At 35.1% G+C, this 70722-nt stretch overlaps 5 protein-coding genes and 1 pseudogene across 8 annotated transcripts; 1 reads left to right on the top strand and 5 right to left on the bottom strand.

The window, feature by feature from the left end:
- Window positions 1–6474: 6474 nt before the first annotated feature.
- On the bottom strand, window positions 6475–7281 carry LOC131630496 (uncharacterized). Its single transcript, XM_058901272.1, has 2 exons — window positions 7121–7281; window positions 6475–7030 (listed from the first exon to the last, which is right to left on the bottom strand). The coding sequence occupies exons 1-2, from the start codon at window positions 7279–7281 to the stop codon at window positions 6475–6477; spliced, it is 717 nt and encodes a 238-aa protein (XP_058757255.1).
- A 10691-nt stretch (window positions 7282–17972) lies between these two features.
- Window positions 17973–18815, bottom strand: LOC131630495 (uncharacterized). Its single transcript, XM_058901271.1, has one exon. The coding sequence runs from the start codon at window positions 18813–18815 to the stop codon at window positions 17973–17975; it is 843 nt and encodes a 280-aa protein (XP_058757254.1).
- Window positions 18816–40493: 21678 nt separating this feature from the next.
- LOC131630494 (cation/H(+) antiporter 4-like) lies at window positions 40494–42669 on the bottom strand. The gene is made up of 2 exons (XM_058901270.1): window positions 41695–42669; window positions 40494–41594 (listed from the first exon to the last, which is right to left on the bottom strand). Exons 1-2 carry the CDS (start codon window positions 42667–42669, stop codon window positions 40494–40496), a joined length of 2076 nt encoding a protein of 691 aa, XP_058757253.1.
- A 1124-nt stretch (window positions 42670–43793) lies between these two features.
- On the top strand, window positions 43794–50633 carry LOC131630481 (chaperone protein ClpC, chloroplastic). 4 transcript variants are annotated; one of them, XM_058901254.1, is made up of 11 exons: window positions 43794–43951; window positions 44296–44877; window positions 45483–45598; window positions 45705–45827; window positions 45918–46103; window positions 46857–47072; window positions 47602–47819; window positions 48501–48576; window positions 48654–48743; window positions 49035–50217; window positions 50316–50633. In XM_058901254.1, exons 2-10 carry the CDS (start codon window positions 44313–44315, stop codon window positions 50211–50213), a joined length of 2769 nt encoding a protein of 922 aa, XP_058757237.1. In that variant the 5' UTR covers window positions 43794–43951; window positions 44296–44312; the 3' UTR covers window positions 50214–50217; window positions 50316–50633. The 4 variants fall into 4 exon arrangements, with proteins under 4 accessions (XP_058757237.1, XP_058757238.1, XP_058757235.1 ...); XM_058901255.1 differs by having other exon boundaries at window positions 49035–50238; XM_058901252.1 differs by having other exon boundaries at window positions 49035–50633.
- Window positions 50634–51227: 594 nt separating this feature from the next.
- LOC131630482 (dual specificity protein phosphatase PHS1-like) lies at window positions 51228–56540 on the bottom strand (annotated as a pseudogene).
- A 4103-nt stretch (window positions 56541–60643) lies between these two features.
- On the bottom strand, window positions 60644–66445 carry LOC131630483 (dual specificity protein phosphatase PHS1-like). Its single transcript, XM_058901256.1, has 11 exons — window positions 66236–66445; window positions 66089–66142; window positions 65914–65999; window positions 65580–65781; window positions 65095–65268; window positions 64861–65021; window positions 63700–64735; window positions 63177–63323; window positions 62847–63074; window positions 61425–61582; window positions 60644–61212 (listed from the first exon to the last, which is right to left on the bottom strand). Exons 1-11 carry the CDS (start codon window positions 66278–66280, stop codon window positions 60855–60857), a joined length of 2649 nt encoding a protein of 882 aa, XP_058757239.1. The 5' UTR covers window positions 66281–66445; the 3' UTR covers window positions 60644–60854.
- Window positions 66446–70722: the final 4277 nt, after the last annotated feature.

The following is a 70722-nucleotide window of genomic DNA, read 5'->3' as shown; positions in this document are numbered from 1 at the left end:
GGTTTAGAGAGAGAGAGACGGAGAGAATAAAAAAGAAGAGAGAGAAAAAAAAAGAAAGAAAAGAAGGGGTGGTCGGAGAGAGAGCCTTTTCTATAGGCATGCGTAGCCCACAGGATGAAGACAAGTGGCCTTCCATGGCCACTTGTCTGTGCTACTGACCATGATTCAGTGCACCATCCTTACTGTGATCCTTCATCTTAAACACATGCAGGCCGTTGATGGTACTATGAATAAATCCTGGCCTTACACAAACCTGAGAGTCTACCATCAACCCCCGCATACTCCCCACACTGAATCAAACGGATCTAAAACATTAATGGGCCTAGGCCCTTGCTAACCACACACCCAGAATTACTTCCCTTTTATGAAATACACCCCCTGGTAATAAACAAAAATAAAAAAAACTTAAGTAAATAAATTTTAATTTTGCTTAATTGTTTATAAATAGCTAATCAATCAAAATTTGTTAATCGTTCTTCTAATAATCCATTAATTAATTCTACTAACTTTGGTTAATGATAATTAACTAATTAAATAAATTTCTGAAATATGTTTGATTATTCTTAACAACTCAGCTTAATTTCTCCTCAAACCGACTAAATCTATTAGTCGTATTAGACGAGAAATAAAACCGTTCTGATCAATTCATAACTTACTTGCTCTCAATAATTCTCTCCTCAACCCGATTGAAACTATCAGTCGCTTTAGACGAGAGATAAAAATACATACACTAAAACACAATTAATTTGCTGCCCGCGATGATCGAATCCATCGATCTGAGTAACCAGCAATGCCCATAAATCTGTTAGCCATACTGATTGAACCTATCGATCACCGCATCTAACAGTAACAAATTAAATCAAGGTTGTACGCCAACCTCAAAATACTTTCACCCTTCAAATCAAATTCAGTTACGATAGGCTACTCAAAAAGCCTCTAAAAAACAATTTCAAATACAAATACAACCATAAGGCGTACAACCTTGTCCCCGAACTACGTGGACTCTGATCCTCCGTAAGGAGGTACGTAGGCATTTGGTAACAAGGCGAGTCTCCCCCCTAAAAATCTCAATTCAGTCTTAAACCTTAATTTTTGCTTTTTTTTCATTTCATTAGCTATAAACCTTATTTTTTGCCATAAACCTTTATCTTTAAATGTTAGCCTTTAGGAAAGGGTTGAGGGTGCCTAACACCTTCCCTCAACCTGATTATAATAACTTACCCTGAATCTCATATCTGCGTAGGGTTTCCTATTCGCCCTTCAGAATAGGTGGCGACTCTAAAACCTTCAATTTTAGGGCAGGTTGCTACAACCATTAGTTCTTTTTCTTTTTTCTTTTGAAAACTTTATTCATCATCCTCTAGTATGTTTCCCTCGCGTTCTTTAGGTCAAAAGACATCATGTTATAATGGTAATCGGCTTGTTTAGTCATGAAGGCAATTTTATTTCTCTCTGGCCCGTACATGGGTATTTAATTGTAGCCCAAATATGCATCCATGAATGACAAACACTTGTATTCGGGTGAACCATCCACCAACCTTTCTATGTTTGGAAACAAATACAAGTCTTTGGGGCACACCCAATTAAGGTTGATGTAACCAACACACATTCTCCATTCTTCGAAATTCTTTTTGACCAACATGACATTGTACAATGATGACAATCTTCATAACACAATTTTTATGAGAAAATCCGGATGAATTTGGAAGAATAATGAGCTAAAACGATGCCAAACTGTGAAAATTTTAGCAAAAATCCAAGACAAGGAAGAAATAAATACTTCGTAAAAATTGTGAAGAAAAAGAGAAGAAAATATGCCTTGGCCACTGGAATTCTCACGTCCACAATGCATCCCATCATGGTGTGATGAGGCTTGTATCGTAGTGCGATACTGGTGCATCATGGCGCGATGGGACATTTTTCGGCTGACACGTATATTATTATTTAAAGGCAATTTTGACTACTTTATAGAGGGTTCTAAAACCTGGAGATAAAGTGACAGCTAGGGATATCTAAGGGGAAAATTTTAAGAGCATTGGAGAGCTAGTCTTCCATATATTTTAACGATGAAGACTTATCATCTCATGTTATTTGTTAATTTATCAATGAGTAACTAAGTTTCTCTATATTAGGTCTTTTTGAGATGAACCTTAGTATTACTTTGTTGGATTATATGTTTGTTTTAGATTTATTCAGTACTTTTCTTACTATTATCTTATTTAAATTGTTCTTGAATTTAATGCTTTTTGTTTACGAGAGTAGAAAATCGATTTAGGTGCATAGGGATTTCTGACAGTTAGTCTACTTATTGCGTAAGGATAGTTAATTATAATTCTTTAATTTTGAGTTATCACACTTAATGTCTAATTTAACTTTGAATTTGGCTAAAAAATTAGAGAACTATCGTATAAATTAGTGAGCTACACACCAAAAAATTGGGTGCAGTGATTTTGTTGGTTCGTGGTGAGATAATAGTTTAATTGAAACTCAATAAATATACATTTCATCAACAAATAAAAATAAGGGATTCAATATAAAAAATCTAATCATCTTTCCATCTTGAATTTTATTTTCTTAGTTTTCTCATTCTTATTTTAGAACCAGATAAACTTAAACAACAACCATAAAAATCCATTCCATCGAAAATGTTTTTAAGACCCATTTATTTTATAAAAATAATTTTTATATTATTAGAAAAAATTAAAATTTGTTTTTATCGATTATCTGCTTAATTTTGATATCTTATAATCCTAAATATACATTATTAGTTACAATTTTTTTTAAAAATGTATCATGCCAAAGTATTTGAAATAATTTCAAACTTAAATATTTTATTTTACATTTTGATATTTAAAAAAGTTATAATATGTAATACTATAAAATCATTTTTAAATTTTTTAAAAAAGAAACTGATCATAGTCCCAAGTATCTCTAAGCTTTTCTGTCAATGCAGTTATTCCCCAATCTAAATTACTCCCCGATACAAATTATAACACCTTATACAGCCTCTCTAGACATTGGTACACAGTAGTTTCAACTTTCAATTCTTTTTTGTAAACAGTAGTACTATTCAACCGTACCATATATTATAAGATAAACTTGTTAAGATTGCGTCCACAAAAATATAATTGTAATTACATCATGCATGTGTATAGTAAAACTTGGGTCAGAATTTAATGCAATAAATTGAATTAAAATCATATATATCATTTGCTAAAGATGTTAGAAATTTAATTGGAGAGGGACAAGAGTCTTAAATAAGTTGCAGGCTGTAGGTATGGGGAAAGGAAAGATATACTCTCCTTTTATTATTTCATCACTAACCTCGTGAGGGATGGGACATAGAACATAGTAGTAGAACATTACTAATCTGTTCTTGTACTGTGGCGCATGTCGTCATCATCATAAAAGAATTAATATTTTTAAACTAATTTTATGGTAATTAAGTAATAATATTTTTTTCGATAAGCAATAGAAGTTATATTAAAATATGGCACTAGGAGTGCACAAATTAATACAAAGGGAAAAGCCGGAATAAACCGAACTTTTACGAGCCGTCCATCAAATTACAAGTTACAAATAATCTATAGGATTTATCAACCAATCCTCCCAAGAACAATCAGTATTGTCTTTGTTACAAAACCCCAACCAGTCCCACAAGGTAGATTTTAACCGATAATACAACACATTTAAATCGAATGATATACTATTGAAGATCAAATCATTCCTAGCTTTCCATAATGTCCATGATGCTGCCAACCATAAAATCCTCCAAAACTTGTCATTTGTGTTCCCTATCGGGTACACGAACGTTTCAAATTTCTCTAAGACCGACCCCTGCAGGTTATACAACGGAATACGTAACCAAACAAATACCTTTGACCAGAATTGAATTGATACTGAGCAATGAAAGAAAAGGTGAGTTGCAGATTCTTCTTCATTAGAACAAAAAGGACAGCCAGCACCATTTGGAAGTATAACCCCCCTTTTCCCGAGCTAAATACGCGTTGGCAAACGATCGAGCAATAATCTCCAACCGAAAAACTTAATGTTTGAAGGAACCGCAACTTTCCATAGCTTTTTAAAAGCCGAAGGATGTATGGAATTTTGCATAGTCCCCGACAATATCGAACCGGACAGCCACTTATAAACACTTTTGACTGAAAAACCCGCCGAATCTCTCCACCAACTAAAAGAATCCAATGAGTTTGGAAAGGGTTGCAACTCAGCCAGAATGATTAATAGTTGGTTAAGTTCTTCTCTCGCCAATGACGGTAACAGGTCATTCTCCGAGACCAATTTCCAGCACCATTTCCCATCAGCCCAGTAACCCGATGAGAGAATGCTACCAGTGACATTCTGAACCGCCCCGAAAAGAGACGGAAAGGAGACTTTTAGAGGCTGCAATCCGACCCAATGATAATTCCAAAAGTCAATCAAATTTCCATTTCCCAATTTACATGTAATACTTTTACCAAACCAATTCTCGACTGAACCCCTACAGCTCACTATATCCTTCAGGTCTCTCCACCAAAGCGATGAATTAGCCGATGAATTTTGAAAACGGGAAGGCTCAAACAGCATATCTCTCAAGTTTCCATAACGAAAAGTAAGAATAGAAGCTCCAATAGCTGAATTACCGGAACACAGTTTCCAAGCCCATTTTGTCAACAATGCTGAATTGAAAGTTTCACAATCTTTTATCCCCAATCCTCCTTCAAGTTTTGGTTTACAAATGTCCGCCCACGAGACCCAGTTGATCCTACGTTTATGTTCCTCTCCCTTCCAAAGAAATGCCCTCTGAATCTTGATAATTTCCTGCAAAACAATTTTTGGAGCACGATAAAAAGAGAAGAAGAATAGCGGTATAGAATTGAGCACCGCATTAATCAAAGTTAAGCGACCACCGAACGAGATGTGTTTCCCCTTCCACAAAGAGAGCTTTCTCCTGATCTTTGCTAAAATAGGTTCCCAAGTAAGTTTCCTTCGCGGGTTTGCAGCTATAGGAATACCGAGGAACACAAACGGGATTTTGGCTATAGGACAGGAAAGATAGGCAGAAGCTGAATTTAAGAACTGATCTGACAAATTTACACCCATAACCTTGCTCTTGTGAAAGTTTACTTTCAAACCCGAAGCCAATTCGAATCCCCTTAGCATGGCCTTCACTGTTTTGATATTTTCCCTGTTTGCATCACCCAGAATAACAGTGTCATCGGCGAATTGTAACAGACTGAATTGAAGCTCCTCAGATAGTTTGAAAGGATGAAATAACGATCCATCAATTGCATCCTTCATCAGTCCTGCAAAACCTTCTATTGCAATATTAAACAGTAGCGGCGAAAGTGGATCCCCTTGGTGTAATCCTCTTTCCATAGTAAAGTCCATAGTTGGGCTACCATTGATTAACACTGATAGAGAACACGAGCAGATACAACCTTTGATCCAATTTAGCCATTTTGATCCAAATCGCATCTTTTTTAACACAAAGAACAAATAGTTCCAAGAAACCGAATCGAACGCCTTCTCGTAATCAACTTTGAATAAGAAGAGACTCTTCTTTTTTCTTTGAGCGTAATCCACTAGTTCATTTAGGACCACCACACCATCCATCATGGATCTGTTAGGAATGAACGTCGTTTGGTTGTATGAAATCAGACCATCAATCACCTTTGACAATCTACCTGCAAGAAGCTTTGAAATTATTTTATAGACACTACCAATCAGACTTATTGGTCTGTATTCATGCAGCCCTTGTGGATTTGAGTTTTTAGGAATTATAGCCAAAAAGGAAGCCGAGAACGCCTTTGGTAAAAAACCTACAAGAAAAAATTCGTTAATACAAGAAAATAAATCTTCTTTTATTATGCTCCAAGTTGCTTTGAAAAAATCCATCGTAAATCCGTCCGGCCCCGGACTTTTATCTGGAGCAGCTGACCATATCACCTCTTTAACACCCTCAATTGAAAATGGTTCTTCCAAGAAATTACTCTCCTCTGTTGATAAGAAATTAAAATTTACTCCTTCCAATGTTGGCCTTCTGATATTTGATTCTTGATAGCTTGCTTTGAAGTGATTATAGACTAAAGCTTTTACTTCACTCACTTCCTCAATCAAATTTACTCCATCTCTTAGTGCCAAAATTCCATTTCTCCTAAATTTGAAATTCATGATTGAATGAAAGTATTTTGAATTTCGATCCCCATCTTTTAGCCATGAGCATTTCAATTTCAATTTGAGAAAATCTTCGCATCTGCTTTGCCTTTCCCCATATGACGACTGTGCTTCTGATCTTCTTCTAGCAACTTCTGGATCCCCCTGATACGCCTCATCTGCAACAGCCATGTCCCACTGGTTTATCTCTTTGATAGCTTTAGTTAAGTTTAACTGTAATAAACCAAAGACTTCTTTGTTCCATTTTTTTAACTCTAATTTCAAAGCTTTTAATTTCTCCTTAAAAACAAACATATTTCTTCAACTAATGTTCAGAGAATTCCAAACCGAATCGACAAAAGGGATAAGTTCTTCATGCTTTAGCCAAGGATTAAAGAACTTGAAAGGTATTGGCCCCCAGTTCCTGTTATTTGCTTTGAGAAACACTGGACAATGATCAGAGAAAGATCTATCCCCCACCTTCTGTACCTTCAGGTCCCAAGCACCTATTAATCCTTCAGATAGTAAAAAACGGTCAAGTCTGCTCATTGAGGAGCCTGCTGCATTAAACCAAGTGAATTTTCTCCCTGTTGCAGGAAGGTCAATCAGCTCCATTTCTTCAATAAAAGCTCCAAATTCTGCCATTTCTGAGAGATTACCACTGCCTGTTCTTCCCTTCATCTCATTTGTCTTTTTTACTGCATTAAAATCGCCTCCCAAACACCATAATCCCTCCGAAAAACTCGACTTCCGCCGTAAAATCTCCGCCCAAAGATGCCTCTTTTCTTCTAAGAAACAAGATGAATAGATACACACAATATATAACAGCAGATTTTGCCATGTTATCTGAATTCCTACATAACCCGTACCATGAAAGCTACAAGTAATTTGAAACAAATTTGGATTCCAACAAATGATCATACCTCCAGCACTCCCCACTGCCTTCTTGTATGTCCACTCCACCTACCTCCTACCCCATATTGAATGAACATACTCTTCAGAAATATGAGACTGTTTGGTTTCCTGAATGAGACATAGGTCAATTTTTTCCTGTTCGAGAAGTTTTCTAATCTCCTGCCTCTTTGCCCTGTTCCCACTCCCTCTGATGTTTAATGAAACTAAATTCATTTGAACTTTGATGATTTTGCTTCCTTCAGAACTTCATATTGTTTCTCCATCTTCTCTAGTCTCAAAATATCTTTGATATATTCTGAATCATCATCACCGCCCCTTATTCCTAGCTCCGATGCCGACTTCCATATAGCCACCGCTTTCGAATGATTCTCCTGATCCCAAAAGCGCTCGTTTCCTTGGTAAACATCAGAATCAGAAGTTTTCGCACAACACAGTATCGATCCTCCAGAGAATTTAGCAGACGAAGAGGATGAAGAAGAATTGTTTGAAACAGACTTCATTTTTTTTGCTCTTAACGCTGCAAAATACGAATCCTTAGCTATCGGTGAGAATTGATCCCTAGCTACAGTAGGAAGCCCCTTTTTTTGTTATTTTTATTATTAAGTATTGTTTGGATTGAAACGTTCTCTGTTGGGGATGGACTGCCCAAATCTGCGAGGCTTTTGGACTTTCTACCGAGTTGGGCCCTTTCAACATTTAACCTCTGAAGGCCCAAGTCATGAGATAGGCCCAAACGATTTTTCTGGAAAGCAGCCTCCCTCCCATTTGACTTTTCCTCTAAAGAAAAGTTGTTTATTCTTGGAACTTGCTTTTGCCGAAATTGCAGACTCATGCCGCCCTTTTCCAAGGATTTCTCCTGACACACTCCATCCTGAGTCTGATGAGTTGATGTAACCTGAAAAGATTTTCTCTCCTTAGCCGCTTCTGGAAATACGGACACCCTCTCCCTTGGAACAAGCGCCCTATCTTGGGATTCGGACACATTTTGCAGAGGAACCAGAAACTAGAACCGTCTAATTGTACAAGGAACAACTTCGGTATCATCATCGGAGGATAGCACATCGTCTTCATTTTTCCAGAAACTAGAACCGTCAACAGAGGCCTCTGAAGAAGACAAATCTGAGTCCATATCCGAAGTTGACACCTCCCTCAAGGGACTGGAAGTGTCTTCTAAAATCTTTATATTCAGAGAAGTTCCATTAAGAACCACCTCTAAATCCTCATTAATGAAGGATAGAAAAGCACTTAGAAAGGGGGGGATTGAATAAGTGTGACTTTAAAACTTGGACAATAAAAATAAAATGCACAATTATTTTTATCCTGGTTCGCTGTTAACGAAGCTACTCCAGTCCACCCCCGCAGAGATGATTTACCTCAACTGAGGATTTAATCCACTAATCGCACGGATTACAATGGTTCTCCACTTAGTCCGCAACTAAGTCTTCCAGAGTCTTCTGATCACACACTGATCACTCCAGGAACAACTGCTTAGTTCACTCCTAAGACTTTTCTAGAGTCTACTGATCAACACGATCACTCTAGGCTTAGTTCACTCCTAAGACTTTTCTAGAGTCTACTGATCAACACGATCACTCTAGGCTTAGTTCACTCCTAAGACTTTCTGCTCAGCCAACTGCTAAGACTTCCTAGAGTATACTGATCAACCGATCACTCTAGTTCCTTACAACTTAATGTAATCAATTCAAGAGTTTACAAATGCTTCTTAAAAGCGATAATCACAACTGTGATATTTCTCTTAACGTTTAAGCTTAATCTCACTAAGATATTACAACAGCAATGTAGTGAGCTTTGATGAAGATGAAGATTCTGAGTTTAGATTTGAACAGCGTTTCAGCAAGTTTGATATAAGTTGTTTTGGTGCAGAATCGTTAACCTTGCTTCTCATCAGAACTTCATATTTATAGGCGTTGAGAAGATGACTGTTGAATGCATTTAATGCTTTGCGTGTTCCGTACAGCTTTGCATTTAATGTTATACGCTTTTGTCAACTACCTCGAGCCTTGTTCACGCTGTGTCTACTGACGTAGCCTTTAGTAGCTTTAACGTTCCTTTTGTCAGTCAGCGTAGTCTGCCACGTGTACTTCCTTCTGATCTGATGTTTGTGAATACGACGTTTGAATATCATCAGAGTCAAACAGCTTGGTGCACAGCATCTTCTGATCTTCTGACCTTGAAGTGCTTCTGAGCGTGATACCATCTTCTGATCTTCAGTGCTTCTGATCTCATGTTCTTCTGATGCTTCCATAGACCCATGTTCTGATTCTGCTTCGACCATCTTCTGATGTCTTGCCAGACCATGTTCTGATGTTGCATGCTGAACCATTTGAGATACATCTTCTGAGCGCTGAATTATGCGTACTCTTTATATATTTCCTGAAAGGGAAATTGCATTGGATTAGAGTACCATATTATCTTAAGCAAAATTCATATTATTGTTATCATCAAAACTAAGATAATTGATAAGAACAAATCTTGTTCTAACAATCTCCCCCTTTTTGATGATGACAAAAACATATATAAATGATATGAATTTGCGATCAGAAAGAGTAAACGGCAAAAGACAAATTACACAGCTATAGCATAAGCATATGAATATGTCTCCCCCTGAGATTAACAATCTCCCCCTGAGATAAATAATCTCCCCCTGAAATAAATACTCGAAGAACTTTGATAAAAGACTTCCCTGATTATTTCGGTAGAGACGATCATATAAGCTTCTGTCTTCAGAGAATTCATAGCTTCTGACTTCTGCTTCCATTGGACAGCTTCAGAACTTGAATTTATTTAGATCCTTAGAACACTCACAGCTTCTGACTTCTGCTTCCATTCAGGACAGCTTCAGAACTTGAATTTCTTTGATCTTCAGAACATTCACAGCTTCTGACTTCTGCTTCCATTCAGGACAGCTTCAGAACTTGAATTACTGGATCTTTTAGAACATTCACATCTTCTGATTTCTGCTTCCCTCGGATAGCTTCAGAACTTTGAATGTCTACCAACATCTCTTCATGCTAGATTTGTATCAGAACATTGTTGAATGTACCAGAGCATCATCTGAGCATCTCTACATCCTGAAATGTTACAGAACAAAAACTAAACGACAAAAGTCAGCATGAACGAGTTAGAACATAAAATGTATATTCAAATACATGATATGTATCAGAGCCAAATGTATCAGAGCATTTAGGCTAAAAACGTGTATCAGAGCAAATAATGTATCAGAGCCATAACATTATATGTATCAGAGCAAATAGAATTTTGTCATAACAGGATAGACAATGATATTCAAATTCTATTATCAGTGCTTCTGATTCATTCTTCTTTCTTGACAGCACTCAGCTTGCTTCAGTTTCCATGGTTTTGCTTCTAGTGTTTCACTTCTCTGTACCTGCAAAACACTTAAACCATATAGAACTTGCAGTTCTTGTTAGTGAATGTGTGGGAGCCTTTACCCAGCAACTGATAGATTTAATCAAATCGTGTGGGAGCCTTTACCCAGCAACTGATAGATTTAATCAAATCATTTATCATTTATCTTTCTCCCCCTTTTTGTCATAACATCAAAAAGAATATTTAAAAAGATTCAGATGCATAAGACAAATAGAAACACTGGAATGTGAAACAGAGAAACTTTTTCATTGATAATCAAAAAGGATTACAAGAAGATGTGTAACAAGCAGATGCAGCAAGGAATATAAAACTACTAAGACCAAATCCTAGGACCCTAGCTAAGACAACGCCTTATTGACTGCTCCTTGGGCTTTCAGGCGAGGGATCAGGGAGACTTGGTCCTGCAGCAGATCTTCCACCACCTTTACCAGAGACAACATCCTCAGCAGGTGAAGATGAAGAGATGTCTTCAGAAGAGATTAAGGGAGAGGAAAGATCAGAGGAAGCTGAGTCTTGAAGGTCGAAAGATGAGGAAGAAGATGGAGATGATGGAGGGCTTTCACCAGGAGGATGAAACACACGTCTAGAATAGTTTCCAGACAACATTGCTTCGAAAGGATTCACCTTGAGAGGATCATAGGTGATTTTGATCTTTTTGGGTTTGGAAGGTGATGTTTCAACAGCTTTTCGTTTGTTGTTTTTATCATTTTCATTATTTCCTGGGCTTGATGAAGAGTTCATGATGGGTTTGCAGAGAAATGAACAGGTAGGGTTTGATATGGAAGAGAGAGAGAGAGAGACAGACTTTATGAGGAATGCAAGGAGATAGAAAAAGTTGAGAGGGAAAGAGAAGAGTTTGAAGAGTATTTAAAAGAGAATGAAATGAAACGAATGATGAAAAGCATTTAATGTTACGTGACGGAGGAGAGATAATAAAGACGAATGAGGTGACTAGCACAGTTACCTATGGTCGGCGTCCCTTCAACTGCACGCACGTTTATCCACGAATAGTAACGACAGGTTTACCATCCCGAGATAAAACGTAACAGCTGTTTTGCTTTAAAAGAGGTTCTGAATCAACTTAGACAATGAAACGTTAGTAATAACCGAATCATAATTTCTAAAAGAATTCAATCAGAACTTCTGAAAAAAAAAATTGTTCCACATTCATTTCAGAAGATACTCATACATGAGAACTTCTCATCTTCTCATTCTCGGCATAAATCCATACTGATGTTCTTCAGAATGAACTTAAACCTATCTTCAGCCAGGGGTTTTGTAAAGATATCAGCCCATTGATGGTCTGTATCAACAAAGTTTAAAGAAATAACACCCTTCTGAACATAGTCCCTTATGAAATGATGTTTAATCTCAATATGTTTAGCTTTTGAATGAAGAATAGGATTCTTAGATAAACATATAGCAGAAGTATTATCACAGAATATAGGAATGTTACTCTCAAATATCTGATAATCTTCTAACTGACTCTTCATCCAGAGCATCTGTGTACTACAACCAGCAGCAGCGACATATTCTGCTTCTGTTGTTGATAGAGCAATAGTTGCTTGCTTCTTGCTGTACCAGGAGATCAAATGACTTCCAAGAAATTGGCAACTTCCTGAAGTACTTTTTCTTTCAATTCTGTCTCCAGCATAGTCAGCATCGCAAAATCCTACTAAGTTGTATTCTTTAGATTTTCTGTAAACTAAACCAACATTAGTAGTACCTTTCAGATACCTTAGAATCCTCTTAACAGCAGTTAAATGAGATTCTCTAGGATCTGATTGGAATCTAGCACACAAACAAACACTGAACAGAATGTCAGGTCTAGAAGCAGTCAGATATAGAAGAGATCCAATCATACCTCTGTATAGCTTCTGATCTACCTTCTTACTTACCTCATCCTTACCTAAGATGCATGTTGGATGCATAGGAGTTTTGGCTTCTTTGCAGTCCAGAAGATTAAACTTCTTCAGAAGTTCCTTCACATACTTGGTTTGGTGAACGTACGTTCCTTCTGATGTTTGATTTATTTGTATTCCAAGGAAGTACTTGAGTTCTCCCATCATGCTCATTTCAAACTCAGCCTGCATAGACTTAGCAAACTCCTTTCCAAGTGTAGCATTAGATGTTCCAAAAATAATATCATCTACATAAATTTGACAGATTAAAATATCCTTTTCAAAGGTTTTACAAAAGAGAGTAGTGTCCACTTTTCCTCTAGTGAAACCATTATCCAGAAGGAAAGAACTTAAGCGTTCATACCAAGCTCTGGGAGCCTGTTTCAATCCATATAATGATTTCTTAAGTTTAAAAACATGATTAGGAGACATAGAGTCTTCAAAACCAGGAGGTTGATGGACATAAACTTCTTCATCTATATAACCATTTAAGAAGGCACTCTTAACATCCATCTGATAGAGAGTGATGTTATGTTGAGTGGCAAAAGAAATTAATAGACGAATAGACTCTAACCTGGCCACTGGTGCAAAAGTTTCTGTATAGTCAATCCCTTCTTGCTGACTATAACCCTGAGCCACCAGTCTGGCTTTGTTCCTTACCACTTCGCCTTTCTCACTGAGCTTGTTTCTGAAGACCCATTTTGTACCGATTATATTGAATCCATCTGGTCTAGGAACAAGATCCCAAACATCATTCCTTGTAAACTGGTTTAGTTCTTCTTGCATAGCAATTATCCAGTCTGGATCTTCTAGAGCATGATCAACAGAAGTTGGCTCGATCAAAGATACAAGACCTAATTGACAGTCTGCATTGTTCCTAAGGAATGCTCTTGTTCTGATTGGATCATCCTTCTTTCCAAGAATGACATCTTCTGAATGACCAGAGATGAGTCTGGATGATCTTCTGACAGATGGTTCTTCAGAAATACTTAGATCCTCCAGAGAAGCTGATACTTGATCTTCTGGTTCTTTGCTTCTGAGGAGCTCTGCTTCTGATGCGTTGCTTCTTGGCTCAACAACTTCTGATATGTCAATGTCATACCCTGCAAAATTATCAAACTGCTTTGGTTTTTCAGAACCAAGCTTATCATCAAACCTGATATTGATTGATTCTTCTACAACCAATGTTTCAGTATTGTATACTCTGTAGCCTTTTGAGCGTTCAGAATATCCAAGAAGGAAACACTTTTGAGCTTTGGAATCAAACTTACCAAGATGATCTTTAGTGTTCAGAATAAAGCATACACATCCAAAAGGATGGAAATATGAAATGTTGGGCTTTTTATTCTTCCACAATTCATAGGGAGTCTTATTTAGAATAGGTCTGATAGAGATTCTATTCTGAATATAGCATGCAGTGTTTATTGCTTCTGCCCAGAAATGCTTAGCCATATTGGTTTCATTGATCATGGTTCTGGCCATTTCTTGAAGAGTCCTATTCTTTCGTTCTACAACCCCATTTTGCTGTGGAGTTCTAGGACAAGAGAAATCATGGGCAATGCCATTTTCTTTGAAGAATTCTTCAAAGGATCTGTTCTCAAATTCACCACCATGATCACTTCTGACCTTTATGATTTTACACTCCTTTTCAGATTGAATCTGAATGCAGAAATCAAAGAACACTGAATGAGTCTCATCCTTGTGTTTCAAGAACTTTACCCAAGTCCAGCGGCTATAATCATCTACGATGACTAATCCATATTTCTTTCCTCTGACAGATGCTGTTTTGACTGGTCCAAACAGATCAATGTGCAAGAGATCTAAAGGCCTTGAGGTAGAAACAACATTTTTAGACTTGAATGCAGGTTTGGAGAACTTGCCCTTCTGACATGCTTCACAAAGAGCATCTGATTGGAATTTCAGATTAGGGAGTCCTCTGACAAGATTCAGTTTGTTAATCTGAGAGATCTTTCTCAAACTAGCATGACCTAGTCTTCTGTGCCAGACCCACTGCTCTTCAGAAACAGACATAAGACAAGTCACCTTCTGACTCATAAGATCTTGCAGATCTGTCTTATAAATGTTGTTCTTCCTCTTGCCTGTAAATAGGATTGAGCCATCCTTCTGATTTACAGCCTTGCAAGACTCTTGATTAAAGATTATATCATAACCATTGTCACTTAATTGACTGATAGATAAGAGGTTATGTGTTAATCCTTCTACAAGAAGTACATTAGAGATGGAAGGAGAGTTACCAGACTTTATAGTTCCAGAGCCAATTATCTTGCCCTTCTGATCTCCTCCGAACTTGACTTCTCCTCCAGACTTAAGCACCAGGTCTTGGAACATAGACCTTCTTCCTGTCATGTGTCGCGAGCATCCAGAGTCCAGGTACCATGACATGTTGTGCTTTGTCCTTCTTGCAGCCAAGGATATCTGCAATAGGAATAATCTTATCCTTAGGTACCCACATTTTCTTGGGTCCTTTCTTGTTAGATTTTCTCAAGTTCTGTTTGAACTTGGATTTAACATTGTAAGCAATAGGAGGAACAACATGATAATTCTTAATGTGAGTTTCACGATATTTCCTAGGTTGTGTCACATGCTTCTTAGTGTGTGTAATGTGAAAACTTTGTGCATGTGAAGTGTGCCTAATATCATGAGAGTGGCCATACTTGAACTGATCATACAATGGCTTGTATGTGAGTTTCATTTCCTCAACGGGTTCAAGTTTGTATGGGGTTTCACCCTCATAACCAATGCCAACTCTTTTGTTTCCAGATACGGCATATATCATAGAAGCTAGCTGACTTCTGCCAATACTTCTAGATAAGAACTTCCTGAAACTTAAATCATATTCTTTCAGAATATGGTTTAGACTAGGAGTGGATTTTTCTGAATCAGAAGGAGATCCAACATTATTGGATAATTTTAAAAGTTTTTCTCTTAATTCAGAATTCTCCAACTCAAGCTTCTTTGTTTCAAATTCAAATTGCTTTTTCAGCTTTTTGTATTTGAGACTAATCTGAGACTTGAGTTCCAGAAGTTCAGTTAGACCGGAAACTAACTCATCTCTAGTAAGTTCAGAAAATACCTCTTCAGAATCTGATTCTGATGTAGATTCTGATCCATCATCTTCTGTCGCCATCAGCGCACAGTTGGCCTGCTCATCTTCTGAATCATCTTCTGACTCATCCCAGGTTGCCATAAGACCTTTCTTCTTATGAAACTTCTTCTTGGGACTTTCCTTCTGAAGATTTGGACATTCATTCTTGTAGTGTCCAGGCTCATTGCATTCATAGCACATGACCTTCTTCTTGTCAAATCTTCTTTCATCAGAAGATTCTCCACGTTCAAATTTCCTTGAACTTCTGAAGCCTCTGAACTTCCTTTGCTTGGTCTTCCAGAGTTGATTTAGCCTTCTGGAAATCATGGACAGTTCATCTTCTTCTTCAGATTCTGATTCTTCAGGATCTTCTTCTCTAGCCTGAAAAGCGTTAGTGCATTTCTTGATATTGGATTTTAATGCAATAGACTTACCTTTCTTTTGAGGCTCATTTGCGTCCAGCTCAATCTCATGGCTTCTCAAGGCACTGATAAGCTCTTCCAGAGAAACTTCATTCAGATTCTTCGCAATCTTGAATGCAGTCACCATAGGACCCCATCTTCTGGGCAAGCTTCTGATGATCTTCTTTACGTGATCCGCCTTGGTGTATCCCTTGTCAAGAACTCTCAATCCAGCAGTCAGAGTTTGAAATCTCGAAAACATCTTTTCAATGTCTTCATCATCCTCCATCTTGAAGGCTTCATACTTCTGGATTAAGGCAAGAGCTTTTGTCTCCTTGACTTGAGCATTTCCTTCATGAGTCATTTTCAAGGACTCATATATGTCATAGGCCGTTTCCCTGTTAGATATCTTCTCATACTCAGCATGAGAGATAGCATTCAGCAAAACAGTTCTACATTTATGATGATTCCTGAAAAGCTTCTTTTGATCATCATTCATTTCTTGCCTTGACAGCTTCACGCCTCTGGCATTTACTGGATGTTTGTAACCATCCATCAGAAGATCCCATAGATCACCATCTAGACCCAGAAAGTAACTTTCCAGTTTATCTTTCCAGTATTCAAAGTTTTCACCATCAAATACCGGCGGTCTAGTATAACCATTGTTACCGTTGTATTGCTCAGCAGAGCCAGATGTAGATGCAGTCTTTTCACTTTCATCAACCATCTTTTAAATGAAGCGTTTTTCTCTTCCTGAATCTATTCTAAACACGGTTAAGTGCTTGCACCTTAGAACCGGCGCTCTGATGCCAATTGAAGGATAGAAAAGCACTTAGAAAGGGGGGGATTGAATAAGTGTGACTTTAAAACTTGGACAATAAAAATAAAATGCACAATTATTTTTATCCTGGTTCGCTGTTAACGAAGCTACTCCAGTCCACCCCCGCAGAGATGATTTACCTCAACTGAGGATTTAATCCACTAATCGCACGGATTACAATGGTTCTCCACTTAGTCCGCAACTAAGTCTTCCAGAGTCTTCTGATCACACACTGATCACTCCAGGAACAACTGCTTAGTTCACTCCTAAGACTTTTCTAGAGTCTACTGATCAACACGATCACTCTAGGCTTAGTTCACTCCTAAGACTTTTCTAGAGTCTACTGATCAACACGATCACTCTAGGCTTAGTTCACTCCTAAGACTTTCTGCTCAGCCAACTGCTAAGACTTCCTAGAGTATACTGATCAACCGATCACTCTAGTTCCTTACAACTTAATGTAATCAATTCAAGAGTTTACAAATGCTTCTTAAAAGCGATAATCACAACTGTGATATTTCTCTTAACGTTTAAGCTTAATCTCACTAAGATATTACAACAGCAATGTAGTGAGCTTTGATGAAGATGAAGATTCTGAGTTTAGATTTGAACAGCGTTTCAGCAAGTTTGATATAAGTTGTTTTGGTGCAGAATCGTTAACCTTGCTTCTCATCAGAACTTCATATTTATAGGCGTTGAGAAGATGACTGTTGAATGCATTTAATGCTTTGCGTGTTCCGTACAGCTTTGCATTTAATGTTATACGCTTTTGTCAACTACCTCGAGCCTTGTTCACGCTGTGTCTACTGACGTAGCCTTTAGTAGCTTTAACGTTCCTTTTGTCAGTCAGCGTAGTCTGCCACGTGTACTTCCTTCTGATCTGATGTTTGTGAATACGACGTTTGAATATCATCAGAGTCAAACAGCTTGGTGCACAGCATCTTCTGATCTTCTGACCTTGAAGTGCTTCTGAGCGTGATACCATCTTCTGATCTTCAGTGCTTCTGATCTCATGTTCTTCTGATGCTTCCATAGACCCATGTTCTGATTCTGCTTCGACCATCTTCTGATGTCTTGCCAGACCATGTTCTGATGTTGCATGCTGAACCATTTGAGATACATCTTCTGAGCGCTGAATTATGCGTACTCTTTATATATTTCCTGAAAGGGAAATTGCATTGGATTAGAGTACCATATTATCTTAAGCAAAATTCATATTATTGTTATCATCAAAACTAAGATAATTGATAAGAACAAATCTTGTTCTAACAATTAATGGCATTAGAGATTTTTGTTCTAATCAGAACACGTGCAACATCCATCTTTCTTTGGAGCCTTGTACTATCATCTGGACAGAGGAAAGTTCCCATGGGTTCCATCAAACGGCCAAAAAAATGTTCATTCCAAACCTGACATGGAATACCATAGCACTTTAGCCATGTTATGCGCTCATAATCAATATCTGATGGTTTCCAAGGACGAATCTCCCTGAACCACTGTTTCATCCAGGGATCCTCCTTCCTCAGCAAAGAAGATATGGCTCCCTCCGTTAAATCTTCCACCAAACACATATTCGCCCCCAAAGGTGTAATCTTGACATCAATGTGACCTCTTGCATTAAAGATTTCTTGTAGATTATAAGTCAACCCTGGTTTGGAAGTGAAACCTGTAAAAGCCTTTCTGAATCGTTCTAGATCACCTTCTGGTTGGTCATAAATGAGAGGTAGCTTCTGATGTAATGACTCAGAAGCTTTAGAGTTCAGAACCTCCACAAAGGAAGCCCTTCTTAAACCCGCCTCTCTATCCCCTCCCCTTCTGACTAACCCAGGCTTCTGAATCCATTGCCGCCCCCCAACATGCTTCCCTCTATCACCTATTTTATCCTTCATCTTCTCTTGAATACCAAAAGAATCTTTCCTTTGGAAACGTGGTAAGTTCACAAATATCTTCTTATTTTCTAAGAAAATATTGTCCAGCTTGGTGGCCAGGAATTCCGAATCGCTCACTCCAAAGAATCTAACAAATCCATACCTCATTCCCCTCCTATCTCTCTTGTTTGGAATGATAACTTCATCAATGTCCCCATATGATTGAAAGATCTCATACATATGCTTAGCTCCCAACTTTTCTGGAAAGGAAGTGAAGAAAAAAGTAGTCTTGATCTTGATATCTGAAGCTCCCCCCTGTCCCGGCCCTTAGATTTCACATTATCCCATCTTCGTGTGTTTATCGACTTCTTCTGCCTGATTACTTGCTGCCACCATCCTTGATGGTCCTCCATGATTTTATCTATGAGCTAGCTATAGTTCATGAAAAAATTCTTATGTTTGGCATCATGACTTACGAAATAATATTGATTTAGAATGAGTATTATATGATTGATTAATTTAAAAATCACTCTTATAATAATGAATTATTTTAATTTTAAAATTTTGGTAATATTTTCTTTATTATTATTATTATTATTATTATTATTATTATTATTATTATTATTATGGTGGTGTCTAAAGTGAACCAGCAATTAAGTGGTTTATGGTAGACCATAAATTATCACCGATGATATTCTTTTAATAATGTTTGTGATAAACCTTTCACACTAAATTATATGTCTCTCTTATCACCTATCACCACTGTTGTCGTTTTTCTACAAAAGGTTTTCTTATTTACTACAACTCTAAAGAATCAAGACAATAAACAACACTAAATAAGTGAGAAACCTATGCGTCCGCACGGGTTCTGCTGTGGAACACGGATATGACACCAATTTAATTTTGAATTCAAATAAAATAAAAAATATTTTAATTTAGTTGTAAAATAGAAAAAATAAAAAAATTAGTTAAAGATAAATATACAAGTTAATTAAAAATGAATATTTAAATAAAAGACATATTTTTAAAATAAAAATAAAATTGTTTCAATTTTCCAATTTCTAAAGAAAGATATCAATTATATATATTTCAATTATTCATGTATTATCTTTAAAATTGTTGTATTTTAAATTAAAAATAATTAAAAAAAAAATAGATACATAAATAATTAAAAAAAACACATTTTTATTGTCCTAGAATTCATATATTATATTAAATATATTTATTTTAATTTTATTTAATTGTAAAAAAGATGTATTAACCCGTGTGTTGACACAAATTTTGACCTGGTTACCGTGCGTTCGCATGGTACTGATGTGTTATTCATGGGTTCACACGAAATTTGATTGGATTACATGTGGGTTCACATGATACTGGTGTACGTTATCCGTGGGTTCACACGAATTTTGGTTGGATTACTTGTGGGTTCACACCATATTGGTGTAATACCTGTACGTTCACATGGATTTTGGCCTGGTTACCCGTGCGTTCACACGGTATTGGTGTGTTACTCGTGCGTACACACGGGATACGTTTTAGAGTAGGATATGGTTTTGGACGCGCATTTATTTGCAGAATGTAGTAAAAATAAGAAGTTGAAAAAAGAACAATTGTTTCATTTTTCCCGTTTCATATCATCTTCTGGATATGAAAAAACAAAATTTATTAAAAATTTATTAACTCACTACAAAATTATATTGACTCACTACATGTTTAGATCAGTGATTTCATTTATCTCGTTTTTTATAATTTCCACAAGTTCTTACGTAGACATGTGATATGGTTTTGGTAAAGACCATTTGCAATGGGGTGTTGAATATTTTTTTCAATTGTTGAATTCTTCCAATGGGGTGTTGAATGAGATGTTGAATATGATGTGGATTAATTGGTGTTGAATATATTCAACATGTTGAATGAGAAGTGAGTGGGAACCACATCATATACTTTGCAAAATCTTATTGGTTATTTTGATTATTTAGATTTTTATTTCATCATAATTATTTGAAACAATTCTTTTATAATAAATCAATTTTTAATTTATTTTTATTTTCACTAAAATTCATCATTTTTTTTGTCTATAAATAGATACTTGGTTCATTTGATTTAGACACAAAATAAAAATCGACTTTTTTCTCTCTAGTTTTTCTATTTAGCCTCCAATAAATTCTAGTTTGGAGTTCTAAACATCCTTTTAGTGAAATGGATCCTAACAATAACTCTTTTAACACCAAAAATTCTACTAATTACACCCTCAACTACCCAAAATTAGAAAAATTAAATTCAAATAAGTTATTAAATTAGAAAAAAATTAAAATAAAATTATTAATTAACTCTTAATTATTTTAATTTAATTTCAATCGATAATTGTTATTAATATATATTCACAAAAACAAAAATATAAAAGAAAATAAGAATATGAATTAAAAGTGGTGGGGTAGAGTGTTGAATTTTATTAAACAAAACCATTGTAGTGAGTAAAAGTTGAATAAGTATTGAATTATTAGGTGGAAAAAAATGATGTGAAGTGTAAAAAGTAAAAAAGTATGGTGTTGTATCAATGAACTATTGTACATAGTCTAAGGGAAATGATTTGAATAAATTTGACAGATGGTGATAAAGTACTTAGCAACTTTGTACTCTCTAAGACAGATGACTATTTTATGAAATAAAAAACACAATAAATGCAATAATATAATAACTTGACATGTGAAAATATTGTTAAAGTAATAAGGAAATGTTATGAAGAAACCATGTTAAAAAGTATATTGTATGTCATATTGTTATTTACAAATTACTTGTGGTCAAAAACAGTATCCAAATATTTATTGAAAACAAATGGATGTTGGAATGGTACTTTTTTCAGTGTAAGTTCAATTTCAATTTTTAAAAGCAAACTTAAGATGTTGTTTGACCTCGCAACTTAATGGAAATGCTCTAAAATAATTATTCTAGATGCTCTAAATACATTAAAGGCTTAAATGCACCTTTGATCCCTGTAAGTTAGCGAGTTTTTGATTTTCGTCCCTGAAAGTTTTTTTTCTGGGTCTGAGTCCCTATATTTCACTTTCGCGTTTGTTTTAGTCCCTAAAATCAAAATCCGTAGGAAAATTCACAAGAAAACCTGCAGATTTTCCTGCGGATTTTGGCTTTAGGGACTAAACCACATGCAAAAAGTAAAATATAGGGACTCATACCAACAAAAAAAACTTACAGGGACGAAAATCAAAAACTCGCTAACTTACAGGGACCAAAGGTGCATTTAAGCCTACATTAAAACACTAAGACGTATTAAGTAATAGATGATAAAAGGTTACTGACAGTTAGTTGCTCATTCTAAATCCAAGCATGGTGAAATAAAAACATAATGCAAATACACATGGGTGGCCCTGAGCACGGGCTCGTGGAGCGGGAGCCCAGGACCCCATAATTTTAGGGGTACCAAAAATTTTTCTTATCGCTATAAATATTAAAAGAGAACTTACATTTGCTAATTTTTTTTTTTTGAAAAATAGTGGCTAACAAATCTATAGGGGCACTACAAAGTCAAAATTAATAAAAGAATATAGAGAATATGGATTTGTAAATGCTAAGATTAGTGTTGAGAAGATTGAAAATGAAATGGAGATTGAATGTGTGTTTATTCAAAAACGTTAGATTCGTAGAAAACAACACTATGATGAAAATTCATCTCAACCCACACAACTGAATCTTGAGTCTGTTGAAGAGTCTTTTCGAAATCACTATTTCTTATATTGTAGATCAAACAATTGACTCACTTGATATAAGATTTGAGTATTATAGCACATGAAAATATTTTTGGATTCTTGTTTGGAATGCATATTTATTATATTTAATAAATTATAATAAAATAAGTATAAATGGGAATGAATATTTTGGTTCGGTTTGGATCAGTTCAGCTCTCATGCATTCAACCAAAAAAACGAACCGAACCGATCAGTTGTATTATAATGTGATCCAAACACATAAAAAAATGGTTTTTTTCGGTTCGGTTTTCATTTTTTTTAGGATTGGATTTGAACACCCCTAGTATTGCTGTCGTTTTTTATTGTTATTTCTTCTTTGGCAAAATAATGATGTTTTAATGTTATTGCTTCATTTGCAATGTAATTCTACATCCCAAAAATCTCAGAGACGACATCATCATCTGACATAAACCATATCAGATTGTGAAGGAAGTCGGTATCTCCTATGCAGCCGAGGTACCAAGTCGGCGTTCCCTATACTCCTTGCGTAGAGAGACGAGTAGAGTTCTTGACTAACTCATGGATTTCCCAAGTCGGATGATCCGGGGAGATGACAGGCATAAACGATTACGGTAGCCCAAAAGTCTCATAAGCGTTACCATAATCGAATGTAGGCATTATGCTTAATTATTACAGCGACAGGAGTTACCTTTGATCATATATGATTGGAGAGGAAGAGCCACCTCTTAAATGAGGTAGGTTATAACGAGTAAAAGTAGAAAAGAATCTCCATTGAAGGGAAATATCAAACAGACATTGCACCAAAAACTATCGTATACATCAACAATACGCCTAACAGTTGCAGCCCTACCTGATTCACTTCATGAGGATGATCCAAACGTGTTTTACATGAATATTTGGCGCCCATCATAGGGCCTAGGCAACACGAAAATTTACTTTTCCTTTCATTCTCAGACATGTCTAGGACTTCACGCACAAGTGCGGATCCCCCGCCCTGGCCCACTTGTTGGATGTGGTTGAAGCCTTACGACAGGAGAACCAAACTCTGCAAGATAGAATCCAAATGTTGCAAGCTCAAATCCAGTTGGATGATGAGATGGAGGAGAGGTTCTTGGAAGCTCAGTCGTTGGAAGAAGCCACATGGGAGGACGTGGTGTCGGAGAACTTTAAGCCGCCACCGATGGAACCCTTAGAGGGCAAGAGTGATCCTCAGGAGAACATCACGTCCATCAATAATCAGATAGAAATAATTGATGCATCAGACTCTCTGAAGTGCAAGCTCATGGCCAGAATGTTCAAGGACGTCGCCTTGCATTGATATATGAGCTTGCCAAGGTTCTCTGTCATCGGATACCAAGGCTTAACGCGCAAGATGGTTCAACATTTTGCAACCATATCCAAATTCAGATTCTTCACTTATTCATCATTGTTCATCACTCACCACTTTCATCACCAAACTCCTCTCTCAATCCTCACCTTCCTTTGAAACCTTCATTTCTTCTACACACCTTTAACCATAATCAATTCACTCCCTCACCTTCACCCAACCTTCCTTCATCCTCCACGAATTCATGAACTCCTCATAATCACCAACACCATTTCTCTCAATTCAATCAACTTTCATCATTCATTTCTCATTCTGCAAATGAACCTCAATTCACCATTTTTCCACACCTTCACGTTTCATCACCTCACCGCTCTCCGTCACCACCAATCTTCACGATCTCTACAAACCCTCAACGTTGGTCCCTCACAGTCACTCAACAACAAAAACTCAATAACAAGAACATAAGCATCGCAACGACAACATCAACACAAAAAAGAAATAACAAACGTGTCACAACAACTCAAAAGGATCATAAAGAAGAGGAGAAGAAGAGGAACCGAAGCAAGAAGGAGACTCATACCTGAGAATTTTCGCCGGAATCACCTCCGACGTTGTCGATTGAGGTAGGTAGTTGAATACTCGTTTCCACTAGTTTATTTACACCAATTTGTAGTTTAAGACCTCTGGAACTCTCTCCTATGGTGCTAATTCAAAATTATACACCATTATCATTTAATCATTGATCTTCCATTTTTAGGGTTTGTTTTTTTGAGATTAGATTGAGAATTTAGTGAAGAAATATGGGAAAACATGATTTAGATTTGAAGAGAGTAAGAGAGGACGCGTAGAATGATGAAGCTTAGAGGCTGAGTAGACCTGCGCTGCCACCGGAAGTGATTCCTGTCATGGCGGAGCAGATGAACGAACGAGAGAGAATGGAAGAGAGAGGGGGCTTTGGACATACAATGAAGCAGAATGGTCATAACAACTTAACCCCTAAACGCATTGTTCCCTTTGTTTTGTTAATTTCGTTTTCTTTTCTTTTTTAATTTTCTATGAATTAGTTTCATCTTTTTTTATTCTGAATTAGAGAAATTAGAGTGGACTCTAGGCCCACTAGATTGCAATACCCACCAGCATTTTTAGTCCATACACCTCCTCATATTTACCTTTCTAATTTTCTTTTTCTTAATTTTTTTCTCACATGTTTTCCTTTAGATTCTTGATGATCTTTAATTCTTTTTTTTCAAGTAAGAATTCGTATCATGATATGTGAATATTTGGCTCACGATTCTAGAATAATTTTCTTTAAATTTAGTTCATAAAAATGTTGATACATGATGCCTAGTTCTTTTAGAAGTTTAATTGATTTTTGATTAAGGTTTTAGATGTATTCTTGACTCATTTCTTGTTGGATTTTGGTACCAATTCTCATGCATCATTTTATGCATCTTACGAACCCTTTTACTTTGATTTTAAGGTATTGATGAAAGTCACTTTGTCTTACTTATTGGACATTAACCTATTATACAATTGTTGTACTTTTGTCATTTTAATTTCACTTTAAAATAAGGATGTCACTTTGTCTTACTTATTGGACATTAACACATTATACAATTGTTGTACTTATTGGAAGTCACTTTGTCTTACTTATTGAACCCTAAAGGACATGCAATAGCTTAGAATTTATTGTTTCCTTGCTTGTATGACTTGTATGCTAAAAAAGATAAAATCAAAAAATTATAAAACCAATTTCAAAAATAATATAAAATAAAGCTTGGTCCCAAGCCAAGCCATTTTTAAAAACAAGTAATTAAAATTCTTTCTTCCACCTCTCTCCTTAGGATTTTCCACACCATCCATCATATTACCCGTAAGTCAAGTGCTTATGCCTCACAATCAACTCCAACAAAATTCATCACTACTCCATCATCTAAATCCAAAAATCAAGTCTTGTGTGTTCTTCACCCGTAAGTTGAGTGCTTAGGCCTCGAAATTCACCTAACTTTACCCAATTCACCCCCTTTCACTTCACCCCACGCATTTCATTCATGTTCATTCATTCCCAACTTAAGACTAAAACCTTGATCCTTGTACCAAGTGTCTTTTCCAAACTTCCTTTCCCAATACTTCTTAAAACACCTTAAAAATCAGAATGAGTTTAATTCGGTCCTCATAGAGTGAAAAAAGAGGAAGTTAGGATACTATCCTATCATGCTCTCAAGTATCTAATTGTGTGGTCGTATTTAATCTATGGTTGGATACTTGTCTCCCTATAAGGACTAAAATTAAACTTGTCATGCTCTTTCACAAACAAAACCTTTTGGATTCACATCCACCTAAAATCAACACAACAATTAAACGTGGCATCTTGCCTTGAGGGCGTAACTCAAAACCTTTTTATAAAAGGGCGTGTTATTTCCTTTCTACCGCAACACAAGTAACGCATAAGCCGTAACACCTAATGCTATAATGTGAACGTTAAAAATGCCACTAAAAACAGCAAACACACAAGCATTTTCTAGATGAACTACGAATATCTAACTTCTTCATTGCACCATGAGGATACATAGGCATATGGTTCTGAAAGTCCTAGAGAACACACTGATTTAAAACCTATTTCCCCCTAATTAAATCCATCATATAGAAATTAAACCCTAAGATAACATCCTTACACATAGAACAAACGAAAAGGTTCCCATCGAGTACGATAGATATAAGTGGTGCTAATAACTTCCCTTTGTATAACCGACTCGTGAACCTTGATCTTGGTTGCAAGACAATCTTATCATTCCTTTTGGGGTTTTCTTGATGTTTCCCATTCCATTTGGCATAAATAAAATTCCATGGCAACATTGTTTTTTTGGCGTAGCGACAAGTCCCCACTTCTAAACCCCAGACTTATCATTGATTCGCACCTCTGAATACGTGACGAATCGTCTATTTCAATACTAACATGTATGATGCATGACATACAAATAATGCACAACACTTATGGTTCCACTTCTAACCATATACAACATGTCATAAGGCACTCATTGATTCCTCACTTCAAACTATACACCTCACCACAACATTTATAATTTCATGCACACATAATTACAAACTCAACTTAATTATTATTTTATCCTATAATAATTCATCAATCAATCGAAGCAGTACCAAACAGTGTTAGTCAATACCTTAAAGAACCAATATTAATAAAAACATAATGCTAACAAATGATTCGAAATAGCCAACTCTGCACTTTCATCCTCGTCAGTCGGTCATTGGCTCGTTGGGTGAGCTCTCGTTGGACGAAACCACTGCTCTCCAGGCGATACCCTAGAACTAGAAAACTCACATCTCGTTGGGAGAGATCTTCCTTCGCCCGACGAAGGCTCGTTGGGCGAGACGTTGTCATCGTTGGGCAAAAACACTGAACATAAAACCAGAAAAATATGATTTAACCATTAAAGCTCTACCAAAGCCCTGATTTTAGCCCCAAATAGCACTGAAAACATTATACACATGTTGTAACATGTTTATTACATCGATTAATCACTGATTGTACACCTAATCCATTAATATGTCATGAATTTAAGTTTATGACCATAGCACACTAAGGGAAATTGCGATACCCTTTTTCGTCCCTTAACTTTACCTCGGAGTCCATTTTGGTCCCTTAATTTTTAAAATGTTCAAATAGACCCTTATCTATTAAAAAGGTAGCACGTTAGTCCTTTTCGTCTATTTGATGGAAACAGACGTTTACTGGTGTATGTGTGGCATCTGACGTGTCTATGTTTTGCACGCATGGCAGGTTACGTGGCATGTGTTATCACCAAGGTCCAGAAAATTCTAAAAATTATTCTAAAATTTTGCCCATACCAAGGATTCAAACTGAGGGCACCTTGGTTATTGTACACATTAGTGTACCGTTGGGCCATGTTCATTTTTGTTGATTTCTTTTGCTTCTAAATTTAAATGTTTTACAACTGTAAGTAGCAACTGTAAATTTTCTAAATTTTCACAGGCCCTCTGAATCTTACCTTTAAAGTAGCAACTGTAAATTTTGTTTTACATTATGGGGTGAAACTTATAAGATAAGTGTATGCTCTTGAAGTAATTTTTATTATAATCAGATTTCTACTTTTTCATGTGATATCTTGAAATGTTATTTTATCATAAGACAGTTTGAGAAAAATGAACATATAATTTTTGGTTTTAAGTTGCCAATTTCACAGCATTTTATCTATAGATTATATGTATTGGAAAAAGGATATAAAGATACAAATAACTATTCAGTATTTAATCCACTACCTCTTATAGAAACATATTTTGCTTCCTCTCATCACAAACTTGGATTTCGTGTTTGGTAATAATAACTTCACTTAATTTCTAGATTCTTTAGCATGTTTTTTGTTTTAAAACTATAATGTTATTTGTTATTGTTGTGTTTAGATGATGAAGCAGAATCATGGTCGAAGCTTTCTTGTGTTGATTCCAGGAGATAAGGTTCCAAAATTCATAGCTATGACAAGTGCATGTAATCCTCCAATTCATAGCTACGTATCATTCTCAATTTTTAGATAAACTATTGCAGCACATGAACCTGTTATTGACATCTTACGTAAAAAAGTCATAGCATGTGTCATATATTGATGATAATGGCTATAAGTACTTAGCTCTTAGTGATAAAGTTACATCATTTTGGGTTATGTTTGAAAGGGCTTAAGTGAAAGATAACTAGAATAGCATAACAGTGTCAGTTTTTGTGACCATATTCTCATTTATGTACTACATAACCGAGCTCAAACACCCGAAAAGAGGAGAGTTGTGTCAGGTAATTAATAGGAAAAGAAATGGTTGCAGTAGTTGAATAAGTAGTTGTAGAAGCAAAATAAATCAAAACAAATGAACATGGCCCAGCGGTACACCAATGTGTACAATAACCAAGGTGTCCTCAGTTCAAATCCTTGGTGTGGGCAAAATTTTGGAATAATTTTTAGAATTTTCTGGACCTTGGTGATAACATATGCCACGTAACTTGCCATGCGTGTAAAACATAGACACGTTACATGCCACACATACACCAGTAAACTTTCCTTAATAAAAACATAACGCTAACAAAGAATTGATTCGAAATAGCCAGCTCTGCACTTTCATCCTCGTCAGTCAGCCATTGGCTCGCTGGACAAAACCATTGCTCACCAGGCGATACCCCAGAACTAGATTCACATCTCGCTGGGAGAGGTCTTCCTTCGCCAGGCGAAGGCTCGCTGGGTGAGACGTTGTCATCGTCGGGCAAAAATGCTAAGAACATAAAACCAAAAAAAATATGATTTCACCATTAAAGCTATGACAAAGCCCTGATTTTAGAGCCAAATTGCACTGAAAACACTATACACATGTCGTAACATGTTTATTACATCGATTAATCACTGATTGTACACCTAATCCATTAATATGTCATGAATTTAAGTTTATGACCATAGCACACTAAGGGAAATTGCGATACAAAGCGAAGCTGACAACACATTTTTCCTTTAGTTGATTCTTCTGAATGATGCATGATCAGTGATATAACAATTATCTCTTGTGGTAATTAACAACTTTGACGGAGATCCGGGTGAATGATCATATGTGTTGAACGATGATCAACGCCTTCACTCAATCCACACAAATTGATTGCCTTCAATCTTAGTGTTAGCTGCTACGAATGAAGAATTGAGTGAGAGAGAAATAAAAAAATTATGGCGACGATTTCACAAACCAAATTTCATCAACTGAGAAAGTTTATGCACAAGGGTTGTATTTATAGAACCACTTGTGTGGGCTGCAAGCTAAAAAACCCAACTTAAGTGCACCATATAATAATAATGTGAGATATTGGATCGAACTCTAGTGGGTCGAAGAGTAGCTTTGAGTTCGACAGGATTTATGCATGTCGTTGAAGTATGTTCACATGCTGGTGTCGAAGACCTACATACTATATTCGAAGTGTGTTCTAGTATGTGGGCGTCGAAATGCTAGGGTTGTTAGTATTTTCAAATTTGGCCTGTTTGTTATGTTCAATTGTTTAAGTTAACTCGTATCCTAAGTTAGCTTGAAATTGGTATTTGTGAAAAATCCCATTAGTGTAGTATGTTAGGTTTATTATAAATAGCATACTAGTCTTCATCATTGCATACTGAAAATCCTAATTTAGGGTGAGAGGGTTATTTGTTATTCTTGTAACACTTGTAATCTTGATTGAAATATAAAATTAAGAATAACAGTTATAAACAATTTCTTTGTGTTCTTATTGCTTCCCTACTTTTTTCTTACCCTTGTGGGTTTCTTTCCAAAAGAAACCTATTATTGTAATCCTGGCATCATTTTTTCACAAAAAATTGGTGCGGTGAGTGTGGAGAAGATGCCTTAAATAAAATATGAGATTGAAAAGTTCACCGGAGTGAACAATTTCGATCTGTGGTGCTTGAAGATGAAAGTCGACTGGTCCAGCAGGGTTGTTTGGAATTGTTGAAGGGAGCAGCAATGATGAACGTTGCGTTAACATAAAAAGAAGAGACGACCATGATAGAGAAAGACAATAGCGCAATCTTGTTGATCCTTGGTGATAAGGTTCTTCGACATGTATCGATGGAGACGACGACATCAGGGTTATGGATGAAACTTGAAACTTTGTACATGACCAAATCGCTGGTAAAGTGACTCTACCTAAAGCAAGCTTGTATTCATTCAATATGATTGAAGACAAAGTGTTGGCTGAGCAGTTGGATATGTTCAACAAGCTGATTCTCAATCTTAAAAATATTGATGTGAAGATCGATGAAGAAAATTAAGCGCTGTTGTTGTTGTGCACTTTGCCTAGAACACATGCTCACTTCAAAGAAACTCTCTTGTATGAAAGGGAGTCCCTGACCTTCGAAGAAATTCAATCAACCTTGTATTCTAAGGACTTTAACAAACGAAAGGAGCATAAATCTTCGATAGTTGGTGAAGGTTTGGCCGTTAAGGGAAAATTCTTGCGAAAAGATGGTAAGTTCGACAAGAAGAAAGGCAAAAGTCAGCAGAAGTCTTACATTGGCAAAGCATTTGGTATTCGATGCTATCATTATAAGAAGGAGGGCCATACAAGAAAAGTGTGCCCTGGACGCCTGGAAGATCATGGAGGTAAGGATAATGGCAACACATCCATTGTTTAAGATAATTTCTAATCATATGATGTTCTTGTGGTTTCGAGCAGTGACTCTAGTAAGGAGTGGGTTATGGATTCATGTTGCACTTGGCACATGACTCCAAACAAATACTTGTTTGATGAATTATGTTATCGAGATGATGGGTCTATATTGCTTGAAAACAACATAGTTTGCAAGATTGCAAGTGTTGGATATATGACATTCGAGCTCCATGATGAGTCAATAAAGTTGTTGACTGAAGTCAGGCATATACCTCATTTGAAGAGAAATTTGATTTTTCTTGGTGAGTTCGACAAGAAAGTATATGTTTTCTAAGGAAAGAAAAGTATCCTAAGAGTCATGAAGTAGTCGAAGGAAGTCTTGAGAGGTGTGAAGAAAAAAGGCTTGTATATCCTTGCGGCTGAAGTTGTAAGTGATTTGACAAATGTTGCATCCATGAAACCTTTGTCGAAGACGGAAATTCGGTACATGAGATTGGGCCATGTCAGTGAAAGGGGTATGGTCGAATTGGGAAAACAAAATCTGCTTGGTGGAGACAAAGTTGAAAAGATGGAGTTTTATGAACCATGTGTACTTGAAAAATCTTGCAGAATGAAGTTCAACAAAGGCAAACAAAGAACACATGGATACCTTGATTACATCCATGTTGATCTTTCGGGGCCTGCAAGGTGTCCATCACAAGGAGCAAGGTATTTTCTATCTACAGTATATGATTATTCCATAAAATTATGGGTATTCATCCAGAAGACTAAGGATGAAACTTTTGAGAATTTCAAAAGTTGGAAGACTGTGGTAAAAAATCAGACTGACAGAAAGGTCAAGAGGTTGAAAACCGACAATGGCCTTGAATTTTGCAATGACTCGTTTGACAGTTTTTGTGCTGCCTATGGTATTGCAAGGCACAAAACTACTATAGGTACTCCACAGCAAAATAGTTTGGCTGAAAGGTTTAATTGAACTATTTTGGAGAGAGTTAGATGCATGTTGACTAGTGCTGGGTTAAAGAAGGTGTTTTAGGCTGAGGCTGTTTCGATAACAACAAATCTAATAAACATGTGTCCTTCGACTGCGTTAGATATGAAGACTCCTAAGAAGTTTGGTCAGGACATCCACCAGATCTCTACAAACTAAGAGTATTTGGCCGCATAGCCTATGATCACATTAGGCAAGGCAAGGTCAAACCTAGAGCTCTGAAATTCATGTTCATGGGATACCCTGAAGGAGTCAAAGCTTATAGGCTATTGTGCCTAGAGTCAGGTCATAGGAGGAGTATCACCATTCGAGATGTAGTTTTTAATGAAGATGAAATGGCTTTTCAGGAAACTAATGATGTTGGTCGAAGTGCAAAAATATCTGACGAAGAGTTGAAACAAGTAGAGATTCCTGTTGAGGTGGAGCATGTTGATGCTGAATTACATATCCCAAATGAAGTCGAAGAAGAAGCAGAAGATGTTGAGGAAGTCTGGGAAATTGTCTATGACTACCTATTGTCAATAGGTTGAGAAGAGTCATCAATCCACCTCAAAGACTTGGGTTTGTAGATCTTATAGCTTATGCCTTAATTTCTGCAAGTGAGGTTCCAAACGAAGAACCTAAAGGCTATAAGGAAGTTACGAGGAGTTGAGATAAGACATGACAACTGATCAAGAAACCTGCTGGAGCAAGGTTAGTCAACTGTAAATGGATATTCAAAGTTAAGTAAGGAGTTGAAGGAGTGGCGTCAAAAAGATATAAGGCAAGGTTGGTCGCAAGGGGTTTCACTCATAAAGAAGGTGTTGACTTTAATGACGTATTTTCTCCTATTGTGAAGCATAGGTCCATTCGAATGTTGCTTGCCATGGTGGCACAATTCGATCTTGAACTGGAATAGATAGATGTGAAGACTGTGTTATTGTATGGTGATCCAAATGAAACAATCCTGATGAGGCAACCTGAAAGGTATGTCGAAAAGAGGAAGGAAGATTATGTGTGCAAGCTAAAGGGATACTTATATGGATTGAACATCTCCTCGATAGTGGAATAGGAGATTCGACAAGTTCATGGCATGCCAAATTTTCGTTAGAAGCCAGTTTGACCACTGTAATTACTTTCGATTTTGACCTGGTAATTCATTTGTTATTTTGTTGCTTTGTGTGGATGATATTCTCATAGCAAGCAACAATGTCGAAGATGTAATGAGGGTGAAGGGTGAACTCAGTAAGGAGTTCAATATGAAGGATCTGGGAGCTACATCTAGGACTTTTGGGATTAACATTCGGAGAGATAGAAATCAGTCGAAATTATGCCTATCTCAAGAGGCATACTTACGAAAGATTCTCGGAAAGTTTGGTATGTCGAATTCAAAACCTGTTTTGACTCCGACAAACCTTAATTCAAGCAGAGTATAGATCAGTGTTCTTGTACTGATATCAAAAGAGCTTATATGCATAGCATTCCATATGCTAATATAGTAGTTTTTTTTATGTATGTTATGGTGTATACTAGACCCGTCATAGCATATGTAGTAAGTCTTTTAAGCTGGTACATGGTGAATCCTGGAAAGGCTCACTGGAAAACATTGAAGTGGATTCTAAGGTACATAAATGGGTATCGAAATAGAGTCCTAATTTATGGTGGAGTCTTGGGTGTAGATAATAAAGAAGTAATCGAAGGATATGTCGACTCTAATTATGAAGACTGTATGGATTCTAGAAAATCTATTTCTGAATATGTTTTCACTATATTTGGCATAACAATTAGTTGGAAAGCTACTCTTCAAAAGGATGTTGCTTTATCAACCACTGAGGTGGAGTATATTGCCCTAGCTGAAGATGTGAAAGAAGCATTGTAGCTTGAAGGTTTTGCAAAGGAGCTGAAACTTCAAGGTAGAGGTATCACTGTTAAATGTGATAGTCAAAGTGCAATACACCTGTGGAAGAATTCAACCTATCATGAGTCAATCAAGCATATCAAAGTGAGGTTGCATTTCGTCAGAGGAGTAATCGAGCGTGGAGAAGTCCAAGTGCTGAAGGTTTCGAAAGATCGCAATGTTGCTGATATGATCATCAAGACACTGCCCAATTACAAGTTTTTCCACTGTATGCAGTTGATAAAGTTGCATGAAGAAAGTTAGTTTGTCCTTTGATATTCAAGTTTGTTCCAAGGTGGAGATTTGTAAGATATTGGATCGAACTCTAGTGGTTCAAAGAGTAGCTTCGGGTTCGACAAGATTTATGCATGCCGTCGAAGTATGTTCACATACTGGTGTCGAGGACCTACATAGTGTAGTCGAAGTATGTTCTAGTATGGGGATGTTGAAATGCTAGGGTTGTTAGTATTTTCGAATTGGGCCTGTTTATTATGTCCAATTTTTTAAGTTAGCTTGTACCCTAAGTTTGCTTGAAATGAGTATTTGTGAAAAAGTCCATTAGCGTAGTATGTTAGATTTATTATAAATAGCATACTAGTCTCTCATTATTGCATACTGCAAATCCTAATTTAGGGTGAGAGGGTTATTTGCTATTCTTGTAACACTTGTAATCTTGATTAAAAGAGAAAGTAAATAATAATAGTTATAACCAATTCCTTTGTGTTCTTATTGCTCCCCTACTTTTTTCTTACCCTTGTGGGTTTCTTGGCAAAAGAAACCTATTATACTTTGTGATTCCGATATCGTTTTTTCACAAATAATAATAATAATAATATCATATTATTCTAATAACGATTATTATAATAAGCATAGTTTATTATTAGATTTAATAACTATAATAATAATAACCATTATTATTATATTATACGATGTTCTATATTTCACTTAAGTACACTGTATCTTATGATATTCCATAATTCTCTTAAGTACACCATACCTTACAATGTTCCTTATTTATTCTATCTCTTATCAATTTGTCCTTATGTGTGTGAGCTTGTAGGTTCTCGTGAAGTTGACAATTATATTAAATCATACATTTAATATAATAAACAGTGAGCGGTATCTATCAACACATCAATGCTATCCAAGTCACAAAAATGTTATGCGATCTAACAAAACCTTTTTGTGATAATATTATTGTGTACAAATACCTTTTTTCCCTTATGTCTATATTGAACACAAGACATAGACTCTGTTGCCCTTATCCAATTCAATATTGAATCCTTAGACATCTATCTTGTTACACAAGATGGACAGATTTCATATAGGTCACTCATGTCCTTCAACATGTTTTGAGGAGTACTCATTAAGTGTCTTTATGGTCATCCAGTTACGGACAATATTTGATCAGCAATAAAGAACTCGATTCCACATCTAAGGCCCATAGTAGTTTCAGGTTGAAGGGTGGTATACACCAATATCACCATGAGAATAACTTATGATATTCTGCATTATATTCTATGTACTATTCTCATAGCGGTTCAATCCAGTAAAAATATTATTCCTAATATTTATACATATGTTAAGACTTGACAACTCTTTATCCATGATCCGTGAGGTGTGATCATTAGTCTATCCATATAATAGTCTCAATGCTCTAATGTTATTCCACTTCATAATAAAGCTCGACTACAAATACTTTAAGAATATTGTCTTTATTATTAATAAATAATTCAATACAATTACCAAAGCTATTGGTCTTTACGGCTTACACCAACAACATGTCATGACAACAACACATCTCAATCTACATAATCATATCCACACATTAATTTTAATATAAAACAATACATGAAATTCTTATTAATCTTAACAATGACAAAGAACTCCATATCACTTCTTCTCAAGAACTCACAAACATCAATAATGGCGAAAAAATGGAAAACCTATTGAAGGGTGAGGATCCCTCTCTACCCTTCATGTAAATCACACCCATATAAAAATAATTCTCCCCTTTACCTGAATATCCAATAGCTAAACAAGTTTGTTTATGGTGTTCTTCTCCTCCCTTAAGCCCTTGTTCTCATTCTCTCACACTTTGCCTCTTATTCCAATTCACACAACTTCTACATACTGACAATTGGCTCTGCTCACCTTTTCTACATATATGACCTGATATTGTTTTTAACAATTCCACACTTTACCTTTTACCTTCCTTTATTCTACTCATACTATAATTTTTGAATTAATCAAGTTTTTACCCCCAAACCTTATAATATCTTATTTTCTATTTAATTAATTATGATTCTATTATTTTATCCATTTAAAGTTAACTAAAATTCTAATTAATTTCTACTGCTCTCTAACACTCTCAAAATTACTCATAATTATCAATTAGTCATATATCACATATTATCAATGAAATAGATAATTAGAAAAAAATTAAATCACCTAAATAATTAACTAAAAGCAATAAAAGTTCAATTAAATAAATTAATCGAACTCGGGGTGTTATAAAACCAAAATTGGCTCCAAAATTTCAGTTGACACATGATAGAATAAGGATGAAAATTATACCACCTTAGAGATACATTGATGTTGATATTATTTAGGGTTAAATATACAACACCCCACGGTAATGTTAGCGAGATTTGCTTTAACCCCCTGGTAAAGTTTTTTTTGTGTAAAACCCCCTTGTAATATTCATATTCCATGGTCATAGCCCTGGAATACACTATTTCACCCAGATTGCAATTTTCATTGATCTGGCAATCCAGATGGATTTTTATTTTATTTTTGATTAATTTTTTTAAAGCCATGTGGAATTCTTTAATTTTTTATTTAATTTTTCTAATTTTTTACTTTTTGAAATTAATTTGTTATTTATTATTATTTTTTACCTTTTCTTAAATTATTTTTATTAATTTTTTTTAATTTTTTTTAAAATTATTAAAATATTACTTTTGGGCCTAAGCCCATTTACATTTCAATAATTGCCCAGCTTCCCGTTTACTCTCACATTATTTTAAATCATAAGTTTATATGTTTGATTGGTATATGAACACTATTTCTGGTTTCAAACCAAACGATGTAGGACTACACAATAACACCTTTATGCTTCATCCATCAATGTTGACCATCTTTTTCACTACACAACAACAACACATCCATGCTTCATCCATAAATGGTGACCATCTTCTTCACTACACAACAACAAATAGGCGTTATATCAGCAACTGGGTGCCGATGAAACTTCGGATCCTAGCATCAATAGGTTTTGTTAGTGCAAGTGCTCTTGAAATGACTTGTGGTCCAGAAAATAAATGTTTTAGAATAAATGTAAGTGGCGTGGACTCTATGAGAAAGATAACTAAATATTTGTATATATGAACAGATGTAATATCATCATTACACCATGAAGAATGAACATGAAGAATTAGTGTTCATTCTATCACTATACCATGCAAACCTTAAACTAAAACATGATAATTTGCATCATGTTATCACTACACCACTATTGATAATTTGCATCATGCTATCACTACAGTTTGGAAATTATAATAATTGAAACATGTAATAATGAAGCAGCAACATGTGTTACGGTTCATGAAGTATTTAACTTAATGAAATTTATCTATCCTTCAAAATTTTGGCAAATATTAAACTATAATAATATGCACAAAAACATCAAAAATAAAAGTTACATAGTTGTTACGGTTCATGAAGTATTAAACTAATAACATACTAACATATCACCCTTACTCGCCACCTATTAGGCATATCAAAAAGAAAAGTTACATAGTTGTTACTCAATAGAAAAAGTAAGCAAGAAAATATACTAAAAAAGAAAGAAATACTAACATAAGAAGTAATAATGAAGCTATTTATCAAATCATATATTAACCAAAACAATGTATAAAGTAAGTTATTGTCCCTTGATTATAAAGCTCCCTCTCTTGGATAAAAGCTAAAGAATTATAATTATAAGGGTTACTCAAATAAAACAATGTATTAACTAGTTGTTGTTGATGATGATGGTGTTGTTACTGCTGATGATGTGATAAATATTTCCCTTGCAAAACTGAACCAAAGTTAGTAGTTGGAAATCCATCGGAGAGTACACAAGGAAGTGGCGGTATTTGAACTCCGGCGAAGGCGGAGTCAGACACAGCTGGACTTGGATGGATGTGTTGACATTCATAAGTTGTGACTACAATGGTTGGATCAATATAAGAACACTCCACACGTTTCTTTACATTACATGAAATAGTGGAAACATCTATAATATTGCAGTACTGATAATTGAAGTCCCACATCGATTGTTACACAAAAAAACAAGTGTTTATAAAGCAAATTCACAAATGGCCTTATAGGTTAAAATCATTTAAGAGTGCATGTATCATAAGCCCAATTCCTTTAAATAAATATTTTGTTTAATTTATTTCGTAATGTAAAAAAATAAAGAAAATTACTAATTCAATAAAAAAAATATTATTTAAACATTCAAACTCAGGATCTTTAGAGGAGCACACTCTCAAAACCCAAGCCTCCACCGCTAGGCCATGGTGTCAATATGCCCAAGCCAAGCTGGCAACAATGAGTGTCAATATGCCCAAGCCAAGCTGGCAACAATGAAAGAATCTTTGTAGAAATCTGGCAACTAAGGGCCTAATTGACGGAATCTAGATATTACGAGGAAGGTTTTAAAAAAAATTCTTTTACATAGGCCTAAAGCAAATATCGCTGATAGGAAATCATTCAAAAGCAAAAATGGTCAAAGATGATTGAAAATAATAAATGATGAGATTCTAATGGTCATTTATCTCAATTTGATTAATTGAATAAAGTGGTTGAGCGGTTTATAATGCAAGATGCTAAAATTATTAATACGCCTTTGGGCTATCACACGAAGAAGAAAAAAGATGATGAAAAGTACTCCATATGCAAGTGGGGTTGAAAACATCATGTATGATTTGGTATAAGCATCTGTAGTTAGCACAATAAGTCAGTTTATGGTCAGTCCTGGTTAAGTTTATTGAGATGCTCTGAAGTGGCTGCTAAGGTATTTGAGTAGTTCGTCAAAGGATGACTTGAAATACACAAATGTAGCTCAAGGGCAAAATGATTTGAAAAGTTTCATGGATGCATATGATGGGGTAAATGTGGATACTAAAAAGTCTTTATCGAATTTTACGTTTACTTTTTTTAATAAAACTATAATCTGGAAGATAAATCAATGATCAATGATCACATTCTCTAGTAGTAAAGTGAAATATATTGCCCTTGTTGAAAGGGACAAGGAAGCCATATGGTTGAGAGAAATGAATGGGAAGTTAGAAATCCTTAAGAATGTATGAAAATATATTGTGATTGTCAAAATGCTATTTACTTGGTCAATCATCAGATGTATTATGAGATAACAAAGTACATTGATATTCATTTTCACTTTATAAAGGACATGAACGAGTTAAGGGAGATTATGGTTCATAAGGTGGCTTTAGAAGAGAATTTGGCGCATTTATTCACCAAATTATTGTCAAGATTACGGTTCAAGCGTTGCTTGAACTTGGCGAAATTCGTTGAAGAGTGGTTCAAGTGTTGGAGAGAGCATCAAGGTGGTTGATGGGTAAATTGGCAACACCGTTGATTTTAAAGTATAGGTGGAAAATTATGGTGTTGGTTTCAAAATTTTAGCAGAAAGATTCACGAGAACGCAATGTGTCCCATAATTTTTGTAGTAGCACAATGTGCTTTGCTTGATGGATATAAAAAGACGCTTTTCAGCCATTTTTGGGTATTTTAGTCATTGGAAAATTTTCTTGAAAGACAAATTTAGAGAGACAAAGAGAGATTATTAGGATTCATTATTCCAAGAATTTAAAGATTTTTAGAGGTATCTATGGAGAGTGAGAAACATCTCAAAATACGATGGATTTATGTGATTCGTATATCGAGTGGAGAAGATATTGAGAAACATTTGAGTAAAAAATAGGAGATATATCTCTCCAATTAGTGAGGAGAACAAAGATTAAAATCCTGAAAGGAATTCCCCCTGGAGACATGTGCATTGTTGTAGTTTATTTGTTTTCCGTTACCATTGTTTAATTACTTTGTTGATTTTTCATAGGCGAGTATTACAATTTTCGCCAATTGTAAGGACAATTTATTTTGTAGGGTGCACTCTTATCCCTTTGCGTTTTCATAGAGCTAGGGATTTTAATGAGACACCTTATTTTTATCTTAGAAAAATTGTGTTTGTTGGCTACTCCTTCCTTTGTAGGAAAGCTAAAAGCTCGAGGGAAGATTGCAGCCCATAGACACTGTTATGAATTTGGAAGAATATTTTTGTGCAACTTATCAAATAATCTCTTGTAATAAAATTTAAATTATAATGGATAGGGAGCTGCTCTTTTTTTAAAGTAGATTGATTTGATCAAATTAGATAAAAAATTTGTATACTCGTCTTTTTTATTTTTCTCCTTGTAATTTTGTTTATATTATTTGACATGTTAATTTTTGTTTAAGGTTATTTATTTAAGTTCTCATCGTTCTTTGTTCTACGATAAAACTCAATTGGGGATATATATTGTTAAAAGTAATATAAAAAATTATATAATGACACTACATGACTCAAAATTATAACATATATTATTAGAAGAGAATTTAAGATATGCAAAGCCATCTCATTATTTACACAACAAAACATGGAATATGTAATAACCAACAAAAATTGACAATTTGATTTAAAATATATGACTATCATCACTATAAAATTAAAGTAATTACACGACAAAAAAATGCTTCATTCTTTTCATGTAACCAATATATCTACAACTATAAGCATATTTGTTGTTGCACCACTAAAATTGATGCCTTGCAATCAAGATCTGAGGAAGCCAAATAATCTCCAACAGGACCCAACTCAGGAAACTCACTCCAATCTTGAAGCCCAGAAGTCTGATGAGAATCAATTCCATGTCTTCTACCAACTATAATAAAATCATGTTCATCTACCATTTGACGAAGAACATCAAGTGTTTGTGATCCACCCTCCACTTCTATTCCTCTAAATGTTACATTTCCCATTCTAGACTGTTCTAACTGCACATCTTTTAACATTGCTATATCAAGCATTGTCGACAAATTTTCCTTTTCCTTTCCACTTTTGTTCTTGTCTACAATGTGGTATATCACAAGCTCAATGCTAGTGACTCGTGCCGCCCGTTTCGCTAAACATAAAGCCTCTCTATCATCATTTCCACCCAAAAACACCAAGGCTAATCGAAGCGATGAATCTGTTGGATAAACGGCACGATTCACTAAGATTCCAACTGAGCATGGAGATTTGTCCAATACATTACAATTTATAGTCCTTATGTTTATATCATCGTATTCAACTTTGCCATCACTTGACCATTTTCTATGAAAAGGAAGGATGATAAGTGATGAAACCTTGTCCAATGCTAGGTGACAAATATCTTCATGCATTAAGTTAACTGGAGATATTGCTGTGTAAGGGTTTACAATTGCCGCACCTTGTTTGTCATGTTCATATAGTTTGAGACTAAGAATAACACTATCAGAATAAGAGTCATGCAAGTTTAAAGCAACAACTTTCTTCTTCTTGTGAGAAATGAAAATTGGCGAGTACCGTCCAGCTAATTCGATTAAATGCAATGCGTCTACGGTGACAGGATCTTCTACTATAGGGTAACATAGATCAATAAATCTGGTGATAAAAGTTACATGGTGTTGTTTATGAATGCAAACTAGTATCTTTAGTTCTGAGTTGGATTTCATATGAAATAGGTTTCTTTTTTGGTAGCCAACATATTTCCTTGAAGGATCATACAAACATTTTACCAACATGTGAGTCATGCAAATTGAAATCATGATTAATATCATAACCACACCATATGTTTTCGGGCTAATATCCTGCATTCACAAACAAGTATACATTATACACCATTGATCAATGTAAAAAGTATTCTAGAAAGAAAAAAAATAAGAACTTTTTACAAATTTTAGTACTTACATTTCTGTCCAATGCAGTAGAGTACATGGTTACTTCCACAACACCTTTGCAGTTCAAAAGTAGGGCAAGAGAGATACCATCTTTTAAAGGCATTTTGTAAAAGATTGAGACTAAATAACATGTTACCATTTTGACAAAGTAACCACTAAAGAAAACAAACATAACAATATCAAACGTGGGAGATTTTGTTAAATTCCAGAAGCCATATTCCATCTTCATTGTACTAGTAGTCATGAAAATTGGCAAAAACAATTTTATGCCCAATAAATGAACCCTTTTAATCAATGTAGATCCCAAGAGAGGTCCTGCAGGCGTAGCCAATCCGAAAATAAAAGGTAAAAAAATAGGACCTCTTTCTAGTTGTCCCGAAATCCAACACAAAACAAAAAGAGTCCCAATAACAATGTTGATGTAAATGTCCTTAACTTCTTTCCCTTCAGATGTATGTTCAACAATCCAAAACATGGTAGGACGATAGATAAACAAAATGAAGATAACAATGCCAACTAAAGATCCAAACCTTATAACAATTGGAATATGGTGATTGGTATTAATCATAATAGATGAAAAAGTTACAAAAACGTTACTGAATATGTCACCAACCAAAGCAGCAGATAATGCTAATCTTCCAAGTTCGGAGTTTAGAAGTTTAAGGTCATTCAAAAGAGAAACAATCACTACAAATGATGTTGTATTGTGTCCTACCATTACTATATCTCCTTCAAGAGTAATATTTTCAAGATCACTCTTACCCGCTAAATGACGGACAAAGAAACCAATTACCATAGGAGCTATCAACCCGAAAACTATAATCGCCCATCCTTTTCTTCCTGTTTTTAAAATCATGTTGAAATCCATTTTTACACCGGTTTCGAATAAGAATAACACATAACCAAGTGCTGCTATTGTTGCAAGTGTATCTTGACTTCCATAAGGAAACAATATTTTCTTGTAGTCCTCAAATACTGGCACCATTGGTCCTAAAATTAGCCCAGTCTAAAAAAAATAAACAATCTAACAAATTAATAATTAATTTCTCCGACTCATGCATGTTTATATAAGCTCATGCATGATCATATTATAAATTGAATATAATAATTTAACAAATATTCTTAATTTTATATATTAAAATTTGAATTATTAATAAAACTGCTTACCATCATCTGTGGAATGAGGATTGGCAGGCCCAATTTCTTGAGAGGAAAAGTCAAAGCTCTTGTTATGGCGTAAATTAGAACAACTTGAAGAAGGAATACCGGAAAAGAAGATTTTAACGGACTTCTTCCGATTTTGTGATCTCCCCATATCCCATCAGAGAGGATATTGGGAGGAACAATGATACAAGCATGATAATGTACTTTAAAACGACTATTTCTTATAAAGGATAATGGTTCATTTATAAATATCATTGTTTCAAATAATGTTTCGTTTAAATTTATTATCTCCATGACGAAACTTAAAATTCCCACAAAGAGAAAAAGAATAATTAAAGAGAAAGATACATGGATTAGGTGTATGTAATTAAGAATTAAGAATGTAGTTAAAAATGTTTAATAAGACCTAGTTTATAGCTTTGTTGTAAGTGAGGTAAAGTTTGTTGTCATAATGTTGTATTTTCGTGTAATTAGGAAATAAGCTAATTTGGGTAAGACAGTTAATAAAAAGGAGAACCAAAGTTAGCCAATAAATGAAGAGAACTGGACCAATCAGTTCAATGAGTTACCTTGAAGAAGGATCAAAATGCAAAATAGACAAAAGTTTGGATTAGAAATAAATAAGGCAGCGTGTGATACAGTACTTTGACTACGAAAAGATACGTAATAGACTTCACTACAGCGATGAATACAAAAATTATGAATCTGGAGCCGGCTACGTGTCATGTATATAGACACAACCTCGAATCAATCGACGTATCATATTTAATGATTCAGTGGGAGAGGGTACAGGAAGTTCCGATAGACCATCAGATTTTATATATAAAGATAATAAAAATATCTAAATATAATTTTTGTTTATTATTATTATTATTATTATCTAGTGACTGAGTCGATTTGCCACCACAATTTTATTCCTTCCTCCACTTTGCTTCCTCTATCATTATATATCATATATTTTATATTTTATTTTATTTATTACATAAAAACAACTTCTTCTCCCTTATCAGCTTCTTCAGGTCTCTTTTTACTAAATTCTTAAATATCATTTTTTCTTGCTTGATTCGCTTTATCTTATCCGTTTATCCCGGGAACTGCTTCCGGTAAGTTCTTGTTATTTTTCCGTTTAATTTTTCTCCCGGCGTTACTGTTTCTGTTACTGTTACTTGTTGTTAGTTCTTGTTTATTTGCAACTACAATTGATGTTGCTGATTCTGTAATTCAACTTTTCCCTAATTATTTTGTGTTTTTCTTCTTGTTAATTTTTCAATTTTAAATTTCCTTGCTATGAGTGTTGTTGTTGTTGATGATGATTTTTCATTCTAATCATGCATTCATACTTGAAGTTTAAATTATTACTATTTTGATTTTGAATTGACCCCTTGCAAGTGGATATTATTATCACCTGTGATTTTTCTTATTGGTTAAGTTTTATTAACTAATGCAGCCGGATATTCAGGAATCATGGCTAGAGTTTTGGCTCAGTCACTTACTGTTCCTGGCCTAGTGGCTGGGCAGAAGCTTAGTCAACATAAGGGATCGGGAAAGTCTAAGCGATCAGTCAAGACGATGTGTGCTTCGCGAACAAGCGGATTAAGAGTGCCAGGTTTCTCGGGACTTCGTACTATCAATCATTTGGATACTATGCTGAGACCTGGACTGGATTTTCATTCGAAAGTATCGATGGCAATTTCTTCACGGCGGGCGAGGGCTAAGAGGTTCATTCCTAGAGCCATGTTTGAGCGTTTCACGGAGAAAGCAATCAAAGTGATAATGCTTGCTCAGGAGGAAGCGAGACGTCTTGGTCACAATTTTGTAGGAACTGAGCAGATTCTTTTGGGTCTTATTGGTGAAGGAACTGGTATTGCCGCTAAGGTTTTGAAGTCTATGGGAATCAACCTTAAAGATGCACGAGTTGAAGTGGAGAAGATAATTGGAAGAGGTAGTGGATTTGTTGCTGTCGAGATTCCATTTACTCCCCGTGCAAAGCGTGTATTGGAACTTTCACTGGAGGAAGCTCGCCAACTTGGTATTCAACTATGCATTTGTTCACCTTCCTGATAGCCTAATTTATAGTTTGCAAAAAGCATTTGTATCTTTAACAGTGTTTTTGGTCTTATTTCCAATCCGTCTATAACACTTACTAGTTTTTTTCCGGTAATTGTTGCTTGAAATATAAGGTATAGGTGATTTAGTTGTGGTTCATACGTTTATCTACTTTACTTAAGGAGATGAGCTGCCTATCACAATTTAAAGAAAAATAAAAAGAAACCGTGAACTGAACCATAATGACCGTTTACTTATCCCTTGTATTTTATTGTGAGATTTATGTTAACTAGAAACCACATATTCCCAATGCAAGTGAATTCGTTAAATGATTGTTACGGGTATTTTTGGAAATATAATAATACTAACTCTTTTAAGTGCTTTTTCTTGGCCTTGATGATCTGGTCTTTTATTTCTTAAAAAGGACAGGAGAATATACTATCTAGCTTTGATTGTGTTTAAAAAAATTGAGCTACCGACTGTGATTTTTTTCAGTGGTTGGCTGTATTTGGGATATATTATATTCAATTGTAACTTTGTAAGTCTTAACTCATTAAAACTCTGAATCTTACACCATGAAAATTTCAGGTCACAATTATATTGGATCAGAGCACTTGCTTCTAGGTCTTCTTCGAGAGGGTGAGGGTGTAGCAGCACGTGTTCTTGAAAACCTGGGCGCTGATCCTACTAATATTCGCACACAGGCTAGTATTATACCTTTGTTTATATCTTTTTTTACCACATCAATGTTTGCATTTTTTCTTCTTCTTAACTTGCATTAGACTGATAATTTCTTTGGAATGGGCATAGGTTATTCGCATGGTGGGTGAGAGTGCTGACAGTGTTACTGCTACTGTTGGCTCAGGAAGTAGTAACAATAAAACGCCAACTTTGGAGGAGTATGGAACCAATTTGACCAAGCTTGCAGAAGAGGTAATGACAGTTCCTCGTTTTCTTCATGACAGAAGGTGGATGATACTACTTGGTGCATAAAAGCTAAAATGTTTATCATCTGTCCCTCAGGGAAAGTTGGATCCTGTGGTGGGAAGGCAGCCACAAATTGAACGTGTCACCCAAATTTTAGGCCGCCGCACCAAAAACAATCCTTGTCTTATTGGAGAGCCTGGTGTTGGGAAGACAGCAATTGCTGAAGGTCTTGCTCAGCGGATCGCTAATGGTGATGTACCTGAAACAATCGAAGGAAAAAAGGTTAAAAGAAAGAAAACATCTAACCCTTAGCGTTTTTAAATTGCCGACCATTTAGTTGAGTTGTTAGTCTATATTTGAGTACCATTATTTGGATGCGTTCAAGTAATTATGAAAATGTCCTGTTTTTATGTTACCTGGATGTTGGTAGTCTTTAGGAAGTGCTATCTCGTTTCAGTCACATGGTTTCCATTACTAATTGCATAGTGTAGGATAAGTATTATAATTTTTACTTGCTTGATTTTTGGGAGTGTAATATGATTTTGGAATAATGTGAATACGTTCTTTGCTCAATTGTTTTTGACATACAATAGTCTTTTATGGATATGCTTTTCTTCACTCTTTACACTATTAATCATCAACAAGCAAGGGGGTATTCAGGTCTCTTTCAATTATTTTCAAATTTATGGCTATACAACATCGATGATTAACTTCAATGTTGTTTCAATTGATTATGTACTTAACCACTGATAACTTTTCCATTATATTTGTTGACACATCCCTTTTTGAAGAGCCCTTTAGGCTTGAAGTGCATTAATGTGCTGATTTATTTTTACCATAATTTGAAATTCAAATATTATTTAGAAAAATGATGTTGTCAAGGATCAATGTCCGCACAAGTTGGCAAGGGAGACTTTGATGCCATGATATAATCAACTTCTCCAAAATCTTAAACTGTTATTTGAAGGCATGTGATAATGAATGATTTTATATATCCAACATATTCTTATAATATGCTTTGTTCACATGAACTAGGTTATAACCCTCGACATGGGTCTGCTTGTAGCTGGAACCAAATACCGTGGTGAGTTTGAGGAGAGGTTGAAGAAACTGATGGAAGAAATCAAACAAAGTGATGAGATCATACTTTTTATCGATGAAGTGCACACTCTAATTGGAGCAGGAGCAGCTGAAGGTGCTATTGATGCTGCTAACATACTAAAACCAGCTCTTGCAAGAGGTGAACTACAGGTAGTAATTTCCTCAAAGTGTTTAAAATGGATTTATTGCTTTTTGATTATGTCTTTAAAGTCATTGTGCTATATCCAAGCAGATGAAGTAATTGGTTTTTAGTTGGATTACATTAGCCACACTCTTGAAATTTTCCTAAGAAAAAGTTCGAACCTTCTCTGGTCATAAAACTTCTAGCAAATCCACATCTTCCGAAAAGAATATATGACATGTCTTCTGATAGTTTAGTGTGGTCACTAGTTGTTGCTAACTTGCTGGCTTGTAATCAGAATTAAAGAATATATGCTTAAGTATCAAACTAATATTGGAATTTTTAATGTAAAAATTAAAGTTTTGGCATTTCCTACTGTTTCAATCTTGGTTGATAATGGAATACCAAGTGGTCAATTTAGACACATTTTGAAGTGCTTAGTGCCCACAATATTCTCACTGTCATGAGTATCTTGTAAGTTAATCGGTTTGATGGAGTTCACTCTGCTGTTTATTGTTAAATTGTACTAAACAATGTTGACTTAAAATATTACTGCAGTGTATTGGAGCCACAACATTGGATGAATACAGGAAGCACATTGAAAAAGACCCAGCTTTGGAGAGACGATTCCAGCCAGTTAAAGTACCAGAACCAACTGTAGATGAAACCATACAGATACTGAAAGGTCTTAGAGAACGTTATGAGATTCACCACAAGCTCCGCTATACTGATGAGGCTCTTGTAGCTGCTGCGCAACTTTCGTACCAGTATATCAGGTTTGTCACGATTCGTCCATCCACTTTTCTATTTATTTTGCGTATCATTTATGCTGGTATAGATATCATTTCAATGTTGCATGTTTAACCGGAAATTTTCCATTGAAAAGTGATGTACATGCTCGACTTCTTGAGTTTAGTTGTTGTCCTCTATGAATCTCTCTGACTTTGCCTTGTCTAGCAGCTTAACCATCTAACCTACAATATTTTTATATTTTATTTATTTAAAAAAAAATTAAAATATCTATGTATCAGTACCCCTGGATGTTTAACATAGCTCTTTGGTGGCAATAGAATATAGTTGGATACGGGCAGTAAAAATATATCACAGATATCTTCATGTATTGAACTGGACTATTTTTATTACAATTACAGATATCTTTTTTCGCAAATTGTAATCATTGCTTTTCAATATATTTTGTAACGAGAAGCGGTCAATTTCTCTTGACACGTGCATCTATGTAAAATATGTTTCTTGTATTTAGGCTGAATCATGTCTTTAAATTTCAAGAATTTCCTATATTAATGTCATGCTGTAATGCTGTATTAATGTCATAAATATATGGACTCCTGGGGTTGTCATTCTATTACATCTGTTTGATTAATATCTATGTTATTCAAAATGCTCATCCAATCTTTTCAAAGTGATTCCTGGCGTCTAATAATGTTTGTTCTCTGCAGTGATCGATTTTTGCCTGACAAAGCTATAGATTTGATTGATGAAGCTGGTTCACGAGTCCGTCTTCAACATGCACAGGTATATTGTTTGTCTACCCTTTTACTAGCACTTCCAGCTTCAATTGTTTAGCTAATTGGGCTATTATGTGCTTCCAGTTGCCAGAAGAGGCAAAAGAACTTGACAAGGAGGTTAGGAAGATTGTTAAGGAGAAAGAGGAATTTGTTCGCAACCAAGACTTTGAAAAGGTAACTTCTTTCACTGAAGATTTAACTTCTAAAGTACTTAACATCAAACATTTTCAGGAAGATTGTCAACTACCTTTATACTACGAGATAATGTTGTTTGTCTAAGAAAAATAATACCCGTGCTCAAGTAAATATAAAAGGAATTCCTGAAATTTTATAGTTGAACTAGAATGATCCGTGCTTCTAGTTCATTGAGTTCAAAGAACACTTTAGTGTTACTCCAGTGCTCTGTTCCTTATTCGAATGTGCAATGTTTTGGTGTGACTTGATGACCCATGAATTTCTGAATAGGCTGGAGAACTGCGAGACAAAGAAATGGATCTCAAGGCGCAAATCTCAGCACTTGTAGAGAAAGGCAAGGAGATGAGCAAAGCAGAGACTGAGACAGCAGATGAAGGTCCTATTGTGACTGAAGTTGACATTCAACATATTGTGTCCTCCTGGACAGGTATTCCTGTTGATAAAGTCTCAGCAGATGAATCTGATCGCCTCCTTAAGATGGAAGATACTTTACACAAGAGAATCATTGGTCAGGATGAAGCAGTGGAAGCCATTAGTCGGGCTATTCGTAGAGCCCGAGTTGGATTGAAGAACCCTAATCGTCCAATTGCCAGCTTCATCTTTTCTGGTCCAACTGGTGTGGGGAAGTCCGAGTTGGCCAAAGCATTGGCTGCATACTACTTTGGCTCTGAAGAAGCCATGATTCGTCTTGACATGAGTGAATTCATGGAGAGGCACACAGTCTCCAAACTTATTGGTTCACCTCCAGGATATGTTGGTTACACCGAAGGCGGTCAATTGACTGAAGCAGTTCGGCGTCGTCCATACACTGTCGTACTCTTTGATGAGATTGAGAAAGCCCATCCTGATGTATTCAACATGATGCTTCAAATCCTTGAAGATGGAAGATTAACAGACAGCAAGGGTAGAACTGTGGATTTCAAGAATACACTTCTTATAATGACATCAAATGTTGGAAGCAGTGTGATTGAGAAAGGAGGCCGCCGAATTGGGTTTGATTTGGATTACGACGAGAAAGATGGCAGTTATAATAGAATCAAGAGCTTGGTGACTGAGGAGCTAAAACAATACTTCAGGCCAGAGTTTTTGAATAGGTTGGATGAAATGATTGTTTTCAGACAACTCACAAAATTGGAGGTGAAGGAGATAGCAGACATAATGCTCAAGGAGGTGTTTCAGAGACTGAAGGTCAAAGAAATTGAACTTCAAGTAACAGAAAGATTTAGGGACAGGGTGGTTGATGAAGGTTATAATCCTAGTTACGGAGCTAGGCCTCTAAGAAGAGCCATCATGCGACTTTTGGAGGATAGCATGGCTGAGAAAATGCTCGCTAGAGAGATCAAAGAGGGTGATTCTGTCATTGTGGATGTTGATTCTGATGGTAAAGTGATTGTTCTCAACGGTAGCAGCGGCACTCCAGAGTCGTTACCAGAGGCCCTTTCTATATAATGTGGTTGGTTACCTTTTCTATGATGTATGTACTTGATTTATTTAAAGCATAGCCATAGTCGGTTCTTCTTGTCAATAAATCTTTTATTCTATTACTGATAGGCCGAGTTACAAGGGAAAACCAAAAAAGGGTGTGTGAATGATGAAAAAAAATTGTCTATGGCACGCCCTGGACATGTTCATCACTTCATCTTCATCCATGGCTATTTCGTTGGAAGCTGGAGTATTTTTATGTTTCTCCGATAGAATATGTAATATAACATCCCAGCTTTGCTGTATAGTATTGCTATGGCATATTTATTGATCGACATGTAATGACAAATACTTGTATGACAACAACAAATTCAGGGTAATTAGATCTGTTTGAAATATGTGACCCAGTGTACAGTGGGTTACATGTTTTTCAGGTTCATGTCATAATAGGTTGTATTCTTAGTTTATGAGTCCGACTTTGTTCCATTTATCCTTCCTCTATTTACTATTCATCTATGAGAGAGATGAATACATGTGATAAACTAGTGGGATCCATGTTAATAAGTGGATTCATGAATAGGTTCTACTAATTTATTACTTGTTTTTTTTTTTCCTCATAAATTAACCGTAAATAAAAGGTGATAAATAATGCATTGCATCATATCTAGTAAACAAATACTATGGAATTACCTGGAATACCAATCCTATGTAGTAAACCAAATATTTACTTCCTAGCCCATTTCATATCTTGAAATTTTACATTTTGGATTAAACTTACCAAGACAAATCATAGAACAATTAAACTCTTATCAGCACCATATTCACATTATCTTTGAAATGATTTTTTATTAATAACTTTAACTAAATCCCTTCATTTTGAAGGACATGGCATTAGTGTTGATAGTTTTAATGTTGACAATCAAGTAAAGGAGAGAAAGAACAAAGAGTATGTTTTTTATTAGTACTAGTATATATTAACATTTAACAATATATTCACAAAAACATTCTCTAAAAAAAAAATACATTTGTAAGAATGTCCAGTAGTCCAAAGGGGTAAAATTCAATTCCAAGGTAAGGCAGTTTCAAAATGAATAAAGTTTTGTTTCATTATGTCTTAATACCTAACACTTGAGTTTACCTTGAAATTTACTAATTCTACTTGTGCAACAGCACAAGTCAGTTGACTGCATATAGTTAGCTAGCTTGAGGTTGTTTGATCAAAATCTAATTGTTCAAATTTTAACTTCAAAATTTAATATTAAATAAAAACCAAAATCTGTTTTAAAGTTTTGATCTTCTGAGATGCTGGCTACAACTATTGTGTACAGTTTTGACTGCACTATAAAATGTACATATAATTTATCAATAAAATAACTCTAGAACCAAACTTAGATCACAGCCAAAGAGGATAGATTTGATCAATAATAATGAGAAGAAAATAAAGTATCATCATTTTATAATCACTCATGCTTCAGAGTTTGAGTTTGCAAGAGAAGGGAAGTATATTAATCTGTCATTGAGCGAGCTTGCCTGTGTGTGGGGCTCATATTCCCACCACGGCTGATATTCAAAGAGGTTAGTGTCTTTTGGATTTCCATTGTCATGGCACTATCTACACTCCCTGATGATAGTCTTTTATGTGATTTTTGAAGATGGAGCTTAAGTGAACTACTACTCAATCCAGCATTCTTCCCACATATTGGACAAACTTTCATGGTTGGTCTCCGCCGCTGCCGCCACTCCATTGAAACTTTCCCATGCAGTTTTTGATCAAGTTCCTGTAAGATCTTTCCAAAACCGTCATTCGGTTGTGCTCTACGGTGAACTTTTTTCATAGTATTCCAAGCTTCTAATAATGTGAAATTCCTGCCTCACACATCCCATATATCACTTGCAGTGGCAATATTACACATACGAAAAGATATTAAGATTGCTTTATGTTTGCTAACAATGGAGTAGATAATTGTTACATAATTCACTAGTTGAAAATAACCTAACATAATTTGTCCTTGAGATTAAACTATATACAAGTGTTCCAAAAATATATTTTTATAAATAACTTTATATATATATATATATATATATATATATATATATATATATATATATATATATATATATATATATATATATATATATATATATATATATATATAACTCTATGGCTCCACAACATTAGTTTCAACTTTAGGCAATATTGTATTCATAGGTTTACTTACTTTCTTAGCATCAAGTAAGCCAGGACTACTGTGACACTTCTACTTTTCCCTTCGAAGCAATGAACTAGAATTCTCTGGCCCGCTCTTTCAACATTTTCTATAAAATCACAAGCTTCGTCAAATAAGATGCTGATGTTAGTATTCTCAGTGTCACATACCTGTTCAAATAGGGGAATGAAAAAATATTAGGATTTATTCCTTTAATCAGAATTTAAGAGACAGTTTATATCTTAAACAACATAATATTTATTGATCTACACAATAAGAAGCATAAGGCCTGTTTGTTTAAACTTTTGCGTAAAGTGATTTATGTTTGCTACTAATCTGAAAGTCACTTTTTTCTTTGTTTGGGAAGCCTCTCAAAGTAGTTTTTATAAAATAGCTAGATATCTGTTTTTTTCTTTCAAAATGAAAGTACAAGTGCTTTCTCTACATTTGAAACTCGGAGATGTTATACATAACTAGGGTGTTGAAGATAAAACATTATTCATGAACTTTCATGAACATGCATGTTCAAACTTGAAATTATAATATAAACAAGGAGTCAACCAATTCTCATGCAAACTTTTGCAAATATATCAGTAGAATAATCCGAGGGAAGTTAAAATAGAAATATGATAAGAAGACTCACAGAGAAATTTTTGTAAGTGAATATATCAGCAAATTGAGAATCTGATTGTCCAATTTCGTTAGTACACAAACACAAAATATGAGTGATTCCTAAGTGTTGCATTGTGTGTATAGATCTTGCAGATAGTACTCCACCGATGAACAAATAATTTGTAATAGCAGATGGTCTCTCTGTATTTGCAGCCTCAGATATCAATGCAATCCTTTCAAGGATATGCTCAAGTCTAATCTGAAAGTTAATAGAGTAAATAATTAATATAAATATGCATCCTCTATGAATGAATTGACTTATTCTACTTGATAGTTTAAAATCAGATACCTTCAATTCATATGCATCAACGACAGTGTTGCTATCACTCCCTTCAAAAAATCCTGAATTAAAATTGTTCTCCTGGCACAACTTGATAGCATCATTTTTGAGCATTTCATTCCAATGTTCTAATTCTTTATAAGATTCTGCATCAACCTAGAAAGTATGGTAAGAGTATAAGACAAAAGAAAAAAAATATATAATGCATGGTAAAATAAATGCTATCTTACATTGTAAAGACACCACATCAATTAAAGATTAGAAAAACAACAAGAGCATAAGTAACAATTTTCCATTGTCTACCATAGTTAAATTGGTCAGACACAGACTTGTCATAAATCATTTATTTTCCACAATAAGCATATGAATAAAAATAACAAACAGGGTACTAAGGCAATGTGCAGCAAAAGCAAGGCATTGTACTAGTATACAGCCTACGCTACCTAGAGACCAACCTTGGCAAATTTATGGAACTCACGGAGCTTAGCTGTAAAACGGGAATCATGCAATGGCTCCACACCCCCTTTGGAGGATTTTCCATGGCAACCTTCTCTTGACATAGGAGAAACAGAGTCGCAAACATTTCTATTGCCTGAGGATGACAATGCCCTTGGAGCAGAGTTTTGTGAGTCTGAATCACTAAAATCTCGATGGCTATCATTAGAAAATCTCCCCTTACTTGTTGAAGAGAGGCACTTACCAGTAGTTGGTGAAGGTGAATCTCCATTTTCAGACTCCCCCAATGATACTTTGCTCATTGTATTATTAAACAATCTTAACAAGTTATCAAGTTTCTGGTGAAGTGTAAGTAAGAATATATGAAATCCTTGCAGATCCCTAAGAGCAGCACGAAAACCACTGCGGAACTCCTGTACTATTGATGTTACAACACTTCCTTGTACATCAATTGTTAAAGTTATATCTTCTAAGGGAGGACTTCCTAATTTCCCTCCGGTTATATCATGTAACAGGCGAGAAGAAAACTCAGAACTATTTAGTACCAACTCAACCAACTTAGGATAGCTGACTTGATCAGCGGCACGTTTTACAGCAGGAGGACGGCGTGGAACACCAGAGTCAATAGCCACAATGTTGAAGCCAGTAAATATTGATTCTCTTGACATTTGACTTTTAAGGCATGTATAATTGGATGATTCTCTTATATGTAAAAGGTGAGAGCTTTGTGTTCTTATTCTATTATCATGAGAACACGATCTTGAAGTAGATCTTTTTTTTTTCTCAAGCCTACTAACCACCCCGGGCTCATATCGGTTCATTGCCAAATCAAAGGTTTCTCCTATTGTATCTAAATGTGAAGGGATTGCTTTTTCAGTTAATAACAAATTTGCAGGGTTCCCACGCCATCTAAGTTGACGGCATGGAAGCCTATCTTCATTTCTGATAACAAGATCTAACATCATTATCCTACCAAGCGCTGCAGACGTTCTTTCTGCAGAATCCCTTGATTCAAATGCACTAGAGCTTTCAAGTAAAGGTGAGCCATGTACATAACTACAAGAAGATTATGAATCATTAGACTAAACATCAAAAGTTAACATGGAAAATAATAACTCACAGAAAAACGCATTAATCGCTTGCATTTTACCGTTTTTCTAAGATATAGAAATATTAAATTTGATTTAGTTACTCACAAACAAGCAATGCCAAAACAAAAAACATCCTAGTTTTCAAACTATACATGTAGAAGAGAGCAAAAAAACAGAAATTAACTTTTGTTTATTGCCAAAATATTGGGACTGTTCCAAGAAATGACAAAAGTAACCAAACAACCAAATATAACTTTTGTTGCCATTTGAATCATGTTTGAAACCTTATAATATAAAAACTAGATTTGAATTGTACCTCATAAACAAGACACACCGGCTAAGCTCGAGTGCTTCCAAGAGTTCAGAACATGTTGTTTCACCAATTACATTACTCTCACAACTTGCTGCATCCCTTGCCTTTTCGGCAGCTTTCTTAATTTGGAGCCATTCTAAACTTGTATTGTGAATGACTCTAGCCTATAATTTACAAATAAAAGTAAAAGATTAATATGACTAACTACAGATTAACTTGCAAATGTTAGGGTTGAATCAAGTAAGAAGGCAACGACCTGGGGAGCTTGGACTCCCAACCATTTGGCGAATTCATATCCAAGTCGTTCAGACTGTGTTGCCATTCTTGACGAAGATATCTTTATGACCGCTGCTGCTTCTTTTGGAGAAGCATCATATTGCTCCCATCGACATTGAAAAGGGCAAAGAAGACAACCCCTCCAGAATTTACTGTGATCTATGTGGACACAAATGAGAAGAAATGAGCAGAAGCCATACAAATAAAACACAATTATTATAACAACCTAAACTTGATAGAAAATGATCATATATAGTTAACACCTAAACTAAGGCAGCTACAACATGGAAGCCCTCGGCAAAATTAAATGGAACACAAATTAATACCGAAAGAAGTTTATGTGCATTAGAAAACAAATAAAAATACACATATTGTTCATCTGCATAGTAACTATCTGTGCTTGTAAACAATATTATGAGCATATGAAAGGATAGAACCTCAAGAGATCTATTGACTTCATCCTCAGAATGTTGATTGCTACTGGTGTGCTCAATGTGATGAAGTGAAGAGAGTGTGTCCCAAGAAAAGGAGCCGGAGTCAATGTCCAACATTTCAGCTTTACCAAGCCTATCCCTCACACTAATATCATGAACCGTGTCAATTTCTGAATGCTCTCCAAAACTAGACACAATTTAAACAGTTAAAATCTACTACTACCATATACACTGAACAGTCAATGTAAATATAGTTTAGAAATAGTAAGATACCTAAAAGGTATGGTGGAAGAAGAGCGAGGGAAACCGGAATTGGAAGTGCGTTTGCGAACTGATCGAAGCCATTGAGAAACGGTTTGGGGCGAGTCGAATTGGTCTTTATCCTGCAATTTCATCTTGAAGAATTGAGTTTGTGTAGTTAGTATTTTGATTATGATAGAAAGGAATGAGAGGGAAAAGGGAAAAGATACCTGGTTATGCGGAGAGATAGTGGTTGGGGATGGTGCTTCACGGTGGCGGTGTTGTTGCTCAGGTGCTTCACGGCGGAGTTGTTGCTCGGATGCTTCACGGCGGTGTTGTTGCTGATTTGACATTGAAGGGAATAGCAAGAACAAAATAAGTAACGGTAATACTGCGTTTTGGTGATCATAGATCCTTCTAAAATAGCTAAATACAGTATGCTTTGAATTATTTGAAAATTATTAAAAATGCAATAAATTTTATTTAAATCTTTTACTATTAAAAAATAAAAAATTAATTGTTATGCACTCTCAAATTTTTTTACTCCATCAATTTATCACTAATCCATTTGTGTAAAACTTTTTACTTCATCAATTTATCACAATAATCCATTTATGTTATTTTACATGTGATTATAATAAAAATCAGGTTTCTCTAATAAATTAGTGCTTATAATTAACTGACAATAAAATATATTTATATTTATAGGTGTATTTTAATTAAATTCTAAAAATATATTTTATCTATCTTCAATTATAAAGATGCTTTGTAAAATAAATTTGTTCTAAGTTATAAATCAATTTACAATTCTTATGCAACATTTATAATTTTTTCCATGAGAGATATTAATGTAAAGTTATATATAATTTGTTTTTTCCATAAAATAATAATTAAGTTTTTTTAATTTGTGTGAAATGTCCAAAAACATATTATAATTTGAGATGGATGGAGTAATGAAAAACATTTAACGCATATTAAATAATTATGAGTGTTTTATAGTTTGAATTTTTTCGCATATTTAATAATTGTGAAAACAATATAACATCATTTGTTTTTATAATGAGTTTAAAAATAGTGCAATGTAGTGTAAAACAATTTTACACATACAACCAATAAAAATTCTAACATTTGTCATGTCATTTAAGTATTTTAAAAATAAAATTAGGATTTATTGTAATGCATGTCCCTTATTGGTTGACAGTGAAAACTATTTTACATTCATTAATTGTGTTTTTATAGTTAGATTGTGGGCCGTTTCAATTTTTTAAAAAAATAGATTTTTTTTTTGTATTTTTTAAAATAGATTTTACAAAACAGTTTTTTAAAATATTACCAGTTTTTTATTTTTTAAATGAAACACTAATTTTGACATTCTATAATATAAAAATACATTATTGAAGACAAAAATCTAGTCAAAATCTTAATTTTTTCAAAAAGTTGTATTTCAAAAATAATTTTTATAAAAATCTATTTGAAATAGCTTTAAAATTAAATGATTATTTGAAATTTTGATATCCAAAGAAAGTTTCAATAAGATGAAATATCTAAAATAACATTTTAAGAATAATTATTCAAACTAAATTTTCATTTGAAGCTTTTATGACAAATTTCTGCTGCACCCTGACAATATGATTTCGTTGTTCTTTTTCCTAACAACACACCCAAAAGAAAAAAAACTTCATCCTCATAGCAACCAACATCAATATTAATAACTACAAGGTTCCCTTGGTCAGATAAGTCAGTATGAAAATCTAAATACTGGTCCTTTGCCTTCGGGATAGGGGAAGCATGACTGAAGTCCAAGAGAGCTTCAAGAGCTTCTGTTGCAGCCACAGTTGGGAACTGACAATCTATTTGAAAATTAATTTGTTTCAAACCCCCCAAATTTGCCACATTGTATAGCAACTCAATTGAACACCAAATGTATCATTGGCATGTAAGCAATTATCAATCCAAACATGGACATCCGTGCCTGGTGGAATACGACATCCAAGATCAGAGGAAAACCAAACTTGTTTTGCAAAATGACAGTAAAGTAGAAGGTGCTCTGCGGATTTAAAGTTGAGTGACAAAAGAGGCAACTAGTATCTAAAGTCAGACCTTTCTTTTGAAGATTTACTTTTGTAGGAATGTTTTTTAACCTCCCTCCTTAAAAATTCTTTTACTCTGTTTTGGATTGGGGCATTCCACTTCCACAAGTTATCAGTTGAAACAATTGAAGGTCCAGATCTAAAACTAGCTCTCTCGATACTCAAGCACCGATAGATGGATCTAACCGAATACTCTTCATTCTTCTCATGATGCCAAATGATTCTATCATCAGGTTGTCTTCCAGATAAAGGGATACTAATAACATTGATAACTTCATCTGGTATACGATAGGATACGATCTAGAGGGGGTGAATAGGTCGCAAACGAAATTTTCTTTTTTAAAAATCTGTTTTAAAAATTGTTTAACTATGGCAAGCGGAAATAATTCAGAATCACCAATCGTCTATCCCGAACCGTTGTAAAAAAGATCAGATATGCGTCAAATCATATATAATATATTCGATTGATGAGAAAATTAATCAATATATTTTTAACAATAATGTTTAAATAAAATCTCACAATGATAATCACGTTCCAATAAAATAGTAAACAAAAACTTAACTTAAGCAATTTGTCGAACACTTGGTGTGCAATTAATTCTATTCAGATTTTTCTTTGATTTTATTGATATGAAAATTCAATTGCTACCTTATAGATTGCAATCAACTCAGCAAAACAGTTTGTAATATTTGACAAAGAAATTATCTCAATGTACAAATTGCACAATCGAATCCACAATTTGCAATGAGAGAGAGAGAGAAAGAGAGGGATAGAGAGAGAGAGATTTGTTTAGGCAGTTCCCCAATCAGCCTCGCTATGAGTACGTCTGCCCCCAATTTCAAACGGAATTAATATAATAAAATTAAAATTTACAAATTGTTGTTTACAAGAGAGAAATAGCTATCCAACCATCTCAACCCTATGTTTGATGTTGATCCTATATTCTTCTCTTCCCTTGATCTAGAGCTCGATCAAGTAACCCAATACATACAATTTGATCCACTGGTTACCGCTACTCCTATTAGATTTTATTGGATATTTGTACATTAGTCTATTGGGCCTTAGCTAGATAAGTGGGCTTTATGCCTCTCATGTATATATAGCCCACTTAGGCCTCTTTGTACTACACTTCATCTTTATCATTTTGAATCAAATTTCTGCCACCAACATGGCTTCTTCTTCTTCACATCAATGCATTTACATGTAATATGGTATCAGTGACCAAAACAAAACTACCCATTCCTTCTCCATCTTCCGCATAACTCTCTTTCTTTCTTTCTTCTTAACCTTTCATGGCTTCTTCCAATTAAGAACAACCCAAAATCCCTGACCCCAAAACCTCTGAACCCAAACACAAATCTGATGACCCTAGCTTGAATCCAAGAAACCCCTATTACGTTCATCCTGGCAAAAATCCAGGTGCTACCATTGTTGCACCTCCCCTTGATAACAACAACTACCATAATTGAAGTAAATCCATGCGCCGTGCTTTGACCTCCAAGAACAAACTTTCCTTCATCAACGGCGGTCTTCCCAAACCCTATTCCACTGATCCCGATTTTGAACTTTGGGATCGCGCCAACATCATGGTTTTTTCTTGGATCAATCGCACGCTTTCTCCACATATTGCACAAAGCACCATCTACTTCAACTTTGCTTTCGACCTCTGGGAAGATCTCAGAGAAAGATTCACGAAAGGTAATCACTTTTGATTTTCCGATCTCTTACGCGATTTACATTCAATTCAACAAGGAGATCAATCCTTATCTACATACTTCACTAATCTCAAAATTCTATGGGATGAGCTCGAGGATTTACGACCCACACCTTCATGTTCATGCCCTACACCCTGCACATGTGATTTAGCAAAAGTTGTGCCTAATTACAAACATATGGAGTACATTTCTTGCTTTCTTAAAGGTTTGAACGACAATTACCATAATATTTGTACCCAAATATTTCTTCTTGACCCTCTTCCTAATATCAGCAAGGTTTACTCCTTGATAGCACAACAACAAATACCATCCCCATCTGTTTCTTACGCAACTCCTGCAATTCCATATGCCAAAACTACCAACAAGGTTAAAAGGAAAACTCCTTCCAAAACCCCTATGATTTGCACCAATTGTAGCAAGACCAACCATACCATTGACAACTGCTATTTCAAGCACAATTTCCCATTTGGATATCGTACGAAGAACTCAAAGAACACTGCTGACTCCAAGACTGCTATTACTTTCATTGAAGAATAAAGTAATATATTTTTTCACAAAAAGTTTCTCTAAAAACAGTAATACAAATTTTTTATTTCTTTCTTTTAAAACTGTCTCCAAACTTTTAAATTGATCCTAAATATCAACATATACTCGGATGCTCATATAAGCTAATTACTTAAGGTAGATTTGATCAATAATAATAAGAAAATAAAGAACCACGAGTAATGTATGGTACCGCCGCATACATATCCCGCACATGTATTTCACCATTTTATAATCACTTATACTTTAAAGTTTGCGAGAAAAATTATATTAATCTATCATTGAATGAGATAGCCTGTGTGTGGGGCTTACACTCCCGCCACGGCTAATATTCAAAGAGAAAAATTATATTAATCTGTCATTGAATGAGATAGCCTGTGTGTGGGGCTCACACTCCCGCCACGGCTAATATTCAAAGTGGTTAATGCCTTTTGGATTTCCATTGTCATGGCACTATCTACACTTCCGGATGATAGTCTTTTATGAGATTTCTGAAGATGGAGCTTAAGTGAGCTGCTACTAAGTCCAGCATTCTTGCCACATATAGGACAAACTTTCATTGTTGGTCTCCGCCTCCGCCACTCCATTGAAACCTTCCCATGGAGTTTTTGATCCAGTTCCTGTAAAATCTTTCCAAAACCGTCGTTCGGCTGTGCTCGACGGTGAACTTTTTTCATAGCATTCCATGCTTCTAGTAATGTGAAACTCCTGCATCACATCGCAAATTACTCTTAACTATTACTATGAAGGAAAATAAATTTAAGATGGCTTTATTTTATCTAACAATAAAAATAAGTAGCATAATTTGTCATAAAGATTGAACTATTTAGTTATAATTGCATTGATATGGTTATCGAGGTGTGCCTCCAAAAAATATTACTTTTAACTTTATGCAATATTGTATTTATAGGTTTACTTACTTTCTTAGCATCAAGTAAGCAAGGACTACAGTGACACTTCTGCTTTTTCCTTCGAAACAATGGACTAGAATTCCCTGACCTGTTCTCTCGACATCTTCTATAAAATCACAAGCTTCTTCAAATAAGAGGCTGATGTTAGAATTCTCGGTGTCACATACCTGTTGAAACAGAAAAATGAAAAGAAATATGAAGCCACTCAAAGTAGTTTTTTATAAAATAGTCAGAAATCTATTTTTTTTCTTTTAAAAAGCTTAAACAAATGCTATACAAAAACTTTAAAGTTGGTTCTGCTCAAAATGAAAGTGACTTTTACATGAAAAACTGAAACAAATAGCTAGAATTTTTTTTTAAAGTTGGTTCTGCAGAAAATGAAAGTGACTTTTACATGAAAAACTGAAACAAATGGGCCCTAAATAATATATACTGGATAGTATTAGTAAATGCATTACATATGTGTCCAACCGTAACAAATAAATACTATATAAGCCAACGGAGATCAAAATTCAAAACTGATCGTATAGAAAAGAGAACAGTGGAAAAGGTGAGAAATATAAATTTGGCCATAGTATATCCATAATGTTTTTTATGCAAAAAATAAGGAAAGGAATAAGCTACAGAGTTGAGTATGAAAAAAACCAAACCCTGTATTGTAAGGCAGAGAATTGGCAACATTATTAACTTAAAGTCATCAGACTAAAGTAGAGAATCATTTATCAAAAACCAAAGTTTCAGTGAGAAAAAAACCATTTAAGTTAAGGCTAATCCACATACTAAAGTAGAGAGATGTGGCGTGTTAGAACTCAATTTTTCAAGGTAATGAAATGGAATTTATTAGATAGTAAATGTTGAGCAAGCTCTTACAATGGAGTAAAAACCGAAAGTAAAAAAAGATAAACCAGAGTCCTAGAACTCCTACCTGCTCCTAACCAGACTCTCTTAACTGACACGCTATTTTTTTCAAAGCATTACTCGCTCCCCATCCCTCTCTTTTTTAATAAGAAACCCCCTAAAACCAGGGAGAATGCTAACCAACTTTATTTCCCTCAGTATCTATATACTTCTAGAAACTGTGCTTGAGTGAGATGAGATGGGCCCATAGACTCAGTCATCAAACATATTGCACCTTGGTGGTATCATAATCATTGCACCTAACATCACGAGTATTCGGGATCGTTGTCTATAGACATGGTATGAATTATGATAGCCTTTATGTGATCCATTGATCAAAAGTTTGATAGTTTGAAAAATGAATAAAAGTTCAACTCCAATACAAAACTGTATTAATTCTAGAAGAGAGTGAATAAATAATATAAACAAGTCTTCAAGGAGGTAAACCAATTCTCACGCAAAAACCTTTACAAATACGTAGTAGAATAAACCGGGGGAGGGGCAGTTAAAAAATAGAAAAATGACAAGACTTACAAAGAAATTTTTGTAGGTGAAAAGATCCGGAAATTGAGAATCTGATTGTCCAATTTCATTAGTACACAAACACAAGATATGAGTGATTCCCAAGTGTTGCATTGTGTATATAGATCTTGCAGATAGCGCACCACCGATGAACAAACAATTTGTAATAGCAGATGGTCTCTCTGTATTTGCAGCCTCTGATATCAATGCAATCCTTTCAAGGATATGCTCAAGTCTGATCTGAAAGTTAATGTAGTAAATACTTAATATGAATATATATATATCCTCTATGAATGAATTGACTTCAATAATTCTGCTTAATAGTTTAAACTCAGAAGATACCTTCAATTCATATGCATCAACAACAGTGTTGCTATCACTTCCCTCAAAAAATCCTGAATTGAAATTGTTCTCCTGGCATAACTTGATAGCATCACTTTTAAGCATTTCATTCCAGTGTTCCAATTCTTTATAAGATTCTGCATCAACCTAGAAAGTATGATAGAGTATAAGACAAGAGAAAAAAAAATAGGTTGCAGTGTAAAGACACCACATCAATCGAAGATTAGGGAAACAGCAAGAGCAAAAGGTAAGAGTAATGTGTTTCTCCAGAATAAGAAAGCAGTAACAATTTTCCCAGAATTCATGCTTTCATTCAAAAAAGGAAGCCAACAAATAACACATCCAACCCACTGTCCATAATAATTAATTTTGTTGATAATACTGACTTGTTATAAATCAGTTTATTTTCCACAATAACAGTATAAATAAAATAAAAAAGAAAACAAGGCACTAAACTAAAGCAATGGGTGGCAGAAGCAAGGCATTGTACGAGTACAGCCTGGTATACTACCTAGAGACGAACCTTGGCAAATTTATGGAAGTCTCGGAGCTTAGCTGTAAAATGAGAATCATGCAATGGCTCCAGACTCCCTTTGGAGGATTTTCCATGGCAACCTTCTCTTGACATAGGAGAAGCCGAGTCGCAAATATTCCTATTGCCTGAAGATGACAATGCCCTTGGAGCAGATCTCTGTGAATCTGAATCACTAAAATCTTGATGGCTATCATTAGAAAATCTCTCTTTTCTTGTTGGAGAGAGACAACAACCAGTAGCAGGTGAAGGTGAATCTTCCTTTTCAGACTCCCCCGGTGATATTTTGCTTATAGTATTATTAAATGATCGTAACAAGTTATCAAGTTTTTGGTGGAGTGTAAGTAGGAATATATGAAATCCTTGCAGATCCCTAAGAGCAGCACGGAAACCACAACGGAACTCGTGAACTATTGATGTTACATCAGTCCCTTGTATGTCGACCGTTAAATTTATGTCTTCTAAGGGAGGACTTCCTAATTTCCCTCCGGTTATATCATGTAAGAGGCAAGAGGAAAACTCAGAGCTATTCAGTACTAATTCAACCAACTTAGGATAACTTACCTGATCATCTGCACGTTTTACAGCAGGAGGTCGACGAGGAACACCAGAGTCAATAGCCACAATGTTGGATCCAGTAGACGTTTGACTTTTAAGGCACATGTCATCAGATGATTCTCTTATAAGTGAAAGAGGAGAGCCTTGTGATCTTATTTCATTATTATGAGAACATGATCTTGAAGTGGACCTTTTCTTTTTCTGCAGCGCCCCAACTACCCTGGACCGGTTCATTACCAAATCAACACTTTCTTCTTTTGTATCTAAATTTGAAGGGATTGCTTTTTCAGCCAATAACAAATTGGCAGGGTTCCCACGCCATCTAAGTTGAGGGCATGGGAGTCTATCTTCATTTCTAATAACAAGATCTAGCATCATTACCCTGCCAAGCGCGGCTGACGTTCTTTCTGCAGAATCCCTTGATTCAAACGCGCTAGAGCTTTCAAGTAAAGGTGAGCCATGTACATAACTACAAAAAGATCATGAATCAGTAGAATAAACATCAAAAGTTAACATGAAAAATAATAATTCACAGCAAAATAACTGTTTTCATGTTTAAAACCTTATCATATAAAAATTATATTTGAATTGTACCTCATAAACAAGAGACACCGACTAAGCTCTAGTGCTTCCAAAAGTTCCGAACAGGTCGTTTCACCAATAACATCACTCTCACAACTTGCTGCATCCCTTGCTTTTTCTGCCGCTTCCCTTATTTGGAGCCATTCTATACTGGTATTGTGAATGACTCTAGCCTGTAATTCACAAAGTAAAAAATAAATATCACTAACTACAAGCTAACTTGCAAATGTCAAGGTTGAGTCAAACCTGTGGAGCTTGGACTCCCAACCATTTGGCGAATTCATATCCAAGTCGTTCAGACTGTGTTGCCATTCTTGACGAAGATATTTTTATGACCGCTGCTGCTTCTTTTGGAGAAGCATCATCGCTCCCGACATTGAAAAGGGCAAAGAAGACAACCCCTCCAGAATTTACTGTCATCTATGTGGACACAAATGAGATGAAATGAGGCAGAAAGCCAAGAAAATAAAATGATTATCATAACAACTGAACATGGAATAAAATATGAACATATCTACGTTGGCAATATACTTAACACAAAAAAAATGAATTAACATAATGCTGCTACAACATGGAAACCCTAGGCAAAATTAAATGGAACAAAAATTAAAACAGAAAGAAAGAAGTTATAATTCTTTATAAATGTTTGAAATCAAATAAAAATAGACATATTGTTCTTTATATGTGCTTGTAAACAGTATTACGACTACGAGCATAAGAAAACAAGAAACCTCAAGAGCTCTGTTCATTTCATCTTCAGAATGCTCATTGCTACTGGTGTGCTCAGTATGGTGAAGTGAAGAGAGCATGTCCCAAGAAAAGGAATTTGATTCAATGTCCAACATTTCAGCTTTACCAAGCCTATCCCACACGCTAATTTCAGTTTGATCAGGAAGCATATCAATTTCTGCATCCTCTGCAGATTCTCCAAAACTAGACACAATTTAAATCAGTTAACAAGAGACCATACTGAATCGTATAACAAAAAATCAACACTCTCTTTCTAAGCATTTATACTTTTAAACACTCGATGTAATAAAATAAAATATAGAAATAGTAAGATACCAAAAGGGTACGGAAGAAGAGCGAGGGAAACCGGAGGAGCGGTAATTGGAAGTGCGTTTTCGAACTGATTGAAGCCAATTAAAAACCTAAGTAAATCAAATAAAGTTGATAAGCTTATTGAAATGCAGAATAAACCTAATTGAAAATAAACAGAAAACAGAAGAAGCATAGATACCCGGGAAGCAACGGTTAGGGGCGATGGTCCTTCAGACTCGAATTGCTCTTTATCCTGTTGTTAAGACAAATGTGAAGATTAAGACAAGTTTTGTGGTTAGTAATTGATTATGATAAAAAGGAATGAGAGGGAAAAGGGAAAACAGACCTGGTTTTGTGCTTCGGGGTATTGGTTTTGTTGCTCATTTGACATGTTTTAGTAGGAAAAAAAGAATGAAAAACTGATCGTAACGAGGGGAAAAGCTAGTGAGTAGTTTGCTCTTTGGTTGCAACACTGAATGGAGGGAAGAGGCGGAACAAAATAAGTAACGGTAATACTAAGTTTTGGTGATGAAAGATCGATCTAAAATAACTATAATAATAATATCTAATTTGGTTTAATAGTGCACAATAAAGTTTTAGTATTTGATGTCGGCATTAGTGTAAAACGCAATCAATCTACAACTTTTATGGCTATCACTTGACTACGTCAAAATAAACATTTTTCATTTAAAAAAATAATAAAAATATTTTAAAAAGAAAAAAAATTATTTAGAAAATAAAGTTTCACTAGAATGATGATTTCAATCAGAGGTCCCACAAAGGATTAGTACCTCATCATCATTATCCTCATGTTTTGTTAGGTAATCAGCACAAATATTTGAACTCGTCATTCTCTAGAGAGTAGCTCTTTAATATTTTGAAGAATTGTGACATGATGTTGTCAAACATTAACAGACTCTTAGATAAGTTTGATAGCAGAGTTGAAGTCAGAGTAACACATCAGGTCTTTGATGCCAAATTCTCATGTTATCTGTAATCCATGATATAGCGCCATCAACTCAACATGAAGGATGTTGGAACAACCAATATTATCCGCAAAACCGTGAACCCAAGCACCATCAGCATTTCAAATCAATCCATCAAAACTCGAGATGTCGGGGTTACCGAGGCTATTGCCATCAATATTCAAAATTATATTACTATATTTGTGTGTATTCCACGTAATCGTTCTTATTGGATGAGACAAATTATGCTTGGGAAAACATTTAGCTAACAGATTAGCATAATTCAATGTGATGAGTTTCAAAATAAAGGAAGATACCACTTCCTTCGCAATACATAGTTTGTTCCTAGCGCGTCACAATCACCAACAAACAGCTAAAAGATAGAGTCATCATTGATGTCATATCTAACTCAATCATATAAATATCTCCTTGGAAGAATAAGGAGTCCAAGAAGCCAATAGATTTCCAAAAACGAGTACCAAAATCACAGTCTCTCAAACAGTGTACAGCATCTCTGCGTCCTGATTGCATATAAAACAAATATTTGTTTGGAGCATACCACGATGACACAATATCGATTTCGTAGAAAGGGACTTATGTAAAGTCGTCCAAAAGAAGAATTACACCTTCTCAAGAGCTAGAATATACCACATCCACTTTCAAGAGTTATTGCTTGTTGTATTTTTGAACAAATTCTAGTTTGTTGGGCCATTTATAACCATCCCGAACAATATAGATACCATCTAAATTTCCTTGCCATCTTAACCAATTCGATACTAGAGAGTTCAAACAAATGAGAAGCGTTTTCACGCGGTCACAAACAAATGAATATTAGTATATAATGAATTGAAGTTTCGATTCTCATCCAAGTAAACACCATTCACTCGCATTTCCAGGTCATGAATATCCACATAGAGAACACGTTCCACTAATTTCCTGACCCCATACCAATTTGAAAACCAAAAAGATGAGTTCACATCCCCCAAACTAAATTCAAAGTCACTTTAAGAGTAGATAGAGTTTTCATAATTGTATTCCAAGTAACTGATCCAATTTTTTTCATATTAAGGAACACTTCCTCACTGATGTACTTATACTTTAAAGCTTGAACTCATAGAGAATCACAATCCTGGTGGAGATTCCAAACCACCTTATCCAACATAGAAGTATTAGCCTCTCTTGCTTTATGGATCCCAAGACCATCCAAATTTTTTGGGCTTAGTGATTTTATTTTATCCAACGAGATGCACACCAAAGTTAGAATTATCATTCCACAAAAAAAATCCTAGTCATCTTATCAATAAACTCACAAGTTGGCTGAGGTAGCCAAGTCACTTGCATATAATAATTTGGGATGGAGTTCAGGACCGACCTTACTAGAGTGAAACTACCAGCCTTTTTTAACAATTTATGTTGCCAAGATGCTAACCTCTGGCCAATTTTATCCTCTAGGAACTCAAATTCCTTGCGTTGAAAACGATCGTGTACCATAGGAAAAACTAATTACTTCTTTAGAGTAGGAGTTACCTTGATACCTGTGTTGGAGAAAATTAAAACCATTTTACTCCTCTTAGTGGTAGCAGAGAATGACATCTTTGATTTAGCAACATTCACTTTAAGACCAGAAAACATGGAAAAACGGTTCAAGATATCATAAATGATCCATGTTTGGGAGTTAGAAACCTTTGCAACAGGTTTCCAATGGCCATAATCGACTGTCCTAATGATTGTCTATGGCAAGAATTCCATGCAGACAACAAAGAGATACGGTGAAAGGGGGTCACTTTGATATAAACCTCTAGTCGAAACAAAATTTGGTAGTCGTCTCTCATTCCAAAGAATAGACATAGAGGAGCTAGTTACACAGTGAATGATCAACTTTATAGTAATGGGAGGAAACTTGTTTCGCTTTAAACAACATTCCAAAAAATCCTAATGAACATGATCATATGCATTTTCAAGATCTAATTTTGTTGGCTTTTTTCTTTTTTAGATTTATGCACTGGATGAATAACTTCTTGGAGGATAATGGAATTATCAGTTGTCCCTTTGACAGATGATGATAAAATGAGAGAAAATTAAAGAGTGATTGAGGGGAAAGAGATTATTGATTATTGTGTATATTATGTATGTTTCAATTAGAATAAGGGGTGGTATTTATTGACACACTAGCCACCCAAATCAAACTTAAAACAAATTGTCTAAAATAAAACTGATATACCTGCCCTAGTATATGATATACCTCTTGGGTATATTCTTAAAGCAATATGTCTAACTAAAACTAATATTCCAACTCGAGTCTATGATATGCCTCATTGGATATATTCTTAAAGCAATCTTAGTTGGCCATAATACCCTTCCTAATTCAGATTTGTCATGCTTTTCATTCCCTTTTACTTCAAAACCTGGTGGTTTTCACATAAACCTCCTATAAAGATCCATTAAGGAATGAAGACTTCACATCAAGTTGGTGCATCTTCCAACCTTTGTAAGCTTCCATGGCCATAATTAGTCGGATTGTTTCAATGGCCTTGAGTTCCTCAACCATTGCAGTTTTCCAATTTTCATCCTGTAGAGCTTGCACATGATTAATTGGTTCTTACTCAGCCATTATTGCTTTTTTAATTAGCTCATCATTTTCTTTAATTGCTTGATCATTAAATCATTTATAGTCATTCAACATGATTGATGGAGCTATAATTCTGCTTGATATTCTCACTCCTTGAGTTTGTACAAGCTGAGTTGGTTCAGGCTCTTTCTCATAAAGATGATTTGGCACTTCAATCTTTGGAAGTCCATATACCATCTTCTTCATATCCATCATCCTAAGACTCATGAAATTGAGATGGCCAAATCTTTGATGTCAAACCCAATTTTTATCTTCAACAGTGGTTGATATTGATGATCAATCATATTTATCATAAACTTGAATTTCTTGTTGGTTTACAAAGGTGCCTTTATAATTGGCCTAGATATTTCATCAAACACCTTGAGGTCCCTTCTTTTCGATGTCACCATGATTTTGTCTACAAAACAAATTGTTCTTCTAACTAATTCATCCAACTTGAAAAACCAATTCTTTTTTCCTGTCATATGATTATTGCAACTGTATCAATGTACCACACATTTGCTTTCTCTGAAGCCAAATGTGTTGCAGCCATCAAGATAACATCTTTAGATTCACTACTACCATCATGAGCAAATTGAGCCACACTCTTGTCCTTATCAATGTTTGTGTTGTAGTTGCAGTCTCTAGCATAATAACCAAGCTTCTTACAGCAATAACATTGAACCTCCTTCATGTCATCCTTCTTCTTAGTCTTCTAGTTCTAATTAGCACCATTCTTACTAGTTTCCCTGTCTTCTTGAAGCCTTACCAATATCACCATTATCATTCAACCTTTTCTTCCATTTTGCTTTCACTTTGCTATTACTTAAGGAGTTTTCTTTCATCTTCTTGAAGAATTTTGCATGCAATACCTATTCAGATACCTTTTCTAAATCTCTTTGCTTCACCCTCATCTCATGCGCTTCAAGATATGCTTGCAATTCTTCAAGCTTCATCTTTGACAAGTCTTTAGATTTCTTCAATTGCCACCATAATATGATCAAACTTAACTAGAAAAGCCCTTAATACCTTCTCCACCTTATGCAATTCAGAGGTCTTTTCTCCACATGAATTCATCTGATTTGTCAAAGCCACCATCTTTGAGAAGAACTCGACAATGGTTTCATCATCTTTTAACTGCAAGTTTTCATATTGCCTCCCTCGAAGAAAACAATTTCAATTTCTTTAAATGTTCATCTCCACCATATAGCTTCTTGAGAGCATCCTAAGTCTCCTTAGCTATTTCTTTCTCGATAATCT

The sequence above is a fragment of the Vicia villosa genome, unplaced genomic scaffold (assembly GCF_029867415.1).
Source record: "Vicia villosa cultivar HV-30 ecotype Madison, WI unplaced genomic scaffold, Vvil1.0 ctg.000685F_1_1, whole genome shotgun sequence".
Classification (NCBI taxonomy): domain Eukaryota; kingdom Viridiplantae; phylum Streptophyta; class Magnoliopsida; order Fabales; family Fabaceae; genus Vicia; species Vicia villosa.
This window is presented reverse-complemented; position numbering and strand designations above follow the sequence as displayed.

Bases quoted from the DNA above. Each gene is read 5' to 3' on its own strand.
- LOC131630496 (XM_058901272.1), bottom strand. From the start codon at position 7,281: ATGAATTTAGTTTCATTAAACATCAGAGGGAGTGGGAACAGGGCAAAG. The intron at 7,031-7,120 runs GTAGGTGGAGTG...AATTACTTGTAG, and splicing joins CATTCAATATGGGGTAGGAG to CTTTCATGGTACGGGTTATG.
- LOC131630495 (XM_058901271.1), bottom strand. From the start codon at position 18,815: ATGTATGAGATCTTTCAATCATATGGGGACATTGATGAAGTTATCATT.
- LOC131630494 (XM_058901270.1), bottom strand. From the start codon at position 42,669: ATGGTGCCAGTATTTGAGGACTACAAGAAAATATTGTTTCCTTATGGA. The intron at 41,595-41,694 runs GTAAGTACTAAA...TTGTGAATGCAG, and splicing joins CTACTGCATTGGACAGAAAT to GATATTAGCCCGAAAACATA.
- LOC131630481 (XM_058901254.1), top strand. From the start codon at position 44,313: ATGGCTAGAGTTTTGGCTCAGTCACTTACTGTTCCTGGCCTAGTGGCT. The intron at 45,599-45,704 runs GCTAGTATTATA...GAATGGGCATAG, and splicing joins CTACTAATATTCGCACACAG to GTTATTCGCATGGTGGGTGA. The intron at 47,820-48,500 runs GTTTGTCACGAT...TGTTCTCTGCAG, and splicing joins CTTTCGTACCAGTATATCAG to TGATCGATTTTTGCCTGACA.
- LOC131630483 (XM_058901256.1), bottom strand. From the start codon at position 66,280: ATGTCAAATGAGCAACAAAACCAATACCCCGAAGCACAAAACCAG. The intron at 63,324-63,699 runs GTTCGTCTCTAG...CATACTTTCTAG, and splicing joins ACTTCCATAAATTTGCCAAG to GTTGATGCAGAATCTTATAA. The intron at 61,583-62,846 runs GTAAGTCTTGTC...CTGTTTCAACAG, and splicing joins TCACCTACAAAAATTTCTTT to GTATGTGACACCGAGAATTC.